This window comes from Hyaena hyaena, unplaced genomic scaffold, assembly GCF_003009895.1.
Source record: "Hyaena hyaena isolate Hyena2069 unplaced genomic scaffold, ASM300989v1 scaffold_558, whole genome shotgun sequence".
NCBI lineage: Eukaryota > Metazoa > Chordata > Mammalia > Carnivora > Hyaenidae > Hyaena > Hyaena hyaena.
In genome coordinates, this window is record NW_024081188.1 from 1,003,111 (window position 1) to 1,056,289 (window position 53,179).

At 39.5% G+C, this 53,179-nt stretch overlaps 3 protein-coding genes across 4 annotated transcripts in view; all 3 read right to left on the reverse strand.

Annotated features, from left to right (window-relative positions):
* The window catches only part of MRPS36 (mitochondrial ribosomal protein S36), a 10,354-nt gene extending 1,313 nt beyond the window's left edge, over nt 1-9,041 (reverse strand). The window contains exons 1-3 of one of the 2 annotated variants that reach the window (XM_039256036.1): nt 8,928-9,041; nt 1,760-1,823; nt 5-20 (exon numbers count right to left, since the gene is read on the reverse strand). In XM_039256036.1, the coding sequence (XP_039111967.1) occupies nt 5-20; nt 1,760-1,823; nt 8,928-8,969 (122 nt within the window). In that variant the 5' untranslated portion in view covers nt 8,970-9,041. The remainder of the gene's footprint in view (nt 1-4; nt 21-1,759; nt 1,824-8,927) is intronic. The other variant, XM_039256035.1, reaches the window with a different exon arrangement.
* A 7,855-nt stretch (nt 9,042-16,896) lies between these two features.
* On the reverse strand, nt 16,897-38,717 carry CENPH (centromere protein H). Its single transcript, XM_039256069.1, has 9 exons — nt 38,491-38,717; nt 31,847-31,902; nt 27,398-27,446; nt 26,707-26,781; nt 25,071-25,127; nt 22,099-22,162; nt 21,721-21,772; nt 19,700-19,863; nt 16,897-17,344 (listed from the first exon to the last, which is right to left on the reverse strand). The coding sequence occupies exons 1-9, from the start codon at nt 38,622-38,624 to the stop codon at nt 17,252-17,254; spliced, it is 744 nt and encodes a 247-aa protein (XP_039112000.1). The 5' UTR covers nt 38,625-38,717; the 3' UTR covers nt 16,897-17,251.
* A 4,405-nt stretch (nt 38,718-43,122) lies between these two features.
* On the reverse strand, nt 43,123-52,528 carry CCNB1 (cyclin B1). Its single transcript, XM_039256073.1, has 9 exons — nt 52,401-52,528; nt 51,590-51,760; nt 51,347-51,496; nt 48,560-48,742; nt 46,472-46,630; nt 46,023-46,259; nt 45,382-45,522; nt 44,221-44,331; nt 43,123-43,838 (listed from the first exon to the last, which is right to left on the reverse strand). The coding sequence occupies exons 1-9, from the start codon at nt 52,419-52,421 to the stop codon at nt 43,731-43,733; spliced, it is 1,281 nt and encodes a 426-aa protein (XP_039112004.1). The 5' UTR covers nt 52,422-52,528; the 3' UTR covers nt 43,123-43,730.
* Nucleotides 52,529-53,179: the final 651 nt, after the last annotated feature.

Genomic DNA, 53,179 nt, shown 5'->3' on the forward strand with positions numbered 1-53,179 from the left:
TGATCTCAAAACTTCTGATACTGAAAAAAAATGTAATTAGAGACATAATTGTTCAGGTGTCTTAAAATACTATTTTGAATTGTCTATTATTGAGTAATCAAGTCATTCTTCAAATGCTGAGTATAATTCTAAATTTTTTTTAATGTTTTATTTATTTTTGAGAGAGGGAGATAGCATGAGCAGGGGAGGGTCAGAGAGAGAGGGAGACACAGAATCTGAAGCAGACTCCAGGCTCTGAGCTAGCTGTCAGCACACAGCCCGACGCAGGGCTCGAACTCACAAACTGTGAGATCATGACCTGAGCTGAAGTCGGACGCTTAACTGACTGAGCCACTCAGGGCGCCCCCTGAGTATAAGTCTAAAAGGTATTATTGAGTAACCAAGTTGGGTAGCTATATAAAATTTCATAAACTTCTTTTTAAAACAAATAAGGAAGCTTTAAGTTAATGAATTACTAAACTGAACAAATCTGTAAAATAATAAAATTTCTAGGTAGTGGAGTTTAACCCATATTAATAATCTACATACTTAAGTTTTGTCATGTGGCATTTACAGGTAATATCTTATAATAGGGAATAAGAAAGTTGGTATATACTTATTTATCACCTGTATTTTCTTTAATGTTTATTTCTTTTTGAGAGAGAAAGAGAGCGCACGCACATGAGCAGAGGAAAGGCAGAGAGAGGGCAGAGGACCCGACGTGGGGTCTGCACTGATAGCAGAAAGCCTGATGCAGGGCTCAAACTCATAACTGTGAGATCATGACCCGAACCAACATGAGACACTTAACCAACCGAGCCACTCAGGCACCCCATTTATCACCTATATCTTAATTCTTTAATAATTACAATAAGTTAGGGGCCTCTGGGTGGCTTGGGTCAAGATCCTACAGTTTGTGGGTTCAAGCCCTGCATTGAGCTCTGTGCTGACAGCTTGGAGCCTGGAGCCTGCTTCAGATTCTGTGTCTCTCTCTCTGCCCCTTCCCCACTCACACTCTGTCTCTCTCTCTCAAAAATAAATAAACATTAAAAAAAAAAAAAAACATTAAAAAAAAAAAACAGGGACGATCATAATGATCACTGAGTAATGTACAGACTTGTTGAATATTTCGTACATTGTAAGTTAACTATACTGGAATTAATTAGAAACAACAGGGACAAAGGATGTGGTAAAAGTGAGGGGTAAGAGGAAAACAGGACTTGTTCAGAATCTTCAATTACTTTATAAGCAATGATTGCTCAGGTCTAAGACAGTCTCTATTGACTGAATGAATAAATCAGTCAATGACAGAAAAGGTTAGCTGGAGAAAAATATAGGAATGGCTACTGTGCATCACAATCTCTCTCATGTAAGCAAGAGAGAATCTTTTAAATAAAGGATAGAAGAAAAGAAAGAACAAAAATTTCCCTATATAATCACAATATCATTAAAAATTCAGAGACGGGGTGCCTGGCTGGTTCAGTTGTTATAGCATGCGACTCTTGATCTCAAGGTTGTGAGTTCAAGCCCCACAGTAGGTGTAGAAATTACTTACAAATAAAGTCTTAAAAAAAAATTCAGAGACATGTTCTGTTGAGTAACTACCTTTTTAAATGGAGGTAATAAGAAGTTAATTTCTGCACATGCAACCTAATAGACCATTTTGATCTCAGCTATATTGGTCTCCCTGATGTTAAAATGAGAAATAATGCCTATAATAGAATATTCATGTATAAATATGTCCGTATATAATTTTTAAAAAGTCTAAAATACAACTTACCATTGGGTTTAGGATTGTCTCTTCTGTCAGGGAACCTTATTAATGGAGTATGTGGCTTGACTACCTAAAGGAAAAATAAAATATATGAAAAAAAAAAGATGAAGCACTAAAATCATTAACTCTACAAAAAACAATGTATTGAACTTCATAGATATCTTTGATAAAACAAACTTAATATTTGGAAGCAACTTTAATCATACTATTTTACTCTTCCCCAACCAGGAAAGCTGGTCTATGAACTATTAATTTATCTTATCTACTCTTCATAGTAGCTTTGGACTTTACACAGTATAAGAAATTTTACTATACTACCAAGTGACCTCAAAACAACCCTATGACAAAGATGGCACAGATTTTATGTTGCATGACTTATATATTGCCCTGCTGCTAGGTAAGAATTAGAAGTTTCCTGAGTTGCATTGAATGCTGTTTTCCTATCATGGTCAATTATCTAGCAGTGTACAAAAGGATAAAAAGTATATTGAGGATTAGGAAATTTAGGGGTGACTAGAGGGCTCGGTCAGTTGAGTGTCCGACTCAATTTTGGTTCAGGTCATGATCTCATACTTCATGCGATTGTGTACAGACAGCCTGGAGGTTGCTTGGGATTTTCTCTCCCCCTCTCTCTCTGACCCTCCCCTGCTCACGAGCTCTCTAAGTAAATAAATAAACTTAAAAAAAAAAAAAAAGAATTTAAAAAATACTTTTTCCAACTATAAACTAACACATGATCTGTGTTAAAACATTGGAGGAAATGGTGAAAAGCACAAATAAGAAAACAGAGACTATAATCCCCAAACCTACAACAGATTAAACATTTGCTGGCCCTTTTAGTCTTTTTCCTAAACCCACAGAAAAACGTATTTGCGAATATTATTTTTATTTATTTGTTATAATTTATATTAAGGTTTATTTATTTTGTGAGAGAGAGAGAGAGACAGAACATGAGCGGGGGAGGGGTAGAGAAAGAGAGACACAGAATATGAAGCAGGCTCCAGGCTCTGAGCCGTCAGCACAGAGCCCTATGCGGGGCTCAAACTCACAAACCTTGAGATCATGACCCAAGACGAAGTCAAGCCAGTGAGCCACCCAGGTGCCCCTTACTTTTAAAACAGGTATTTGCAGGGTTATTAATGTCTTATCCCTAAAATTCTAGATAATGTTATAGAGGAACTTTTTAAGTTTATTTATTTTGAGAAAGAGAATGCACAAGCATGGGAGGGGCAGAGAGAATCCCAAGCAGGCTCTGCTATCAGCACACAGCCCAACATGGGGCTTAATCTTACAAACTAAGAGATCATGACCTGAGCCGAAATCAAGAGTCAGATGCTTAACCAACTGAGCCTCCTATGGGCCCTGATATAGAGAAACTTAAATGGACCTTTCAGCATGAAATTTTCTGAACATACAATGCTAAGACTCTAATGAACAGTACTAATTTCAACTAATCTGTAAGTTGCTCTGTAACTAGTGATATTGAGGTGTGTGTTTATCTGCAAAATGTTTGTATATATGTACTATATATTATACATTTTTTAAAAATTCTTTAATGTTTGTTTATTTTTGAAAGAGAGAGACAGAGTGCGAGCAGGGGAGGGGCAGAGAGGGAGGGAAACACAGAATCTGAAGTAGGGCTGGAACTCATGAACTCTGAGATCAGGACCTGAGCTGAAGTCGGACACTTAACCCACTGAGCCACCCAGGCTATGAGTGCGGATCTACATAGACCTGTTGGGACTGGCCTGAAAGCCCTACTATAACTGTGCTCCTCTGAGAAAATACTGGAATAGAGTTGTCTCCCTCAGCATAAGAATACAGTCAAGTCTTTAATGGTAAAAAACAAAACTCTAATTTAGTCACACTGTGTGTCAATCTGTGAGACTGAGCCCCATGTCCAGCTCCATGCTGGGCAAGAAGCCTGCTTAGGATTCTCCCTCTCTCCTCTTCTCTGCTCATACACTCTCTCTCTCAAAACAAAAACAAAACCCAATTCTCCCTCTAGTAACTATTTCATCCTTTTCATAAGCAAGCTTCTTCAAAGAATGTTCTATCCATCCACTATCAATAGCCCATGTAAAAGCTTTAAAAATGTTCAAGCTTTCAGGATAAACTTCAAACTCATATTTGGCATTCACTAGGCCCATCCTGATCTGCCTCTCCTTCCCTCTCCAACCTCACTTCTCACCTGTCTTCTGCATCTTTTACTCTTAGGTATTTTGAAGTACGTATTTTGAAGTACTTTTCTGTTCCCTATTCATCATGCCATTTCCACCTCCATTCAGTCTACAGCTTGTGTTCTCTGCGAGGAAATCTATCCCCAGTCCTAACTACTTCTATGCTTTTGCTTTCATCTGACTGCTTATCTTGTGAAATAGTTCATACATCACTCCCCTCTAAAAAGTTCTCCTGATTCCATGGGGCACCTGGGTAGCTCAGTGGGTTGGGTGTCCACTGTCAGCTCAGGTCATGGTCTCACAGTCTGTGAGTTTGAGCCCTGCATAGGGCTCTGTGCTGACAGCTTGGAGCCTGGAGCCTGCGTCAGATTCTGTGTCTCCCTCTCTCTCTGCCCCTGCCCTGCTCATGCTCTGTCTCTCTCTCTTTCGAAAATAAATATTAAATATTTTTAAAAAATTAAAAAAAAAAGAATACTGTGAAGAGGGCAGTCAGAAACTAGCACTTCTGCAGTAGTGCCTGGTACACAGCAAATATGCACAAAACATCTGCCAAGTGGGTGAATAGAGACCATTTGTAAGACAGAACTAACTGTATATGCATATAAGCATGTATACACACACTTAAACAATCATACATACACAAGAGAGAAAAAGTCCATTTCAACAATGCTTATGCACGCTTAAAAATATGATGTAATATGCCCTTATAGATTGAATTGCCACACTGCTTGGTGTCCTCCTTTTTTTTTTTTTTTAAGTTTATTTATTAATTCTGAGAGAGAGCACATGCGTATGAGCAAACAGAGGAGGAGCAGAGAGAGGGAGAAAGAGAATCCCAAGCAGGCTCCACAATGTCAGCACAGAGCCAGACTTGGGGCTCAAACCCACGAACTGCAAGATCATAACCTGAACTGAAATCAAGAGTTGGGATGCTTAACTGACTGAGCTGTTAGGTGCCCCTGGTGTCCCCTTTTTAAAATGCATTTTTCTAAATATATATATATATATATATATATATATATTNTTTTAATGCGTTCAGATTCATCACTTTTCTTCATGTCTCTGCTGCTTCATATCAAATTTTCCTTTATTTTTTATGTTGTATTTTTTTAAAATTTTTTTTTAATGTTTTATTTATTTCTAGGAGAGAGAGAGAGAGACAGCATGAGCAGGGGAGGGTCAGAGAGAGAGGGAGTCACAGACTGAAACAGGCTCCAGGCTCTGAGCCGGCAGGCAGCACAGAGCCCGATGCGGGGCTCGAACCCATGAACTGAGAGATCATGACCTAAGCGAAAGTCGGACGCTAAACCGACTAAGCCACCCAGGCGCCCCTAAATATATTTTCTAAGTAGAGTAAGTACTATAATAAATCCTAATAAACAAAAAATAAAATAAACCCTGATAAACACATTACACAATTTCAACAGTAATAGAGTCAGTCTTAATTCATCACCTCTTCCTCCATTAAACAAATCCCAACCCTCTCCTCTCACCTGTTAATACCTTACATATGTATCACTAACATGAAGATTTTTGTCAAACAATAATCTCAATACATTTTGCCACAATTAATGAGTTAAAAATAATCCTTTAATATCATCTAATGCTTATACTCAAAATCCTCTATCAGAATCTGCATTTTAATTTTTATTTTGAATTAAAAAAAATTTTTTTAAGTAGGCTACATGCCCAATGCAGATCCTGAACTCACAACCCTGAGATCAACACCTGAGCTGAGATCAAGAATTGGGATGTTTAACTGACTGAGCCACTCAGACACCTCAATATTTGCTTTAAAAAATGTTTTTTTAAATATATTTATTCATTTTTGAAAGAGAGATAGAGACAGAACATGACTCGGAGAGGGAAACAGAGAGACACAGAATTCGAAGCAGGTTCCAGGCTCTGAGCTGTCAGCAGAGTGGCCAATGCAGAGCTCTAACTCATGAACCAGAAGATCATGACCTGAGCCAAAGTTGGATGCTCGAATGACTAAGTCATTGAAGTGCCCCCAAATTTGCTTTTGAACTCTAAATGTAGGGGCGCCTGGGTGGCTCAGTTGGTTAAGTGTCTGACTTTGGCTCAGATCATGATCTCATGCTTTGAAAGTTCGACCCCTATATCAGGATCCTGTCTCCTTCTCCCTCTGTGCCTTCTCCACTCACTTTTTTTCTCTCTCTCAAAATAAATGAACATTAAAAAAAAAATTTTAGACTTTAAATGTAAACACAAGCAATTCATTTTTTTTTTTTTAATGTTTACTTTGAGGGAGAGAGTGTGTGCAGGTTCCTGCACAGGTGTGCATGCAGAAGATGGGCATAGGGAGAGGGAGACAGAGGATCCAAAGCAGGTTCTACACTGTCAGTGAGTCTGATATGAGGCTGAGACTCAGGAACCCTGAGACCATGACCTGAGCCAAAGTCGACACTTATGCAACTGGGCCACCCAGGTGCCTCCAAAGAAGCAATTCTAACTGTGTATCAGTTGGGAAACATAACTAAGGGGGGAAAAAAGGAGCTAATCCAAATTAACTTTCATAGTGCTTATACTCTTCACTTTAGTCTAAAGGTAATGATAATAGGGGCGCCTGGGTGGCTTAGTCGGTTAAGCGTCCGACTTTCGCTTAGGTCATGATCTCGCGGTTCGTGGGTTCGAGCCCCGCGTCGGGCTCTGTGCTGACTGCCAGCTCAGAGCCTGGAGCCTGTTTCAGTCTGTGACTCCCTCTCTCTCTGACCCTCCCCTGCTCACGCTGTCTCTCTCTCTCTCTCTCCTAGAAATAAATAAAACATTAAAAAAAATAAATAAATAAAGGTAATGATAATAATAATAAATACACTAAGAAAACTTGAACTTTTTACTTAGTATGTTGCTGTTAGAAGTTGTATAAATATAGCAATTTTGAAACCATTTTGTACAAACATTTATAGCAATGTTTGAGGGAGCCAGGGATTCGCCTGTGAAACAAAGATTGACTAAGCCACCCAGCACCCCTAAAACTTATTCTTCTAAAATTATTTCTGAATATATAGTCCAGCCAAATTCTTCTACTTAATATTGACACCATACCTTGTGAATTCCCATCAGTTTGTGCCAGTTTGTTGAAACACTACTCTTTCTTTAAGGTATGGATTAGAACCAAAATCTAAACTCTAATGAGGCACCATGTGTCTTGTTGGTACTGTAGTCCCAGGACTGAGTACAGACCTGGCACAGAAGCACTCAATAAATTTTCCTAAGGTTATACATAATTAATGCATGTTAGCAAAAACTGCTTTGTAGTATGAATATGAGTAGAGTCTTTGCAGCTCCATTAAAGGAGGACAGACCATTCCTTACTGTGTATCTTTCAGTATCTTTTTTTTTTTTTTCATTATCAGTAGTAGTTAACTGCTGTGTACTATTCCATTTTAAGATATCTACCACAATCTGTTTATTCTGCTAATGGACATTTGGATTTTTTCTGATTTGAGGGTCATTATGAAATAAAGTGGCAACAGACACTTTTATGTAAGTCTCTTTGTAGGCATATGCACTTATTTCTCTTGGGAATAAACCTATAAGTAAAACTGCATCATAGGGAAGGTATGTTTAACTACTAGAGACTAGGAAAACAGTTTTCCAGAGTGGCTATTCCATTTACACCCCTACCAGCAAGGGATGAGGGTTTCAGGTGCTTCACAGCGTCATCACCTTTTGGTACTGCCGGCTTTTAAATCGAGTAATTTTGGTAGATGTAGTAGTACTTACTGGTTTTAATTTGTATTTTCCTGATAAGTAATGAAGTTGAACATCTTTTCACAGGCTTACTGGCTCACTTGTATATCTTCTTTTGTGCAGTTTCAACTTTTTAACCCATTTTAAAATTGAGCTATATATTATGAACATGTACGATTATACAAAACGGATACCAATCAGTCCTTTGTCAGATGTCCTCCTTGTCCTCACATTATCTTTAATTAGTTAATGCTCACTAACTCTACCTACTGAATGTATAATGGGATCATTATGCAATGGGACCAAAGGCTAGGATCTAGGATTATCTTTCTGACTGAAAAAAATTTAAGGTCTTTTTAAGACATGTATTTGTACATAGGGAAATGCACTTCTTATATCAAATGTATGGTTAAAAATCATACATTACACTTCCAGAGAAATTTGCAAACAGATTGTGTAAAACAGCCATAAAAGTGGAGATTGTGTCCCTTTATACACCAACTTTACCTGTCCTATTTAAGTTAGCGATCACAACTGAAGAAGCAAATACTAAAGCTATCAGGAGTTAAAAACTGATGTGTGGATTAACAAAGTTCCTCTAGCTACCAATCCAAACTCAGGGCAAAACAAAAACAAAAACAAAAACAAAAACACCTTGGGAAACAAACAATAAAACATGTATTACAGACAAACTTAAATAATATATATTTCCCTCCTCCAATTGCCTCCATCCAGTTTGTAACCAGGCACTTGGATTGGTGAGGGAGAACAGGCCCCGGGGTGAGGACTCGGCCCGCGGGGCCAGTTCTCCGGCCATTCCCAAGACCTTGAAGGGACACTGGGTCAGACGCACTGTTCGCTTCCTTCCACGCGCCGTTACCGCCTTCCTTCCGATTGGCTGATGCGGGACACCACAGACAATACTAAACGCCGATTGGCCAAGACTATTGCCAGGGCAACCAAGCCCGCAGACTCCTAAGAGGGCTACTAAGGTCCTGCAAGAGTACAGTCCAGGGACCGCGCAGCAGCTCTGCCTACGTGTTGATACACGGCACCCCCGCAGCCTGGATCGAACCCTCAGCTCTGGTGTCCGGCTCCCTGCCCGACGCAATGGGTTCTAAGTCCAATTTTCACACATATCCACGGGCGGTGTCGCTGGCCCTACCCAGGGCCGCGGTCACCGCGCAGCCTCCGCCACCGCCTTTTCTCCCCAGCACCTTTGCTATAATCAGCACCATCCCTACCGCCCACGGTGCGGAAAAGCGACCAAATTTCCTTACCTGAACGACCCTGCTGGCAGACGCCATCTTGCTGCCCATCATGACCCCGAGACGGGGCGGCTTCCGGGTCGCTTGCTAGCTGCAGAGATAGGAGGAGACCTGGGCAACCGGGGGCGGGTCCCGTTTGTGACGTCATGGAGGAGGAGCGAGCGTGCGCTCTGGCAGGATCCACCTCCACTGCGTCGCCAGCCCACCCTGGGTGCCTGACCCCGCCCCGCCTCAATTCCCGCCTAGAAACTGCCCCACGTGCTTTCCTTTGTATTGCTTTGGAGGCGAAGGTTTGTGATGTGGGGTTTGTTTTGCTTATCAGCCTAGAATAAACTAGGGCCATTTCCTTTCCAGACCTCCAGTTTCTATTTTAAGTAAAATCTACAATTTAGTCTGAAACCGAATACGTAATACAAAGTCATGTGGCATCCCAAAACTAACAAGTTCATTAAACTTGGGAGTTAGTGGCAAACTCAGAAAGAGTAGTCAATTCCAGGTCTACACAAGGCTACCTCTTTTTCTCTCGCTTATTGGCATTACTTGATATGATCTTGTTTTCTCTGTCATTAGTCCTGATATTAAACTAATGACTGATTCCAGTATGAGAACTCAAAAAGTTTTTTTGTTTTTAAATGTTTATTTATTTTTGAGAAAGAGAGCGTGTGAGCAGGGGAGAGGTAGAGAAAGAGTAAGACACAGAATCCGAAGCAGCTGTCAGCACAGACCCCAACATGGCCCTTGAATTCACAAGCAGTGAGATCATGACCTGAGCCAAAGTTGGTGGTGGCTTAACCCACTGAGCCACCCAGGTGCCCCAAAAGTGCATTTTTCTTTTTGAAATATAACTCTTCAATATCATTCCCTCAACATTACATTGAATTTTGTGGTAAACATTGTTTATGTTGTTATAATTTCTAATATATGATATGTTGTGTCTATTTAACATAATTTTGTAGGTAATGTAGCCATAAGCAACTTTAAGTACAGTGACACATTTGTTTTGAGGACCTAGGTTGGCAGCTTCTGAATCTGGGAAGCTTTTTAGAAGTACTTTACCAAGCTAAAAAATGGGCCATCCTAGTAAAATTTAAACTATGCTGAAACACTATTTTAACCCATCAAATTAGTCAACATATATAATTTGGGTAACACATTCTGGGGCTGCTGTAGAAAAAGAGGCACTCACATTGTTGGTGGGAGCAAAAGATGGTATTTGAAAACTTACATACTGAATGACTCCAATTATATGACATTCTGGAAAAGGCAAAATTATGGGGACAATAACAGGATAAATGATTGCCAGGGACAAGGCAATCTGCCAGGCAGAGCACAGTGGTTTTTAGGACAGTGAAACTATTTTGTGATATTATAATAGCATATGTCATTATACATGTTAAAATCCATAGAGTGTACCACCTTTGAATGATAATGACATGTTATTATAGGTTCAATTGTTAACAAATATACCACACTAGAAGGAATGGTGTTAGTGGGGAAGGCTATGAATGTGTAGGAGCAGTAAGTATATGGGAACTCTTTCTCTCAATTTTGCAGTGAACCTAAATTTCTAAAAAAGAAAGTCTATTTAAAAAAAATTGTTTTGAGGGGTGCCTGGGTGGCTTAGTCGGTTAAGCGTCCGACTTTCGCTTGGGTCATGATCTCGTGGTTCGTGGGTTCGAGCCCCGCGTCGGGCTCTGTGCTGACTGCCAGCTCGGAGCCTGGAGCCTGTTTCAGTCTGTGACTCCCTCTCTCTCTGACCCTCCCCTGCTCACGCTGTCTCTCTCTCTCTCTCCTAGAAATAAATAAAAAAAATATTTAAAAAAAAATTGTTTTGGGGCAATTGGGTGGCTCAGTTCGTTAAGTATCCACCTTTTGATTTTGGCTCAGGTCATGATCTTATGGTTTGTGAGATGGAGCCCCACATCAGGGTCTGCACTGACAGCAGGGAGCCTGCTTGGGATTCTCTCTCTCCTCTCTCAAAACAAATACACTTAATTTTTTTAAATTGTTTTAAGTATCACTGCTGAAACCAGATAACATGTTCTTTTTTTTTTAAAGCTTTTATTTTTTTAATGTTTTTAAAATTTATTTCTGCGAGAGAGAGATAGCGGGAGCAGGGGAGGGTCAGAGAGAGAGGGAGACACAGAATCTGAAGCAGGCTCTAGGCTTTGAGCTGTCAGCCCAGACAGAGCCTAACGCGGAGCTCGAGCCCACAAACCGTGAGGTCATGACCTGAGCCGAAGTCGGACGCTTAATCGACTGAGCCACACAGGCGCGCAGATAATGTGTTCTTAAAGCTCAAAAGTGGTGACTATATTAGGTAATACTGTATTGTATAACTAAAATTTGCTAAGTGGAACTTCAAATGTTCTCACACACACAAAAAGAGAAGGTAAATATGTGAGGCAATGTGTTAACTCAAGTGTGGGAATCTCTTCACAATATATATCAAATCATGTTGTACACTTTCAGTATCTTACAACTTTGTCAATGACCTCAATACAGCTAAAAAAAAAAAAAAAGCTCAAAAGCAGAAGAAGCTTACATTTCTAGTACAGAGAGAAAAAGCAAGTTTCTATGTAAATATCTACATCAGATTCTCATTCCAAAGTCATTTAAAAGACACAGACTTTCTTGGTTACTTTTCTAAATAAACATTTTTCATTTTCCTTTATGACACTATTTAAGAATATGGGCAAAGAAGTACCATGATTTAGAGCTTTTATTAAAAAATAAACTTTCCAGGGGTGCGTGAGTAGCTCAGTCAGTTAAGTGTGGACTTCAGCTCAGGTCATGATCTCATGTTTCATTGGTTCAAGGCCCCCGTAGGTCTCTGTGCTGGCAGCTTGAGGCCTGGAGTCTACTTTGTATTCTGTGTTTCCCTCTGCCCCTCCCCTGCTGACAGCCTCTCTCTCAAAAAAAAAAAAAAATAGATAAATAAAAATAAACATTAAAAATTTTTTATTTAAAAAAAAAAAAAGGTTTTAAAAATAAACTTTGCAGGGCACCGGGGTGGCTCAGTTGGTTTGGTATCCAACTTTGGCTCAGGTCATGATCTCATGGCTCCTGGCTGCAAGCCCTGGGTCAGGCTCTGCACTAACAGCTTGGAGCCTGGAGTCTCCTTTGGATTCTGTCTCCCTCTCTCTCTGCTCCTCCCCATCTTATGCTCTCTCTCTCTGTCAAAAATAAATAAACATTAAAAAAATAATAAAGTTTCCAATTCGTCATATCATATACACAGCAATTTCCTGGGAATACCTGGTAATAAATTCATAAAATGTCAAATGCAGTGCAAATTACTGGTCATATTGGTATGGATTTTGTTTGGGGGAGTCGGCCAAGAAAAAATGACTTTTCTCTACTGTGGGTTCATTTCTAAATGTTGACATTCAAACTCCTTCACAGAATTCTCATCCAACTCCCTTCTGGATTAATTCTCTCTAGGATGAAGATGATAAAAGTAGTTAAAGTGGAAACAGCAAATAGCCTTAACCCCCAAATCCTGTCTTCTCTTCCTACTACTGCTCATTTTCTATCAGCCACCATTAGATCTGTCATCAGATCATTTGATTACTTACCCCACTCAGACTGCGATTTTTATCTACACTCTCAATGCTATTTGGCTATTTTCATGGACCTGGAGTACACCAACTGATTCTGCTTCGTGTATTGTTTCTTTTTTCTTTATTTTTTTGAAATAAAAAAAACATTAAAAAATTTTTTTAATGTTTTATTTATTTCTGAGAGAGAGATAGAGACAGCGTGAGCAGGGGAGGGTCAGAGACAGGAGACATAGAATCTGAAACAGGCTCCAGGCTCTGAGCTATCAGCACAGAGCCCGATGTGGGGCTTGAACCCACAAACCGTGAGATCATGACCTAAGCTGAAGTCGGATGCCCAACCGACTGAGCCACCCAGGTGCCCCTGAAATAAAAAAAGTGTTAATGTCTTTATTTTGAGAGACAGAGACAGAAAGAGAGCGGGGCAAGTGCAGAGAGAGACACAGGATCTGAAGCAGGGTCCTGGCTCTGAGCTAGGTGTCAGCACAGAGCCCAATGTGGGATTCAAACCCACAGACTGTGAGATCATGACCTGAGCCAAAGTAGGACACCCAACCAACTGAGCCATCCAGGTGGCCCTTATGGGTGTTTTTTTCTCTTTATTTTTAATGTTTAATTATTTTGAGAGAGAGAAAGCAAGTGTGAGCAACGGAGGAGCAGAGAGAGAGGGAGGCAGAGAATCCCAAGCAGGCCCCATGCCCTGCGAGTGAAGCCAACACAGGGCTCAACCTCATGACCACAAGATCACTGCCTGAGTTTATATCAGGGGTTGGATGCTCTACTGACTGAGTCAGCCAGGTCTCCCTTGTATTATGTATTCTTAATGTTCCTATCTCTAGGTCTTTGACTCCTTTCTTATTCCATGTGCACTGTGTCTGACATTGGCTGTAGACCTCTTAGGCAAAACCATGCATGACAGCCTTCTGATGTAATGCAGTATGAAGTACCTAGTCATATCTTCTAAATTTTCCTGATAAAAGTTTGAAACTTCAGAAAAAAATGGAAACTACATTTAATAAAGCAGATCTAACTTCTAGTTTAATGGAATACAGAGGTCAAACAAGCTACTTAAACTTCTACGAAGAAATCAGACAAATCATAATTAAAAATGGTCTACAGGTCAACTGGTTTTTTAAGTCAGTTGACTCTAAGAAAAATAGGGTGCTGGACATATAATCTCTTGTAGCTACTCAGTTCAATTCAATTATGCCTGTGTAGAGGGACAACATCCACAGATAATATGTAAATCTATGGGCATAGCTTTGTTTCAATAAAACTTTATTTACAAAAACAGGAGGCCAGTAAGCCAGTTTGTTGACCTCTGACACAGATGAACCAACCAACCAACCAAAACAACTGTGACCATCACCAACCACACTTAAAAGTCTGTATTAACAAAAGCACTGGGTGCATGGGTGGCTCAGTTGAGTCTGGCTTCAGTTCAGGTCATGATCTAATGCTTTGTGAGTCTGAGCCCCATACTGGGTTCTGCTCAGACAGTGCAGAGCCTGCTTGGGATTCTCTCTCTGCCCTCCCTCACTTGCTCGCTCTCTTTCTCTCTCTCTCTCTAAGAAATAAACTTAAAAAAAAAAAAAAAGCATCACTGGTCCAAATTTAAAGACTGCCAGATGTAAAAGTAAAATATTTGAATTCCCAACAAAGAAAGCTGCTCAGGACATACTCTCCAATGTCCTCTTCGGATATGGCCAATGTTAACCAATGCAAAGGGAGAACCTAGCAAAGGGCAGAGTCAAAAAAGGAACTTCTTCCAGCGAACAGCACCAGAGGCCAATCAAGAGGTGTTCCCTCACCTTAGGAAGGGGCACCTCCTATCATTTGCCAAGCAGGATTTCAGAATTGCTAACCTTGTCCACTATTGTTTGCTGGCTATGTGAAACAAACGAATTTGTCTTTCCAGTTTATACATCTCCAGATGATGAAGAGCCACATCTTGACCTGATGGGAAAGACTATCAAGAGATCCTGAACTTGGAAACTGTTATGACTGGATGACACTATTAACTTCCTTGGGAAATGTGTTGTGCCTTTCACATGGAAAAGGAAAGTTAATATTTAACATGGCAGACTGTGGTGGACTGTATTCTTTCCAGCAGATACCCGTTTTCTTCCCCCCACTCTGAAACCTAGCTTTCCCTTGCTGTGGGAGAAGTAGACTTTCCTGTTCCAGTGATGTTTGGCATGGTGAATGGAGCCTTGGTGGAAATACTGTACACTTCCTCTAAGTAGAAACTTTAAAAGTGCTTCTGCAATTTTACTTGGCCATGTAAGCCATGAGAATGTTACAGTGAATGCTCATGTCATCCAGTGATCATGGACCTAAGATATCAATGTTTATGACAAGCCACTGTTATTATTCAGCACTTTACGAAAAAATAATGAAACTTCTCTCTCGGAGTTGAGCTTTAGAAGGGAACACACAGGAATAAGAACCCAGGAAAATGCAAAAAGGTTTTCAGATGATGCTGATTCTTTGTATCAGAAAAGTATTTTCCAGAATAATGCTTTTCCATAAGAAAAATATAACTTGAGGGGCACCTGGGTAGCTTAGTCGGTTAAGCGTCCGACTTTCGCTTAGGTCATGATCTCGCGGTTCGTGGGTTCGAGCCCCGCGTCGGGCTCTGTGCTGACTGCCAGCTCAGAGCCTGGAGCCTGTTTCAGTCTGTGACTCCCTCTCTCTCTGACCCTCCCCTGCTCACGCTGTCTCTCTCTCCTAGAAATAAATAAAACATTAAAAAAAATTTTTTTTAAAGAAAAATATAAATTGAGCCAAAATTAACAGTCAGCCACTTATTCAACTGAGCCACCCAGGTGCCCCTCAATTAGAGTTTTCAAAGAAAATGGAATGGGGGGCACCAGAGTAGCTCAGGGGGTTGAGAGTCTGATTCTTGATTTCAGCCTGGGCCATGATCTTGAGGTATGGGAGTTCCAGCCCCACATCAGGTTCTGTGCTGACAGTGCAGAGCCTGCTTGGGGTTCTCTCTCTCTGTCTCTCTCTCTTTTTTTTTTCTTAAAAAAAAAAAAGAATGGATGCTATACAAGATGGCAAGTTCTATTTTTTAGGTTATTTATATTTTTTAAAGTAATCTTTACACCCAATGTAGGGCTTAAACTCATGACCCCAAGACCAAGAGTTGCATGCTCTACTAAGAGTCAGCCAGGTGCCCCAAGAAGTTCTATTTTTTAATACAAAGTAACATTTACTCTTTTTATTATTAACTTATGAAAGTAATACATGATATAGAAATACAAAATTTAAAAAGTCATAATTGGGGGAGGCCTGGATGGCTCAGTTGGTTAAGCATCCAACATCTGCCTCAGATCCTGATTTCAGTCAGGGCTTGTGAATTCAAGCCCCACATTGGAGTCTGTGCTGACAGTTCAGAGCTTGGAACCTGCTTCGGATTCTGTGTCACCCTCTCTCTCTGCCCCTCCCCAACTCATTCCCCCCCTCTCAAAAATAACCATTAAAACAAAAAATTTTTAAAAAGTCACACTTGGGGCACCTGGGTGGCTCAGTAGTTTGAACATCTGATTTTGGCTCATGTCATGATCCCAGTTTGTAGAATAGAGCCGTGTCAGGTTCCATGCTGACAGTGCGGAACCTGCTTGGGTCTCTCTCTCTCTGCCCCTCCCCTGTTTGCTTCTCTCACAAAAATAAATAATGTTTTGTGTGTGTGTGTGTTTTTAAATAAAAAGTCACAATTACTCTACAACAATCACAAGAGTTAGCACTTTGGATATGTTTTTCTGTTTTATTTTTCCAAGGTGAGGTGCTGTATTTGGATCTCTATTTAAAGATGTTGATGGGGTGTGGGGGACTGGGGGAGATGTTGCTCACAGGGCACAAACATGCATTTAGAAGATGGGTAAGTTTTTGGAAATCTAACACACAGCATTGTGACTATAATTAACAATATTATATGCTTCAAAGTTGCTAAGAGACTAGATCTTAAATGTTCTCACCATAGAAAAAAGAAATAATTATGCAACATGATGAAGATGTTAGCTAATGCCATGGTGGTCAAATCAGCCCCCTGTATACCTTAAACTTACACAGTGTTTTGTCAATTTTATCTATGTATTAAGAGAGAAAAAAGAATCTGTGGGGAGATAAATATGAGATTTATTTGAATAAAATACAACTTATTGTTGTAGATATCCTTTTCTAATATTTCTAATATTTTAGTTGACTGACAAATGCACAGAAGTATTCCAAATGATGGCAGTTGGGAGGATGGGTTAAATGAGTGATGAGTACTGAAGTGGGCACTTGTTGTGATGAACACTGGATGCTGTATGTAAATGATAAATCATTAAATTTTACTCCTGAAACTAATATTACACTGTGTGCTAACTAACTAGGATTTAAATAAAAACTTGAGACTATGGAGGGAGGGAAGTAAGGAAGGAAGGAAGGAAGGAAGGAAGGAAGGAAGGAAGGAAGGAAGGAAGGAAGGAAGGAATTCCAAGTGAGGGTTGGGATTGCCAGGAATGTTGTAAAAAAAAGTCCATATTCTGTGGAAAGCTAGATTAGATGTCTTTTGGGAACCTTGCAAGGCTAAAATCTTCAGATTCTTTTGGAGTATGCCAGTCACTTTAATTATCATATTTAAAACAATAGAGTCCATGTTATAGTGTTAAGCTACAAAAAATTTGCAGTATTAAAATACTTTCAAAAACATTAAAAAAATTACTTGATATATGCTATTTAAATAATATATGAAAGATGGAACAAAAAATAACAGCAGAATTCTTATTACATCATGGTGAGATTCTTCTCAAGCTGTAGAACAATCTCCTTAAGTGCAGAATCCTCTGCCCAGTTGGCTTTACTTCCTAAAATGAGGTTCTGTAATTAAAAAAAAAAAAAAAAAAAAAAGTTTTTTTTATATTAAAGTTCTAAGTATTTTTAAAAATTTAATAAGATTTAGGGGCGCCTGGGTGGCTTAGTCGGTTAAGCGCCCGACTTTCGCTTAGGTCATGATCTCGCGGTTTGTGGGTTCGAGCTCTGCATCGGGCTCTGTGCTCACAGCCAGCTCAGAGCCTGGAGCCTATTTCAGAGTCTGTATCTCCCTCTCTCTCTGACCGTCCCCTGCTCACGCTGTCTCTCTCTCTCTCTCTCTCCTAGAAATAAATAAATAAAAATATTAAAAAAAAAAAATTTAGGGGCGCCTGGGTGGCTTAGTCGGTTAAGCGTCCGACTTTCGCTTAGGTCATGATCTCGCGGTTCGTGGGTTCGGGCCCCGCGTCGGGCTCTGTGCTGACTGCCAGCTCAGAGCCTGGAGCCTGTTTCAATCTGTGACTCCCTCTCTCTCTGACCCTCTCCTGCTCACGCTGTCTCTCTCTCCTAGAAATAAATAAAACATTAAAAAAAAAAAAAAAAAAAAAAAAAAAAAAAAAAATTTAACAAGATTTAAAAAAATCCTTTTACTGATGTTATGAAATATGTACCAAACCAGGTGTGAGCATTTACTCTATGAAAAAATACATTCTTGTACACATACTCATTTCCACTTTCAGTAAGACTCTGGCCTTGATCCCCATAATGCTAAGGAATATTTACAAGGTTTATAACAATTTTTTCTGCTTTATCAGTTTTTGTGGATAGTTTTTACTTGTTAAGAATTTTTGTTATGGTAGTCTACTTTAAAGAAAAAGACTGCATCTCTAATTTAGAGTTATTTTGCACTTCTCCAGTGAAAAATAGTTAAGCATAAACTGGTATGCCCTATTGATTATTTTAAAACTATGGCTCAATGACAGCAAGTTACCGATTGAAATTCTGTTAAAACATTTTAGAATCTAAGTGTTAAATTATTAGGTACAAAAATATATAAAACTTGGCCTATCTATAGCATTTTCATGCCTTTAGGCTAAGGTTTATAAATTCAATTAAATTACAAAGGTAAGTGGAAGTAAGCATTCAAATATGACTAAACCCATTAGGGGCAGGAGCTCCTAAGGTAGCCAAAGTTATGTTCTGCTTAACAAATCAATGATTTCATTAAATAAGACTTAACTAAGAGTATATGAATAAAAATTTTAAAAGGCAAAATAATAGAAGTCTCAAAGCAATAGGAACATGTAGCAAAGAAAATTAAAATAATCCTGTCCTTACGAGGCAATCCTCCACTTGAGGATAGTCTAGGGGACTTCCTTAACTCCTAATTGAGTAACCCACTATTACTAAAAAGTAGGTTTAAGATCTGAGGACAAATTTCTTATGGTCAGATATAAGAACTCATATTCTACAAGGATATGGCTTACAATAAGAAGCATTTGCTTTGACACATAATAGGCAGTTTAAACTGTGTACCTTCATAATTGAAAAATGGTAATTTAAGCCATTTCATCTCAACAATTCTGAGATATTTCATAATTCAAAAGTAATGAAAACCCTCTAGAATAAAGGCACACATAAAATTTAAGAGGTGAAAAGAAATTTAAAGGTGGCATAATAACTACCAGCATTTACTGATAAAGTATTATTGATAATTTAGAGACATTATCCTAAACAGATTAATATGAATTATCTTTAGTTTTCATAACCTCTCTAAACAGAGAAAGTGATGTTTAAAAACCTTAAATAATTTGCTCAAGGTCCGCAACTATTAAGCTGCAGTCATAATCATAATTCTAGATTCACATCACCCCAATCCATGTTTTCCCCATTCTCACAAGTTCGAGTCTAATGATTTCCACCATTATACCATTCTGCATCCACAGAGCTGCTAAAATCATTCCACTAATAAATGCCTAAGATCTAACCGTAATAAAAAAATCAAAGGCTTAAATATTAAATACACATAAATTCCAAATATATGTAAGCAGACTAATATTTAGTATTAAATTCATGACTTTTTCAGATCAAAGACTAACTGAAAGCTAATCTGAAAATAAGAGAATCAATCATTTTTAAAAAGTTCTTTACCTGGGTGCCTGGGTGGCTCAGTCGGTTAAGCGGCCGACTTTGGCTCAGATCATGATCTCATAGTTCATGGGTTCGAGCCCCAAGTCGGGCTCTGTGCTGACAGCTAGTTCAGAGCCTGGAGCCTGCTTCAGATTCTGTGTCTCCCTCTCTCTCTGACCCTCCCCTGCTCACGCTCTCTCTCTCAGAAATAAATAAAAAACATTAAAAAAAATTTTTTTTAAATAAATAAAAAGTTCTTTACCTGCTCTCTTAATTTACATAAATGTTACTTACCTGGAACATATGTTGAATGACTGTAGTAATTTGTATCTCCATCTGTAGGTTTTGATTTATGGCCTTTATCTTGTCTGAATTTTCCATAAGAGCCAAATCATCTTTCTGTTTGTTCTTTTCAGTCTGTATTTCTAAAAGCTTACTTTCTGAAGCTTGTTTTAATTCTAATAGGTTAAAAATTAAAACAAAAAAACACTACATATAACAACTACAAACAAGAATCCTGAAAAACCATGAAGCAGAACAGTTCCTGATAATTTCAGTCAAGAGAAAGTATGTAATAAGCACCGTTTTAGGGTGCAGTGCCATTTTGATCTGAAAATGACTTTTGTGGGGCAAAATACCAATATTTTAATTTTACACTTAGCAATGTCCTCCATGAAAGGTTCACAGTATGTCTGTATTACAATGATGGGTGTCTACATATATTTGAAGTGGCATCATGTTAAAGAGAACTTATACTGGGCTGCCAAAAGAACAGACAGAGATATATCTAAGGAAATATTTTTTCCTCCTTTATTTATATAAATAACAATTCAGTAAGATAAATTTTCCACGAAAAGATTCTCTTCTCCAGAGATAAAAACATCATCAACCATTTAGTGTAGTTCCTGAAATGTTCTAAGAATTAAACAATTTGAAAACATAAATGGGTATGTCCCAGGAGCTTGGTTCCTTGACATTAATGGATTAAAAGTAGGTTGGAATTCAATAGAAAAACCATTAAACATTCAAAGGATGATTAGATCAGATGACCAAGGCTACTTCTGACCCTGGGATTCCTTACAAACAGACAAATCTGTTATATTTATTTATTTTTTAATTAAAAAAATTTTTTTTATTTTAAATGTTTTTATTTATTTTTGAGAGACAGAGAGAGACAGCACAAACAGGGGAGGGTCAGAGAGAAAGGGAGATACAGAATCTGAAGACAGGCCTCAGACTCTGAGCTGTCAGCACAGAGCCGGATGCGGGGCTCGAACCCACCAACTGCAAGATCATGACCTGGGCTAAAGTTGGATGCTTAATGGACTGAGCCACCCAGGCGCCCCCGTGTTATACATAAAAATAGGGGTTATACATAAAAATGGGTTCGAGCCCTGCGTGGGACTCTGTGCTGACTGCTAACTCAGAATTCTACCGAAAATATGTATTACTTTTGAAATACACATTTCAAGAATTTCAATATAAAAAGCCATCTCATGCTTCTTGAGTTAAAAAGCTGTAGAATCATATGTATCAACTGATAATTTAAAGTAATGTATACATGTTAAAAAATTATATACATATAATAAATACGCTTATATGGGCAGGGAAAAATCCTGCAAGGATACATGCCTAACTGTGGTCACATAGGAAAGAGGTATGAATTTCACACTATACTTTTCTGTATCATTTTTTCCCCCAAGAATGTATTAATTTTGTGATTTAATGTTCTAAAACAAGAAAAATAAATCAAGCTAAATACATTTTAATACTACTTTTATTTATTTAAGTTTATTTTAATTTATTTTGAGAAATATAGCGTGAGGGGGGTGGCGGGGGCGGGGAAGAGAGAAAGAGAGAGAGAGTGAAACCCAAGCTCTGTGCTGACAGCACAGAGCCTGATGCAGGGCTTGAATTCATGAAACCGTGAGATCATAACCAAGAGTCAGACACATAACTGACTGAGCCACCCAGGCACCCCTTAATACTACTTCTAAAAATGCCATGTGTAGAAGCACCTGACATGTACAGGCTCAATTGGTTGAGCATCCAACTTTGAATCATGGTCTCGAGGTTCCAGAGTTCGAGCCCTGCATCAGGTTCTGCAATGACAGCTCAGAGCCTGGAGCTTCTTTGGATTCTCTGTCCTCCTCTCTCTATCTACCCTTCTCTCCTCGATTTGCACAAGCTCTCTCTCTCTTTCTCAAAAATAAATAAATAAATTTTAAAATATTTTTAAAATGCCATACATGAAATTATGTAAGTGAAAATGTTTTCTACAAAAAACCAAAACCAAAACAAACTGTTGTACATACGTAATCTCTTCTTTCTAACATCAAGCAGTTTTTCCTCCAAATCCCAAGATTCCTGTTATTAGAAATAAAGATTAAGGCATATCACCTAAGAAAAAAACTGTAACACATAACTGAATTTTATCTATTAGTTCTCGTTTTCCAAACCTCCCATTCTCAATCCCTTTATTTCCATACAGAAGAGAGACAAAGGACAGTAGCTTAAATTATAAGTAGATAATCAGCCACAGTGTCAGAAATAACTGAGTTATGAAAAAGACACTTAAAGACAGTGAATTCCAATCATACCAGTAACCTCTGGGAAATCCTATGTACACAATAGAGTTGCAGCAACAAGTTACTGAAATCACAGAATGTGTAAAGAGCCCAATATGCAGTTACCTGGTGTGATTTCATTATTAATTTGTTTAGATTTAATATGTGTTTCATGTTATCCATGAGCACACTGAAAAGGAATAAAAAATATGACTTGTTAACCTTATTTAAAAATAAAAAATTTCATTAATGAACACATCAATTACTATGGATTCCCATTCATGAAATTTACTGTATACTTGAATAAAAAACTCATCACTTAACAAAATAAACCTGGAAAAGTTTGATGTAAACTAAATTTGTGTTTAAAATTAGAGATGCAGGGGCTCCTAGGTGGCTCAGTCAGGTTTCTGACATTTGGTTTTCGGCTAAGGTAATGATCCTTCAGTTCATAGGTTTGAGCCCCATGTTGAGCTCCATGCTGGGTTTGGAGCCTGCTTGGATATTCTCTCTCTCTCTCTGTACCAACACTCCGGCTGCTCACTCGCTCTCAAAATAAACTTTAAAAAAATCAGAGATGCAAAAAAATAAAAACAATAAAATTAGAGATGCATTTCCCTAGAAAAATCCATAATCACAGACCAAAAGATATGAAACTGAAGCATGTAGTAATGTTTCTAAAAATCTCCTATTTGGGAGAAAAAGCCCTAATAACTTGCTAATAGGCTGCTTTTTAAAAAAAAAAATACACTTAATTTTTTAGAGCAGTTTGAGGCTGACAGCAAAACTAAATGGAAGGTACCCATATGCGCCCAAACCGACACATGCACAGCCTCTTTGACTATCAACATCCCCCAGGAGAAAAGGTCTGTTCATCACAATAGATCTACATTTAACACATCATTATCATCCAAAGCTGATAGTTTCCATTACAGTTCACTCTTGGTCCTGTACATTCTATGGGTTTGACAAATGTATAAAGACAATTATCTGCCATTAAGCATCAATAAGAATACTTTCACTGAATAAGGTGTTTTTTTTACCCTCATGTCTTCAACAAAAACCTGTGCTAGGCTCCAGGAATGTAGAACAGAGTAAAACACAAAGAGGAAAAAATTTTTTGAAAGAGATAAATCAATCCACAACTACAGTACGGTTTTATCAGAACCGGTAATAAATATGAACCGCTGAAAGAGTTGTGCACAGAGTACAACAAGGGAAACCCCGGAATCTTAAAGGGCATGAAGTAATTACCTAGATCAACTAGTTTGGTATGGCTGGAGCCAAAGAGTATGAAATAAGACTGGGTAAGAACAATGGTTCTTATACTTCAAAGTGCCACAATCCTTTGGAAGGATGTTAAATGTGGATTGCCAGGTCACCCCCACCACCCTCATGAACTGAGCCGAAGTCGGACACTTAACTGACTAAGCCACCCAGGTGCTCCTAACTCAAGAATGTTTAAAGCTCTCCTTTTAGGGTACCTGGGTGGCTCAGTCAGTTAAGCGTCCAACTTCGGCTCAGGTCATGATCTCACAGTTCGTGGGTTTGAGCCCTGCAATGGGCTCTGTGCTGCCAGCTCAGAGCCTGGAGCCTGTTTCAGATTCTGTGACTCCCTCTCTCTCTGACCCTTCCCTGCTCATGCTGTCTCCCTCCCTCTCTCTCTCTCAGAAATAAAAACATTAGAAAAAAAATTTAAAGCTCTCCTTTTGAGGAGGAGTTTGTTAGAGGGCCTAAATTCAGATTTTAGGATTTATGGAATCCTGGAGTTAAATAGCATATGGGGAGAATGCAGTACCAGTCTGAACTAAGACACCCAAAAAGGGGAAGTGCTCAAATGTATCTCGGCACTTTTATGGTGCTGATGGTAGGGGATCTTTTATCACAAGATTTTTGGAACAGCTAAGGCCTCTGAGGCCAAACACACAGGACAATATCATAGAGAACCTTGACTGCCAAAGTTTTGTTGTTGTTTTTTTTTATTTTTTTTTTTAATGTTTTATTTATTTCTAGGAGAGAGAGAGAGACAGCGTGAGCAGGGGAGGGTCAGAGAGAGAGGGAGCCACAGACTAAAACAGGCTCCAGGCTCTGAGCTGGCAGTCAGCACAGAGCCAGACGCAGGGCTCGAACCCAAGAACCGCGAGATCATGACCTAAGTGAAAGTCGGACGCTTAACCGACTAAGCCACCCAGGCGCCCCTAAAGTTTTTATTTTATATTCCTTCACAAATAGTTTAACACACACAAACTCATTTCTGCCAATGAAAAATGAAGCATATAATTCCTATCTCATTGTGTTATTGGATTAAATGACCTAATCCTGTTCCTGTTTTATACTAAACACTGAACAAAAATTAACTTTCAAAATCTTCCTTCAAATTTTCAGATTTTCTGGCTAAAAGTCTCCATTGTTTCTTAGGGCTACAAAACAAAAAAATATTGGCAGGACTATAAAAATTATAATGCTGAGGGGCACCTGGGTGGCTCAGTTGGCTAAATGTCCAACTTTAGCTCAGGTCATGATCTGGTGGTCCATGGGTTTGAGCCCTGCATCAGTTTCTGTGCTGGCAGCTCAGAGCCTGGAGCCTGGTTCAGATTCTGTGTCTCCCTCTCTATCTGACACTCTCCTGCTCATGCTCAGTCTCTCCCTGTCTCAAAAATAAAACAAAATAAATAAATAAACAAATAAATAAAAACAAAAAACAAAAAACAAAATTATAATGCTGAAGAAGGCACAGAAAAATTCCATCACTTTTCTTATTCCCCAGATAAAAGTGGTTGGCATTGATGGTGAATTTTTAAAAATATCACAAAACCAGGTGCCTAGGTGGCTCAGTCAGTTAAGCATCCAACTTCAGTTGAGGTCATGATCTCATGGTTTGTGAGTTCGAGCCCCACATGGGGCTCTCTGATGTCAGCACAGAGCCTGCCTTGGATCATCTGCCTCCCTCTGTCTCTGCACCACGCCCCTCCTGTTCTCTTTCTCTCAAAAAAAAAAAAATCTTTAAAAATATTTTTTTCCCACAAAACTAAAGTCATTATGCCAATTTCCCTTCTTATTCTTAACAAATCCAGAATAAAAAGAAAAAACAAACGTACCTAGTCTGGGGGTTAATTTTCTCCAGGTTTTTTTTAAGTGCAATTGAAAGTTGCATCCTATAGTACAAGGAAAAAAGCTTGCATTATAAAACATGGATAACATTTGTAGTTAAAGAAAAAAATTAAAAATGACAAGTTAAAGATTGATTTCCTTTAAATGTAACCTAAACCAAAGTAGTTTTTAAAACACTATTGTATGGGGAATACTTTGATAAATTAAGTTACAAAAATGTAAAATAACAACATGGCTAAGGGTGTGCATTACTATGCTAAGCTTGAAATCGGCCTGAGGTTTGCTCTCCCAGCCATCCACCTTGGCACAGGGCCAGCAGGAAGCATTAAGCATTAACGCACTACAGAGATTAACACAGACAAACCTGAAATGGAGAAAGTTAGAGAATATAAAGCCATACTTGAATGTAAAGTTTAAAACATACCTACATACAAGCAAACTCCATAAATTACTTTTAAATTCAAACAGCTAATAAATAAATGATGGAAAGGCAATCAACTTATCAATATTTAAGTCATTTCCTCATTTATGTCACACACAAAAATTTGACTCATTAAAATAAGATTTCTTAATAGCTCTGAAATCATCTTGAAAAATATGATCTAGGGCACATGGCTGGCTCAGTGGGTAGAGTATGCACTCTGGAATTGGGGTCATGAATCCAAGTCTCATGTAGGGCATAGAGCTTACTTAAATAAATTAAATAAAAAATATTTATTATCTATACAATGAGCCAGCTTCTGAGAAGAAGGAAAAATGTTCACTGCTGGAAATGATTAAGAGAACTTTAACTACTTTTCAACTAAATGTATAAGAAATTCATCTGGGAAGGCCAGAAATATAAGGAAACAATTTTAAAAGTCATTCAACTTAAGTGAGATTATTAATTCAGATCACAAGTCTACAAGGTATTATGTTTGCCTTATTAACAGCTATCTACCAGCACTTACCTCAAAGCTTAAAACATAGTAAGCACTCAAATATTTGTTAAATGAATTTTAAAATAGAGATGCAAAACCTATATTAAAAATATACTTAGGGGTGCCTGGGTGGCTCATCAGTTAAGCGTCCCAGATTTTTGGCTCAGGTCATGATCTCACGGTTTGTGAGTTTGAGCCCCACTTCAGGCTCTGTGCTGTCAGAGGCACTGCTTGGGATTCTCTTCTCTGCCCTTCCCCAACTCTGCTCTCTCAAAAAAATAAACATTAAAAAAAAAATGTATATATATATAAATATATATATATATATACACACACACATATACACACATATATACACACACACATACATATTTAAACTCGATGACAATACTTTTAGTTGACTAATAATAAACCCTAGTAATGGAATCCAGTAATCATTTGAAAGATCGAATGGTATTTAAGCTCACCCTTCTATTTCCTTGACTGACATTTCCTTATTAACTAACTCTTATATAACTACTTCAAATGAAGGTATTAATGAATGTTAACTTTTCTCTCAGGGCTCCAAATTTGCGTGACCATTATCTAATGATCATTTTACTTGAGACTAATAATTTAGACTAGTTAAAATATTCCCTTTACCTCAAATCATAACCAGTTTGCATTCAGTTCACAATGTGTATACCTAAAATGTAATAATTACCTGTCTAATGCAAGCTTTTTCATTTCAAAAGCAGTTTTCACCTCTTCAATTTCATTTTCCAGGTCTTCAATTTTACTATCAAAGAAGCATGACCAAAAGAATTTCAGGGATATATAAAAAAAAAAATTCACGGTTAGAATAAATATATAAAGTAAACCTTTGAGAAAAGTAAAATGACTCTCTCTCAATGAAAGTATTCTACAGGCCCCCACATTGATACATTTATAGATTTGGTAAACAGATACTTCTGAGACACCATACTCATTATTTTGTGAAAGGGGAATGCCAAAAGTGCTAACAGGATCACTAATGTAATATGAGAACATACCCTAGATCAACAACTTCTCAGTACATGCATGAAAAACTATTTGGAAAAATAAAGAAAAGGAAAAAGGAAGATAATGGTGTAAGATGGATAATAGTATCAAATCTTAGTAAAAAACACAAAATTGAGGGGCGCCTGGGTGGCTCAGTTGGTTAAGCCTCCAACTCTTGGTTTCAGCTCAGGCCCTGATCTCATGGGTTGTGGGATCGAACCCCACATTGGGCTCTACGCTGACAGCATGGAGCTTCTGTGGGATTCTCTCTCCTTTTCCCTCTCTCTGCCCCAATCCTGCTTGCACTCTCCCTCTCTCTCAAAATAAATAAATATTTTTTTTAAAAAAACAAAAAATTTAAAAATATAACATACGCTTCAATTTGCTTATCTTGCATGATTTGTTCTGGAGTTTTTTCTTCACCTATAAATAAATAATTTTTCAAGTTAGTAACAGGTTAGAAGAGTGCTGTCCAGGGACCCTGGGTGGCTCAGTTGGTTGAGCATCTGATTCTTGATTTAGGCTCAATTCATGATCCCAGGGTTTGGGATCAAACTCTGCATTTAACTCCACTCTGAGCATGGAAACTACTTGGGATTTTCTCTTTCTGCCCCTCTTCCCTGCTTGCTCACTCTCTAAACAAATAACCAAAAAGATTCTCTTTCCTTCTGCCTCTCAGAAATATAATGTAAGCCACACACTCAAACCAAAAATTTAATTCTTTTTTTTTTTTTTTAAAGGAAATTTTAACTACGTTTTTTTTTTTTTTTTTTTTTAATGTTTTATTCACTTCTAGGAGAGACAGAGAGAGAGAGGCAGCGTGAGCAGGGGAGGGTCAGAGAGAGAGGGAGTCACAGACTGAAACAGGCTCCAGGCTCAGAGCCGGCAGTCAGCACAGAGCCCGACGCGGGGCTCGAACCCACGAACCGTGAGATCATGACCCAAGCGAAAGTCGGACGCTTAACCGACTAAGCCACCCAGGCGCCCCTAATTCTTTTTTTTAAAGTAGGCTCCACGCTGGGCATGGACTTGGAATTCATGAACATGGGGCTTGAACTCATGACCCTGAGATCAAGACCTAATTTGAGTTCAAGAGTCAGATGTTAACTTACTGAGCCACCCAAGTGTTCCACTCCCCAAACTTATTCTTTACTAGTCTCCCAATTTCCCAAAATTTAAGCTTTAATTTCTAGATTCCTTATTCTAAAGCAAGTAAAAATATTTCAGTATAACTTATTTAAACCCAAAAGGTCTAAAATATTTTCATTTCAACATGTAATTAATTTAAAATTACTAATGAAACATTTTACAATCTTTTCTTCTGTATTTGACATTTATAGCCCCTCTCGCAGACTAAACACATTTCAAATGTTCAATAGTCACTTGGAGCTAGCAGTTGCCATATGGGACAACAGTTTTAGAATAATGGAAAATAAAAAAGGCATAAAATATTAACATGAGCAATATCAAAAAACTCATCTGTATGTCTATGTGTTAGCAACAAACAACTGGAAATTAAAAGAAAGAATTACACTGTGCAATTTCTTTCAAAAACATGAAATGATTAAGGATAAATTTAACAAAATATGTATATGACCTCTATAATGAACACTTTCAAATACTGGAAAGATACAATACATATAGGTATTAGAAGAATCAATATGGCTAATACAACAATTTCCCATATTGATCTACAGAGCCCAATCAAATGCCAAACAAAATTCTAATTCTTTTTTTTTTTTCCTTCTGTAGACACTGACAAGCTGGGGGCACTTGGGTGGTTCAGTTGGTTAAGCATCTGACTCTTAGTTTCAACTCAGGTCATGATCTCACAGTTCATGGGGTTCGAGCCACACATCAGGCACTGCACTAGCAGTGTGGGGCCTGCTTAGGATTCTCTCTGTCCCCCTCTCTGGCCCTCTCCAGCTCACAATCTCTTACTCTCTCTTTTTTCTCAAAACAAACTTTAAAAAAAAATAAAGATATTGACAAGCTGATTTTAAAAGGCATACAGAGGGGCGCCTGGGTGGCTTAGTCGGTTGGGCATCCGACTTCGCTTGGGTCATGATCTCACAGTTTGTGGGTTCGAGCCCCGCGTCGGGCTCTGTGCTGACTGCCAGCTCAGAGCCTGGAGCCTGTTTCAGAGTCTGTATCTCCCTCTCTCTCTGACCCTCCCCTGTTCACGCTGTCTCTCTCTCTCCTAGAAATAAATAAAAGTATTAAAAAAAAAATAAAAAATAAAAGGCATACAGAAACACAAAGAACTTAGAATAGTTAACAATGATGATAAAGAAGAACACTGGAAGTCTTATATCATTGATATCAAGATTTACTATACAGCCACAGTATTCAAGATAGTGTGGCATTATTGCAAGCACAGACAACTATCTCAAGGGAACAGAGAAAAGAGCCCCAAAATAGACCTACAAATAATCAATGGAGAAAGTAAAATCTTTCGAACAAACAAGGCTAGAAAAACTGGATTTCCAGAGGGGGAAGAAAAGAATCTTGATCCTTAGCTCACACCATACCAAAAAATTAACTCAAAAAGGATCACAGAACTGAATGTTAAATCTAAAATGCTAAGCCTTAAGGGGCGCCTGGGTGGCTTAGTCGGTTAAGCGTCCGACTTTCGCTCAGGTCATGATCTCGCGGTTTGTGGGTTCGAGCCCCGCGTCGGGCTCTGTGCTGACTGCCAGCTCAGAGCCTGGAGCCTGTTTCAGAGTCTGTGACTCCCTCTCTCTCTGATCCTCCCCTGCTCACACTGTCTCTCTCTCTCTCTCCTAGAAATAAATGAAACATTTAAAAAAAAATTTTTTTTTAAATAAATAAATTAAAAAAAAAATAAAATGCTAAGACTTGTAGAATAAAACAAAGGAGAAAATCTTTGTGACTTTGGAGTGGTCACAGCCTTCTTAGATAGGACTTAAAGTCTATGGCCATACCACCCTGAACGTGCCTGATCTCGTCTGATCTCAGAAGCTAAGCAGGGTCGGGCCTGGTTAGTACTTGGATGGGAGGACTTAAAATCATACACCACAAAAGACCAAATAATCTGATAAAAGAAACTTCATCAAATTAATGCCTTTAGTTCCTCAAAAGATAGTTAAAAAAAAAAAAAAAGGCAAGCAACAAACCTGGAGAAAATACTTGCTAGATATATTTTAGTATATGCGCTGCCAAAGCGAGCACTTTGCTAGATATATAGGTAGATACAGAAATAGCTACATATACATGTATATGTATAGGTAGATGTATGAAAAGAAAACCTATATTTATAAACAAAGAACACAAATCCAATAAGACTAATAACCCAATTAAAAAATAAGCAATGGAGGCACCTGGGTGGCTCAGATGGTTAAGCCTCCGACTTCGGCTCAGGTCATGATCTCACGTTCATGGGTTCGAGCCCCGCATCGGGCTCTGTGCTGACAGCTCAGATTGACAGCTCAGCAGCCTGGAGCCTGCTTCGATTCAGTGTCTCCCTCTCTCTCTGCCCCTCCCCCCTCAGGCTCTGTCTCTCTCTGTCTCAAAAATGAATAAAAACATTTAAAAATATTTTTTAAATAAGCAATGGAGGGTAGGGTGTTTGGGTGGCTCAGTCAGTTAAGTGTCTGACTCTGGCTCAGATCATGATCTCGCAGGATCGAGCCTCACATCATGCTCTGTGCTGACAGTGAATAGCCTTGTTGAGATTCACTCTCTCTCTCTATCCCTCTCCTACCTGCACTCTCTCTCTCTCAAAATAAATAAGTAAACTTAAAAAAATATTTTTAGAAAGCCTGGAATATCAGATTGACAATATACAAGAACCACCTTCGGATCTATGGCCTTATAAAAGATTGAGCAGAGTGTGAAAAGTTCCTAAATTGAAACATGTATGCAGGTGAAGTAAGACATCAACGTGGCCCCTCAGGTTTCCCACAATTCTTTTTTTTCCTTATAATTTTTTAAAAGTTTATTTATTTGAAAGAGATAGAGCATGAGCAGGGAAGGGACAAAGAGAGAAAAACTGACAAAGAAAGAGAATCCCAAGTGGGCTCTGTGCGGACATTCCGCAGCAAGGCTGGAACTCATGACACTGTGAGATCATGATCTGAGCCAAAATCAAGAGTCAAATGCATAACTGACTAAGACACCCAGGTGCCCTACTAAACTCTTAATTCAACCTAAAGTATTAACTGGTTTTATTCTTTAAGCCCCTTTCACAAAGAAAGATTCACCAAAACCTATCTTTGTAACCCAAGGGCTTACAAATCAAGTGGCAATAATGGTTATTACCTTAGGAGAGCTAACCCGTTATTTTAGTACTCTCTTGCTCCCTAAGACTTCTGCATTAATAGTTTTAAAAGATAACTTTAAATTTGTTCAATGTTTAGAATCGAAAATTGTCATTCATGTCTTGAAGCTGAAGTCCCTTCTGCCTGCCTCTCAGTCCTATATTCCAATGCTTTTCAAAGTATAGATCTTAGACCACTTGCTTAACAATCGTCTAACCTGCTAACTTAATCTCCCAGATTGTCGAAGGTAGCACAAATTCTAGGACTCCTTCCCACAGGAATCTCCCAATTCTCTGATCAACAGACCTCAAATGTCTGACATTGTTATTTAGTTTTTTCAATCTATTTCCTGAATCCCTAACAAGTTCCTGAGGGCCGCGGTATGCCTGCTTCTTGCCTTCTTACACAGTATAGCACTATATTATGCTACCACTCCCATTTCTAAAATAAATAACTTTTTTTTTGTAAAGTTGATTTTCTTTTCTCTAGAATACTATTCATCGTCAAGCTCACAAAATCTTATATGAAAACAAAAATACTTACTTGCATCAACCATTGATTTATATTCCAAGAGTTGTTGTTTAGTCTGTGCTCTCAGCCTAAAATCAGATAAAGAGAAGATAAATTAATTAAGCTGATTACTAAAGTTAATTAATTAAGCAAATTAACTAAGTAAACTCTACCTCCAATATGCATCTTGAACTCATGACCAGTAGATCGAGAGTCACATCCTCTACTGACTGAGCTAGCCAGGTGCCCCAGAGAGTCATATATTCATTAATATATGATAAACCAATTCATTTTTTCATAAGTATATGCATTTAATGAATGTAAATAAACTCAGCAAGAACTCTTCTAGTTTTGCCTGATTTCATTTCAGTGGGCCTAAAGAGGGGCACCTCGGTCACTCAGTCAGTTAAGCAACCAACTCTTGATCTCAGGGTCATGAGTTCAAACCCCAGCATTGGGCTCCAAGCTGCACATGAAGCCTACTTAAATGAAAAACAGGGCACCTAGGTGGCTCTGTCGGTTAAACCTCCAGCTTGGGCTCAGGTCATGATCTCACAGCTCATGGGCTGGAGCCCTATGTCAGGCTCTGTGCTGACAGCTCAGCGGCTAGAGCCTGTTTCAGATTTTGTGTCTCCTTCTCTCTCTGTTCCTCCCCTGCTCACACTCTCTTTCTCTTTCTCAAAAATAAAGGAACATTAAAAAGTTTTTAATTAAAAATATAAAGAAAAGTATAATAAAGTGGGCATAAACAGAGTTCTGGTTCAAGATGGCAACGTACAAAAACTCTGAATTCAAGTCTACAGAACAAAACAATTACATTTTAAAAAAATTTTTCCTGTTTATTTTTGAGAGAGAGACAGACAGACAGAGTGTGAATGGGGGAGGGGCAGTGAGAGGGAGACAGAATCCAAAGCAGGCTCCAGGCTCTGAGCTGTCAGCACAGAGCCTGACGCGGCGTTCAAACTCATGAATTGTGAGATCATAACCTAAACTGAAGTCATACACTTAACCAACTGAGCTACTCAGGCACCCTATCAAATTGCATCTATTAATTACGCTATTCGTCTTGAAGAACTAAGGGCTGACTGAACAGCTACTGAATAACCAAGGATAGAGAGAACAAAAAACAACAGGAAGAGAGATGGAGACATGCTACAATTTGAAAGAATAACTAACATACACAGCTCCAGCTCCAGCCAGCCAGAAAAAGTCACCAACCACACACAATCTACATAAGGGACACCATACACAATATCACTCCTCCAAGTTTAGGAGAAGTAGCTGTTTTGCCTAATCCACAGAAACAAACACAAAAGTGAAGCAAAATGGGGAGACAGATGAATATGCTCCAAAAGAAAGAACAAGAAAAAAGCCTCAGAAAAAGAACTCAATGAAACAAACAATATGCCTGAAAAAGAATTTCAAGTAATGATCATAAAGATAGTCACCAGGTTGAAGAGAAGAAGAACTCAGTGAGACCTTCAATAAAGAGACAGAAAACATTAAAAGTAACTAATCAGAGTTAAAGATTGTAATAGCCTAAATAAAAAACACACTAGAGGGAATCAACAGTAGATTAAAGGATGCAGAAGAACATTAGTGATCTGGAAGACACAGTGATAAAAGCATGCAAACAGAACGCTAAAAGAAAAAGGAGTTTTAAAAAAGAGCCTGCTTGGGATTCTCTCTCTCCCTCTCTCTCTGTCCCTCCTCTCTTCATGCTCTCTCTCTCTCTTTCTCTCTCTCTCAAAATAAACATTAAAAAAAAAGATAAAGAGAGAATTAAAAGCAGCAAAAGAAAACGTATGAGAATTAAAAACAGCAAGAGAAAAATAAAAAGTACTACAAAGGAAAACCTATGAAGCTATCAGCTGATTTTTCAGAAACTTTGCAGACCACAAACAAGTGGCATGACACAGTCAAAGTGATGAAAAGAAAAAACTAACCTATACCTGTAGAGTTATCATTAAGATTTGACAGAGAGATATGGTTTCCCAAAGAAACAAAAAATAAAGAAGTTATGACCACTAAACCAGTGTTGGAAGAAATGTTAAAGTGACTTCCTTAAGTAGAAAGGAAATGGCCAAATAAGATATAAGAAAATGATGAATAAAAAGATGTAAAATATGACAAGATATACATAAAGTGTGGAAAAGGCAGTAAAAAGAGAAGAGAAGGGGGAAAGACTGTTTTCTTCTATAGTTTTTTGAGGGTTTTTTGTTTTTTTGTAGAGTATATTTGAACTTAAATGGACATCAAATTAATATGGACTGCTATTCATTTGGATGTTATATATGAACCTTATGGTAACCACAAACCCAAACCTATCATAGATACACAAAAAATAAAGAGAAAGAAGCCAAACAAAACACTACACTCATCACTCGCAAAGAAAGAGCAAGAAGGTCTTTTGCAGAAAAACTACAAACACACCAGAAAACAAATTTTTAAAATGGCAATACGTACACACTTATCAGTAACTACGTTAAATGTAAATGGCCCAAATTTTCCAATTAAAAGACAGAGAATGATAGAATGGATTAAAAAAACAAGACCCATCTATATGCTGCCTAAAAGAGACTCACCTCAGACCTCAAGACATATACAGACTGGAAGTGAAGGGATGGCAAAACATTCACCATGAAAATGGAAGCCTCCCCCATCCCAAAAAAGACTATGTAGCAATACTTATACCAGACAAAATAGACTTAAAATATTTTTTAATGTTTATTCATCTTTAAGAGACAGAGAGCGTGAGTTGGGGAGGAGTAGAAAGAGAGGGAGACAAAGAATCTGAAGCAGGCTCCAGGCTCTGAGCTGTCAGCACAGTTGGCTGAGTGGCTCAGTTGGTTGAGTGACCCAACTCTTGGTTTCAGCTGAGGTCATTATCTTATAGTTCGGTGGGTTTGAGCCCCACGTCTGGCTCAACACTGATAGTGCAGAGCCTGCTTGGGATTATTATCTCTCTCTCCCTCTCTCTCTGCCTCTCCCCTGCTCACACTATCTTTCTCTCTTCTCTTAATAAATAAGAATAAGCTTAAGTACATTAAAGCAAAGATTGTAACAAGAGACAAGAAAGGACATTACATAGTCAGAAAGGAATCAGTCCAACAAGAGGCTATAACATTTTTAAGTATCTACACACCCAACACTGGAGGACCTAAATGCATAAAGAAATGTTAACATACACAACAAGAGAAACTGATGGTGATACAATAATAGTAGGGGGACTTTGACACCATACTTACATCAATGATAGATCATCCAATGGGAAAAATCAATTAGGAGACAATGTCTTTGAATGACACACTGGACCAGATGGACATAACAACATATATAAAATATTCCATTCAAAAACAATAGAAAACACATTCTTTTCAAATGCACATGGAACACACTCCAGAACAGATCATATAATAGGTCATAAAACAACTCTCAACAAACTGAAGAGGATTCAAATCATATTTTGCATCGTTTTTGACTACAATGGTATGAAATTAGAAATAAATCACAATACAAAAACACTGGAAAAAATACAGACACATAGACACTAAACAACATGATACTAAATAACCAGAAAGTAAGTGAAGCAATCAAAGAAGAAATTAAAAAATATATATGGACACAAATAAAAATGAAAACACAATGGTCCAAAATCTTTGTGACATAGCAAAAACAGTTCTAAGAGGGAAGTATATAGCAATACAAGCCTACTTCAAGAAACAAGAAAAGAATCAAACAATCTAACCTTACATCTAAAAGGAACTACAAAAAGAAGAATAAAAACTCAAGGGGAGTAGAGGAAAGGAAATAATACAGATCAGACCATAAATAAATGACATAGAAACTAAAGAAAAAAAGAAAAAGAAAAAAGAAAAAAACCCATGAGACCAAGAACTTGTTCTTTGAAAAGATAAACAAAATTGAACAACTCTTAGCTAGACTCATCAATAAAAAAGAAAAAGACCCAAATAAATAAAATCAGAATCAAGAAAAGTAAAATTGACACCACAGAAATACAAAGGATTATAAAAGCATACTATGAAAAATAATAAGCCAACAAACTGAACAATCTGTAAGAAATGGCTGAAGAAATAACTATGGGCTACACAAAGAAGAAACAGTGAAAACTGCAAACACTGTAATGAAGTTAAAAAACACACTGTACCATTTTTTAGGAGATACAAAAAATAACAAAGATACTAATCCTTGGATAGATAATTCATACAGTTTCTCCGTCGTCCTATGATTGTAGTTAATTCAAAATCAGGGGTGCCTGGGTGGCTCAGCCGGTTAAGCGGCAGACTTCCACTCAGGTCATGATATCACGGTTTGTGGATTTGAGCCCCACATCAGGCTCTGTGCTGAGAGCTCAGAGCCTAGAGCCTGCTTCAGATTCTTGTGACCTTCTCTCTCTGCCCTTTCCCTGCTCATGCTCTGTCTCTCAAAAATAAATAAACATTAAAAATTTTTAAAAAAAACAAAATCATACATAAAATAAGTAGAAAAGCTATAAGTAAAATGCTAACGAGTTATTAAGTTATTCTTCCAACATGTTTTACATTTACATGATAGTTTCGTAATTCTGAAACTGCTTTGTGACTCTGAGACCTATATAAGTAGCTAAGTAACATTACTTTTTATAGTATTAGTATAATACTATACTGTCTATAGTATAGACAGAATTATAAATTTCCATGGTATAAGTTCCTTAAAGTTCCAAATGAAAAGAACAATTTCTTAAAGGTTAAGAAGGTAGGCTAGCATTTTAAGACACACTGTAAGAACAGTTTCCTTTTAGCTGAGATACAAAAGGTGATCTTTTTTTTTTTTTTTTAAAGTTTATTAATTCTGAGACAGAGCGAGCAAGAGAGACCAAGCAGAAGAGGGGCCGAGAGAGGAGAGAGAGAATCCTAAGCAGAATCCCAATGCAGGACTCAAACTCAGAGCTGTGAGATCGACCTGAGCTGAAACCAAGTCAGACACTTAACCAACTAAGCCACCCAGGTGCTCCAAACGGTTATCTTTTATCTTTAATATTTTTGCACTTTATATTATGGGAATGAGGGAATTTTTAAAGTGAGGTTGTGAGGTTTATTAGTCAAGATCTTTCAACGCAGTGGTAAATCTAAAAGAGTTACAACGCTTTGTGGAGGTAAAACAACACAAAAAAAATCCTTGTAGGATATAGAACAAAAAATTTTTTTTTCCTGTAAAGGCCAAACAAGAAACATTTTAGCTTTGTGATTCATATGGTCTCTACTGGAGCTACTCAACTCAGACCCTGTATAGCAGGAAAGCTCCCTTCCAACAAGCCCTTCCTTAAGGGCACTGAAATTAGACTTTCATATAATTTCCACGTGTTATTAAATTTTCCTCCAGAAATTTTTTTTGTCCCAACTACTTAAAGACATAAAAATTAGGGGTGCCTGGGTGGCCCAGTTGTTTGGGCTTCTGACTTCGGCTCAGGTCATGATCTCATAGTTTCTGAGTTCAGCCCCCGGTAGAGATCTGTGCTGACAGCTCAGAGCTTGGATCCTGCTTCGGATTCTATCTCCTTCTCTCTGCCCCTCCCCCACTTGTGCTCTGTCCCTCTCGGTCTTTCAAAAATAAATAAATGTAGGGGCACCTGGGTGGCTCAGTCGGTTGGGCATCCGACTTGGGCTCAGGTCAGGAGGTCAACAATCGTGGGTTCGAGCCCCGCATCAGCACAGAGCCCAGGACCTGCTTGGCATTCTGTGTCTGCCTCTCTCTCTGCTCCTGCCCCACTCACACACTCTCTCTCTCAAAAATGAATAAATGTTAAAAAAAAATTAAAAACAAACAAAAATAAATAAATGTAAGAAAATTTTAATAAAAAATAAATTAAAAAAAACAAAAATTATTCTTAGCTTGCCGGGTCACGCCATAACACGCAGTAGGGTGGACTGGGACCTACGCCATTGTTTGCCCACTGGATTGATATCCTTTCTCATCACATCTTCCCGTAGCAACTGTGTAGTGGAAAAAGTATAAACAGGGGTGCCTGGGTGGCTCAGTCGGTTAAGCAACAGACTTCGGCTCAGGTCATGATCTCACGGTTTGTGGGTTCGCGCCCCATGTCGGGCTCTGGGCTGACTGCTCAGAGCCTGGAGCCTGCTTGGGATTCTGTGTCTCCCCCTCTCTCTGCCCCTCCCTCGCTTACACTCTGTCTCCCAAATATAAATAAACGTTTAAAAAAAGTCTAAACACCAATCATCCTCTTGGTAGAAAATATAACAAATGAGGCTTCTGGATTGAAAAGGGTCATAACTATATAACAAAGAGGAAAGACAACTTATTTTCAAGCAGCTGAGGCCTTAGATGCACCCGCTGGAAAATCGGGGCCCCAGGACGCGAGCGCACGAGAAAAGGGAGGAAATTACGGCTCCGAAGGCCCTAGGGGCCCTGGGATCTGGGCTAAACGCTTGTCTCTGAGTAGCTCATTGGACGCCCCCTGCATCTCTGCTAGGAAGGTGTAATCTTCCTCTTTCTCAGAAGATGAGGGAACGAGCTTACGGAGCTTAAGTGAATGACTCAATGACACAGCTACGAAGGGACCGAGTCCCAACGCGAAGCCTTCGGGACTGAGAGCAAAGGGCGGAACTCTCCGCCACGATGCCCACTTGGATCCGGCCTAGCGGGCCAGAGGGAACAACCTGAGCAGCAGGGTCAGGCGGTCCTCGGGACGTGTTTCCTGGGCGCCGGCGACGTGCGGTGGCCTGCCATCCCCGCCTCCCGCTCCCAAATCTGGGGGCTCGGTGGCCGCTTGCTCTCCGGGTTGTATCTCCATTCTGACTGACGCGAAGAGGTACGGCTTGGGACGGGAAGATGCGGCCTTTGGAATCGATTTTCCCGCCACGAACTGGTCGCCGGGAAAGGGCCGGAGAACCGCGGCTTGTCGTCCCGCCCCTTCCGCCCCACGGACCCACCCCTTCCGTCCCGGCCTCTGGTTGCCGTGGTTACTGCTGTTTCTCTTATCCTGGCTACTCTTTGCAATCTTACAGATCACTAATAAGCAAAGTTGAACTTAACTTTTTTAATGTTTTATTTTTTTCTGAGAGAGAGAGAGACAGAATGACCAGGGGAGGGTCAGACCTGAGGGAGACACATAATCCGAAACAGGCCCAAGGCTCCGAGCTAGCTGTCAGCACAGAGCCGGAGGAGGGGCTCGAACCCACCAACCGCGAGATCGTGACCTGAGCCGAAGTCGGACGCTTAACTGACTGAGCCACCCAGGCGCCTCAGGGAGTTTGAGCTTTAAGCATCAGATCTGTCATGTGCTGGGCCGGGAGTTGGGCTATAGCCGTTTGGGACACCCCCGGGCGCCCAGGAACTGGCTGGAAAGGAAAATCCCAACACAAATGGTCACTCATCCTTGGTGCTGGGAGTGGGGATCTTCGGGAAAGTTTTTGTTGTGTTGTTTTTTGTTTGTTTGATTGTTTTGGTTTTACCCGTCTTGGTACTCCCTTTACATTCGCGGCCTTGGAAAATGGGGGTGCCCGACAGGCTGAGAAAGAGAAACACCAGAGGGTTGTTTAAATAGACTTTCCATCTGAGTTCATAATGTCCAGATCCCCGTGGCTAGAGTTCAGACACAACTTAAAGCCCGCTATGAGTCAGTGTATACACTTGAACCTGAATCTTGCAGCGTGAAATTTCTCTGTCCGTAAGATTCACTCAGTCTAGTGCTCCCAAGTGCCAGCTTGTCGATTTATCAGGTTGCAATTAAACATTTTTAGCTGGACATTGAGCAGCTAATGGAGAAAATGCGGGACGTAAACCGCTCGATTGGTTTGTAGTTTTTCATTAAGGTCGGCTTGTAAGGGACACTTAGCCTTAGTAGCACAAGCACAGCAACTCAGACAAGAGAGCCGAGCATTCCCCTTATATAACTAGTTTCCCCTGAGTTATACTTGATCACACAGTGCTCTCTCCTTTCTTACTCTTTATTATCAAAGCAACAGCTACGGGCAGAGGTGCAAAGGCAGGGATGTAAATACGTTAGGTTTGCCACTCCTACCCCAAGCTCCTGGAAAAACACAGTTCCCTTTCATTATTATTATTACTATTTTAATGTTTACTTTGAGAAGGAGAAGCAGAGAGGAAAGGGCAGAGAGAGGGGGAGACAGGATCTGAAACCTGCTCTGTGCTGACAGCAAGAGAGCCGGACATGGGCCTGGAACTCATGAACCCTGAGATCATGACCTGAGTTGAAATTAAGAATAGGTCGCTTAACAGACTGAGCCCCCAGGCAACCCCCCCCCCATTATTTGTTTTATACAAAAACAGTCTTGGGCTTTGGCTTTACACTGGAAGTCTTCCAGGATCTCACATCAATCTTATCCTTTTTAGTAGTTGTCTATCAGGTGTCCAAAGCCAAATTTGGGACGAAGACAATGCAGTAGTTCTCCATCTGAGTAGGAATCAGAATCATGGGAAGGACTGGTTTAAAACAGACTGCTAAGTGAATGGGGAGATGGTTGAAATAGGTGAAGGGGATTAAGAGCACAGTTATTGTGATAAACACTGAATAATGTGGAGAATTGTTGAATCACTATATTGTACACCTGAAACTAAGAACACTGTTAATTATACTGGAATTTTAAAAATTAAAAAAAAAAAAGATTGCGTGGTGCCTCTCCCAAGTTTTGATTCTGGTTTACATTTCTAACAAAAACCCAAGTGATGTTCATGCTGCTGGTTGAGATGACACTTTGAGAAGCACTATGGTAATAGATTATAACGAAGACTTAAAAAAAAAATCTATAGTAAAACAAAAAGGGACAGATATGAGTGTGGAGCTATTCTTTAGAGAAAGTCTAATAATATGGAACGGATAATACAATTAGCTAACTACAATGTCACTCTCGTGAGATATATGTTTCAAAGTTAGTATCATGAATAATAAAACTAAGGATTGAGAACAGCACTGTTGCAGCAAAGCTGTATCAGGTGGTTACCTTAACCAGATGATCGAACACGGTTATCTTCAGTAGTGTTAACAACTAATATGTAACTCCAATATCATGTATAAGTTGTACAAATGACCAATATTCTTGCCAGAATATTGCATAACCTGAACTTAACTATGAAGAAACAGACAAGAAATCTAGAGTGAGGGACATTCTACAAGGCAAACAGACTAGACCGTTCATGTCCATGCCTTGAAAAACAAAAAGCACAACTATTGTATATGGAGACAACTTAATTGTAACCTAAATTGGAAAAACATTTTGGGACAATTGAGAAAATTTGAATACACACTGCACATTACACATAGGAATTAACTTAGTGTGATAAAGATTATGATTATTTAGGAAAACGGGATTGAATTCTTATGAGATGCATGACCAAGTATTTTAAGTTGACCCAATCTTGACATCTAAAATTCACTTTGAAGTGGCTCTAATATATGCAGACACATGTATATATACCCCCACCACACACACGTACTTTTCTTTACACCTGTAGTTTAGTATTTGCCTACATAAGTACCTAGAATTTTGCCCCCTATCAGGAAATAATCCTTTCTTATATCCTTGGAATATTTACAGAAGTCTTTCAAGTACTTACCACAGAAAAATATAGTTTCAAAGTCTTTTTAAAGGCCCCCACTTCCAATGAAACTAAAATAATCACCTCACAGGGGCTCCTGGGTGGCTTAGTCAGTTGAGCATCGACTTTCGGCTCAGGTGTGATCTCACAGTTCGTGGGTTCGAGCCTTGTGTCGGTCTCTGTGCTGACAGCTAGCTCAGAGCCTGGAGCCTGCTTCAGATTCTGTATCTCCCTCTCTCTCTGACCCTCCCTTGCTCATGCTGTCTCTCTCAGAAATAAATAAAAACATAAAAAAATTTTTTTTTAAATCACCACACAAAGAATTCCAAAAAATTCCAAAAGAAAACAACTACTTAGAAGTTGAGCAGTTAAGGGGTGCCTAGGTTACGCAGTCAGTAGAGCAACTGACTCTTGATTTCATCCCTGTCCATCATCTCGGGGGTGGGATCTAATCCCACACCTAGCTCCATTAAAAGAGTAAAAAAAACAAAAAACAAAAAAAACTGATGTCAGTAAAACTAGCAGGAAATAGATCCTATTTACAAGTGACAAAAAAACCCCATAAACTCAGCAATGAACTTGACAAGTGCAGTAATTATACAATTAAAATTCTAACATTCCATTGGAGGACATGCAACAGACTTTGGAGAAAAAGGCTTCTAGATGGGAAGACTGAATGCATACCGAAAACCTCAAAGGAGCTTCTTGATAACTGGATATAACTTTATAATGTTCTTATGTTTGAAACTGCCAAGGGACAGAGAAATAGTGCTTGCTTCATCTTCCCAGATAATGTAATAATTTAACATTAAGTTTGTCACAAGAAAAAAGTCAATCAGGAAACAATAGATGGCAATTACGGTTTCAACTCAGCTGGACAAGAGTAATTTTGATCATGCGGTACTGACAAAAATGGGCACCCATCTGGAAGAGTCTTACTTTATACCATCTACGGAAAGTTTATTGAGGAATTATAGATATAAATAGGGAAATTTTCAAATTTTCCATGTTTATGGTTTTGAGATGGGGTTTATCTCAAGATTGCAAATCCAAAAGCAACTGTAGAAAAAAAAATTGATAATATAAAAACTCCCAAGTGTCTGCGTGGCAAAAGAGCAACACTCAGAAGGCAAATGACAAAATGGAAAAAACTTACATAGTGAGAAATAGTCAACAAAAATTTATTCAACTAGCCATCAGAATTAAAATTAGGACAGCAAACAAGGTAGATTATTTCTTGCCAAATTCACAGAAATTGTAGAATCATTATCTTCAGTATTGGCAAGGATGCAGAGAAACCCGGCAGTTTTGTACATTGCTGACAACACTTGAGAGTCATCTGGCAGCATCTGCCAAAACTTAGAACGCACATACCCCAAAGAACCAGCATACAGAAGGGAAAGCATGGTATTTAATGATCCACAGGTTTGTCTGTAGGAGCAAAGAGGAAAAGCAATCTGAAGGTCAACAACAGAATGGTTGAATACACTATAGTATATCCATATTATGGAATGGAATGCCTACACCCGGGCAAGGCATACACATGTTAAAAGTAATTGCTTATATATAGAATGATTCAATTTCCTAGAAAGCCCCATGACAACTTATTTATAAGCATATTTATATTTATAGAAGGCAAAGAAGGATACACCCCAAACTGCTGGTACCTTCAGATGGATGGGATTGAGCTGTAAGAGTAGGGGTTGGAGAGTAAGTTAACTTTTGTAGATAACTTATGTTTTGAGGATCTGCTTTTATTTGATCAATAAAGACAGTGAAAAAGCAAAGTATAGAATATAACGTTATTTTTTCAAGTGAAAAAGTTGCTACTAGCTCAAGTTGATCGTTTTAACAAATAGTGGTACAAGTAAAACCTACTTAGAATTACGGCAGCAACCACCAGAGGAAACAGAAAACAAGGGGACTAAGGGTAGAGTGGCAGACCTTTAAGCAAAATGAGGCAGCATATTCTCCAAGGTAATTGGACTTGCATGCAGTATGCCCTAACGAACGGCTTTAAATGCCTTCACAACCACAGTAACTCATACAAGAATCTAAAGCCAGGTACATAAAACAAGAACCACACAAATAACAATTATATATATGTGCTGGATCCCAATAAACTGGAAACACTTTTTACATTCCCTAACTTATCTTTAACAAATCTTTTAGGTTACCCTGGAGTAGGAAGTAGCCACATTCAAATGAGTTACGGTATAAGAAATAAAAAGGACCACAAGCTTTATTAAAAGTAAGCAAACGTAACATATAGTATGTACAGATGGCACATAGTGCCAATTTTATTTGCAGTTATTATAGTACTCCAACTCATGTTTACAAGTTACACCTTTGACACAGCCTTGGCTAAATCTTGAACTAGTGCAGAATTTAGTTGTGCTAGAGTGCTGATCTTAGCATGCTTAGATGTGGCATACTTGTTCTTGATAGTCTAGAAGAGAAAAGCATAGTAATTAATGAAGGGAAAAAGGAAAAAAACATTGTGAGACCCAATAGTACACATATTCACTTAAAACAATTCCTTCAGGGGTACCTGGGTGGCTCAGTCAGTTAAGTGTCTTGGTTTCCACTCAGGTCATGATCTCTTAGTTCATGAGATAGAGCCCATGTAAGGCTCCACACTGCTAACAGTGTGGAGTCTACTTGGTGTTCTCCCTCTCCCTTCCCCACTCTCTTTCGCTCTCAAAAATTAATAAACTTAAAAAAATAGCATTATAAAAAAAAATCAATTCTTTCAAAACGAGTCGTTTACAGACTTGAAATCTTAAGTATTTTCATTTTCCTCCCAACATCCTACAATGCCCCTGACTTACCATGTGCTTTGTAAGCCCACGATTCACCATGACTAGATTCTTTGCCAGGTGTTGCATTACATTTAGAAGGGATTCTTCAGTGTAGGACAGGTAATGCTGTAAAGTTGGTGTCTACGGCAACAAAAGTTAACATTATAAATACTCATCAAGAATGGTGCTTAGAAAATTTCTGTAAGTCAAGAGTAGGATAAGAAGAGGGATTCTGTAGGACCGATTACAACTGAAATTTAAAATAAACTTAAGATGCTTCTTTCATGCTTCTCCAGTACTTAAACCTATTATACACTAATGTGCTCAAACATAACTAAACCTCTGTAATTGCTGACTAGTCTACCCCCCAAAGCTAGGCTCCAAATTGTTTGACACCGACATTCACATGCCTAATTCCACTCCTAAGGCCTATGGTAGCATATGGCACATTGGAGAAATATGTGTAGAATCAGTGGGTATGAATGGACTCCGGGTATGTCATTTGACCTGCCTGAGAGTCTTCATCTGTATAGAATGAAGACTATAATGAAGTGGGAATATCCTATGAACACACAGCAAACACAATACCATTTTTAATCATTCTCTCAGTATATGCTCTACTTTTAGAAATCATTTGAATTGTCCGTTAACGAAAACCGTCCAGTATTCATGCAAACATCATTTAAAAAATTTAAAAGCTTTGGGGCGCCTGGGTGGCTTAGTCGGTTGGGCGTCCGACTTTCACTTAGGTCATGATCTCGCGGTTCGTGGGTTCAAGACCCGCGTCGGGCTCTGTGCTGCCAGCTCAGAGCCTGAAGCCTGTTTCAGAGTCTGTGACTCCCTCTCTCTCTGACCCTCCCCTGCTCATGCTGTCTCTCTCTCTCTCCTAGAAATAAATAAAACATTAAAAAAAAAAAAAATTTAAAAGCTTAGGGTCGCCTAGGTGGCTCATTTGGTCAAGTGTCTGAATTTGGCTCAGGTCATGATCTCAGTCTAGAAGTTCGAGCCCTGAATCGGGCTCTGTGTTGACAGGTCAGAGCTGGAGCCTGCTTCAGATTCTGTCTCCCTCTCTCTCTGCCCCTCTCCTGCTCATGCTCTTCTGTCTGTCTCTCAAAAATAAATAAACATTAAAACAAAAATTTTTTTTATTTTAAAAGCTTAGGGTAACATAAGTCCGTGGGAAGAACTTACCCATTCACCATTATCAAGAATTTTTAGTGCTAAGCAAAAAGCTCCTGCTGCAATCTGAGAAGGAGGAAAGTGCACCATATCGTAATCCAGCATAGTTAGTTCCATCAGGTATTTGGCCAAAGTATGTTGCTCAACATCAACCTGAAACAAAACCGACAGGTCTCTGAGCTTTTGTCAGAATTCTGTACTAGCAATAACCAGTATACCCATAAGTATTTGTCTATAAACTCAAATGCTGGGGTGCCTGGAGTGCTCATTCGGTTGAGCCTCTGACTTTGGCTCAGATCATGATCTTACAGTTCATGAGATCAAGCCCCACATCGGGCTCTGTACAGACAGCTCGGAGCCTGGAGCCTGCTTCGGATTCTGTGTCTCCCTCTCTGCTCCTTCCCCATGTACAATCTGGGTCTCTCTCTCTCAAATATAAATAAATGTTAAAAAAAAAACCTTTTCTTTAACTGTCAAATCCAACTGCCCATGGAAAGCCTTAACGAAAATATTAATACATAGCCTAATTGGAAATAAAGAACATCTTTAGGTCTTCTTCATGTAGTGAGAGTTGTAAGTCAGCTGAATTAGAGCTGCATGAGGAGCAGTATTTCATAATGCACCATACTAAAGATTATCTAAGAAATCTGTACCTCTCCAATCTTAGATGCTCTCCGAAGGAAATGCAGGGGTAGAGGGCGGCCCAGACCAAAATTTAAAGATCTTAGAATCTTCATTTCCATCTGTCTGATTTGGTGCTTTGTGTAAGTATTGTCGGTCACAAAGGCAAAGTCACCAATTTCTGGAGGGTACATTTCTTCATATTTGCTTGCAATAAACATGGCAGTGACACCAACCAGCTGCAGCATCTTCTTGGGTACACAATTATTCTGCAATGGGAATTCCAGATGGATGAACAACTAATATGTACTTGAAAAAAGAGACAACATGGCTATGAAGGGAACATGGGAAACAATACTCTAACAGCAAAATCATAGTTAATGACACTCTATTCCCCCAAGACAGATGTTAGCTGGAAAAGTCTGTTTCTTGTGACTCAGCTAGAACCTGGGAGAACCCTCAGTTACTGAATTATGCTCACCTGCATGAACCGATCAATAATGGAAACAGTCATGTACATGGTCTCCTGCAGTAACCTGAATTTCATTTGAACCTGAACTAGCCAGTCAATTAGGATGGCTCTCATGTTTCCAGTGACTTCACGACCCAGTAAGTATTTTGGTCTTACTGCTTGCTCTTCCTGCAAAAGAATGCTGATTACCGTTTAGAAGACATTTCTGATGAGAAATATTAGTCACCACAGAACAGTAATGGAGCATTTAGAATCTCTAACAGTTGTCAACTTAACACTTCATACTGTCACTACAAAAGTCTCTATCACTGAGGAAGAAAACAAATATTAAACAGGACAGTCTGAAAGGTTTCTCATATTGGCAGATCTTTCTGTAACCACTTCAACCCCAAGATATCATGCCTTCATCTCATATCTTTTTACTTCACACTATAAACCCAGAACCTGAGCTTTATGAAGCAGGGAAAAATAGCACCAGCAATTTTCCAGATCACCTGGACCCTATATGCTACCCCTTTCCTGCTGTATGATTTAAACTGTCAACACACCATAGGTAAAAAGAATGAACCATGAAAGACCAACATATACATGTGCTAAACCCACCCCACCAAAATTAGAAAACTAATATATTTACTTACTTTTAAAAAAAGGTTTATTCATTTTTGGGGGCGAGAGAGAGAGAGACAGAGAGACAGCCAGATAGACCATGAGCAGAAAAGGGGCAGAGAGAAAGGGAGACATAGAATCTGAAACCGGCTCCAGACTTTGAGCTGTTAGCACAGAGCCTGACGCAGGGCTCAAACTCAAGAAACCTGAGATCATGACCTGAACCGAAGTCAGACGCTTAACCAACTGAGCCACCTAGGCTCCCCTAGAAAACTTAAGAAACAAAGGAGAAGAAACCCAAAGTGGAAGACTGGTTCTGGCAAGAAAGAAGAACAATCATATAGAAAATCTTTTCAATGTCCAGAAGAACCAGGCAAGAGAGAAAAGATGTAAAAAGGTGTTGAAAGAAGAGAAGGTCTTATAACACACAACTGGGCAAATGTGTTTGTTTGCTTTTTTGTTAGCATACAGAATGCTTCCTTGTTTTGGAAGGGAGGAGGAACAGAGGGCACATGCCACTAATACGAAAGTTTCAGAAGTGATACGGAAGGAAACAAGAACTTTTTTATTGTACTCGAAAACACAGAAAAATTTCCCTGGTGTTACATGCACATCAGCCACAATGACACAAAATGCCTTGCACTGCTGGTGGTTATAGTTTCTCAGCATATTTTCCATTACCATCTATCTCCTGCCTCTAATTCTCAAACTCAGAGCCGGGGAATTGCTCACTCCTAACTGTGATAGACATAAGTGTATCATTTAACCTACAGGCATTCATTAGAAAGAGTTCTAAGAGTGGGTACCTGAGTGGCTCATTTGTTAGGTATCTGACTTTGGGACAGGTCATGATCTAATGGTTCGTCGAGTTCTAGGCCTGCATCGGGCTCTGTGTCGACAGCTAGAGCCTGGAGCCTGTTCCAGATTCTGTGTCTCCCCCCTCTTTGCCCATCCCCCACTTGCACTCTCTCTTTCAAAAATAAACATTAAATGGGGCGCCTGGGTGGCTTAGTCAGTTAAGCGTCCGACTTTAGCTTAGGTCATGATCTCGCGGTTCGTGGGTTCGAGCCCCGAGTCGGGCTCTGTGCTGACTGCCAGCTCAGAGCCTGGAGCCTGTTTCAGAGTCTGTGACTCCCTCTCTCTCTGACCCTCCCCAGCTCACGCTGTCTCTCTATCTCCTAGAAATAAATAAAAATATTTTTAAAAATAAATAAACATTAAAAGAATTTTTTTTTTTTAACAAAAAGAGAGTTCGGGTAGTATCCAGTGTCATTCTGAACTTTCTCTGTTCAAAATAGCAAACAAATAAAGATATTCTTGGTTTTTTTAGTGAGTTGATTCTTGGTACTCAATGAAGGAGAATTTCAAAGTGAAATTTACTGTTAAGAAATGCTACTTATATCCTGCTTGAATTCTTGTAAACAATGTAAAACATCTTTAATAAAACCAAGCACAGTTTAGAAAAACAAAGAATCTAAAAATAATACAGACCTCAAGTTGTCTCAGATAAGCATAAATATCTTTCACATATTCACTACAAAGGTTTGGATCAGCTCCATCATCTGCATCCACATCATTCACTGCAAGTATTACATCAGAGAAAGCCTGACACAGATATTCTTCTGCAGGGGCACATCCAGATGTTTCCATTGGGCTTGGAGACGGAGTATCAACCTTGAAACAGAGAAATCTTTTGAAATAATAGCAAAGAACAGCATACCATCTGGGAACGAAAGGCCAATTATTGGTACCAATAGACCAACTGCTACATAGACATATAATTCTCAAGTCATTTCCTCAAAGAAAAATTAGTTTCTTTTCAAATGTATTCAATTTCTCTTTAGGACATGATTAATACAAAAGTAAAATGCCCGAAGAGAATGAACCAATTAGAAGTCAGCAGAACCTCAACACTAATGGGTAAAACAAGAAAAAGCAAACAAAATCACACTCTAGACTTTCTTCCAGAGGAAAGGAGTAAATAACGAATCTGTTTATATGTGTCATGTGAAGTCATTCCAAATGAATGACAGTCTTTTGTCTTCATTTCAAAACATGGATCGGTTCTCACTGCCCAGGACAACTCAACTTCTGTCTTTACTACTAAGGATTCACCGAGTTCATTCGTTATCATTAACCATTTCCTTCAAGCTCCAGTTTCCCCTTCGTTCAAACAATTCATTGATCATGTTCTTCTAGTCAAGCACTGTGCAAGGCAGAGTCTTTACAGTGTCTTCAAAGGGCTTTGAGTTTAGAAGAGAGAAGTAAATAAAATGAGGACACAATCTAGGAATAAGGGTGGGGAAAGTTAGGGAAGGTTTCAGGAGTTGATGCTTGAGCTGTTTTGAAGGACGAAAAGATTACTAGCTTAAAAAGTTACTTAAAAAGGGTGGCCTTTTTAAAGTAAGTGGGACAGCAGGGACACCTGGGTGGCTCATTCGGTTGGGTGTCCGACTTCAACTTAGGTCACGATCTCACGGTTGGTGGGTCTGAGCCCCACAATGGGCTCTGTGCTGCCAGCTCAGAGCCTGGAGACTGCTTCACATTCTGTGTCTCCCTTGCTCTCTGCCCCTCCCCCACTAATGCTGTCTCTCTTCCGTCTCTCAAAAATGAATGTTAAAAAAGCAAAGACCATCAATATGGGAATTAAGGAAATTTCAGTTTGGTATGACCAGTTAAAGACTGTACATGCTATAGGTTTCATGTGTTGTGTCCAGAATGTTAATACTAAAGCAACAGCCTCAAATCTCCCACCCTTAGATATAAGCTAGGCCGAATGACTTTTACAGATCATCTTCTCAACTGGTTTTAACTACTTTGCTATTTATTTATTTATTTTTATTTATTTAATTTAGGAGAGTGAGAGCTCCAGTTGTGGAGAGGGGCAGAAGGAGAATCTTAAGCAGGCTCCATGCCCAGGCTGGAGCTTGTGCTTAATCCCACCACCCCGGCAAATCCCAGGTCCTGAGCAGAAATCAAGAGTGGGCTGCTCAAATGACTGAGCCACCCAGAGGCACCTACTTTTTGTTTTTCAATTTAAAGATGCCCTTGTAGGGACACCTGGGTGGCTCAGATGGCTCTGCACTGACAGTGCAGAGCATGCTTAGGATCTGCGGTCTCTCCCTCTCTCTCTCAAAATAAACAAACTGAAAAAAAAAAAAAGTATTCTTATAAAATTAGAGCTTCATTAAATGCAGTTCATTGTAATTTCAGCAAAGCAGCCCCTTCTAGGTGCTTGCTTCTCCTTCACAGGAGAGGATATATATACCTAACTGTTGTTTAATAAGTTCTTAGTTTTAGTTTTTGAGGCTAAATGTTAACTCATCTACGCTCAGAAAAGCTACATATTCTTTCTGCTTTCACTTTTATATATTCCAGTGTTACAGGTTTATTAATTATTCAGTGGCCACATTAGGGAGTAAAAGGATTCAAGATCATCTGTATCAGTCAATCAATTCTGGTCAGATGGTTTGTACCAAAGACAGCAAAATCTTTGATTCACAGAGCTATGATAACTCAATACCATTAAAAAGAGGGGGAGGGGCTCCTGGGCAGTTCAGAGTCTCTTAAGCTTCTGAGGACTCTTGATTTTGGCCCAGGTCATGATCTCATGGTTTGAGCGTTCAAGCCCAACACTGGGCTCCATTGAAAGCACAGAGCCTGTTTTGGATTCTCTCTTTCAAATAAACTTAAAAAAAAAGAAGAAAATAAAGGGTAGGGGGAGGCAGTATCACAAAATGATTAAGAGCCTAGGCTCTGAAGCTAGATTTCCTGGGTTTAAATCCATATGTGCCACTGATTACATGTGTGACTCTAGAAAAATTATTTCTTTATACTTCACTAAGCCATTATTTAAAAGGCAGAGGTAGTAATACAAGTAAGAAAATCCATATAAAGACTGGGTGAGTTATGGGACGCCTGGATGGCTCAGTTGGCTAGGCGGCTAACTTTGGCTCAGGTCATAATTTTGGGGTTTGTGGGTTTGAGTCCCGCATGGGACTCTGTGCGGACAGCACAGAGCCCAGGGCCTGCTTTGGATTCTGTGTCTCCCTCTCTCTCTGCCTCTCACCTGCTCACAACTCTCTTTCTCTCAAAAATAAATATTAAAAAAAATTTAAAGATTCGGGAAGTTAAATGTACTTGAAGTGCAGAGACTACTTCCTGCTAAGAACTCTATAAATGCTACTATTATTACTATTTGTTCAAATTCTGATTCCATGTGTTATAAAATGAGGGGAAAGAAACAACCAAACCTAGAGGAAAGCAAAGTAAGTTTACCAAAATAGGCTCCGGAGAAAGTTTTTCTTTAACTGGCTCATGTTCTGGCTCTGGTTCTGGCACAGGTACAGACACAGGCTCCGGTGCTTTGTCCAGAGGTTTTGGTATTTTTTTAGCAATAACTTTGCCAGGAGCCAAAGTTTTTGCTTCCTGTGGATGAAAGAAGAAAATGCTAAGTTTCTGCATCGAGGGTCACAGCTGTAAGGTGGGCTCTTAGAAGATGGATGGGGAAGAGATAGCTACCTTTTTCAGAGGCAATTTGGCCTGTGGCTGTTCACTGACTTTGTTACCAATGTCTCCGAGGGCTGTTCTTGGCCTCAGTCCCGGCTTGGAGGCTGCAGCAGTGGCCAGAGGCACGCGCTTTGCGCCTGCCGTACTGATCTTTCCCTTGTTTTCAACATTAACTTTCGTGTTCTGAAAGAAGCAAGACCACTTTGAGAGCTGGCCCAATCAGGTCGGAGTAAGTCAAGGGTCAATTAAGGTGGGGCAAGAGAGAGGCTCTCAGGACAAACGTTGGCTGTAAAAAAAAAAAAAAAAAAAAAAAAAAAAAAAAGGGTTCCCAAAGGAAAGCGGGGTTCCAGGATCTACCCATGGTTGTAACATGTCAATTTCCTCCCAGAACGTCTTCACTCACCTAAAGAGGGGTTGTCGGTTTAGTCCCGGCCGACCCTAAAATACCACGAATTTACATTTGAGAGGAAATAGAAAAGCCTACAATTGCAGGCATTTTCTCTCCGGGAGGGGGGTTACGCGGTTGGTGAGAGCCGCCTCGGGGACCTTCTATCACATTTTAAAAGAGGTTTCCGGTGAACCTTTCACCACCCTCCCCTCTCGCGCTAAACACTTATCCAAGGCCGGCTCAGTTCTCTTCCTCTCTCCGTAGGTCCCCCACCCTCCCCCACCGTACCAGGGGGCCACCGATCCCCCCACCCCCCATCCTCCTCCCCAAATCGCTGCCCCGGTCCGCCCGAGGGGCCCCGGCAGGCGACAGAGGATGCGAGGACACGCAGCGAGCGAGGAAAGCCGCGTTTGTTCATTGTCCGCAGCAGCTCACCCTGGTGACCCGGAGCGCCATGGCTTCCTCTTCACCAGGCAGCAGCTCAACGGGGAGAAGCAGAGCACGGGAGACACCGACGAGCCGAGGACCTGAACCCACCGCAGACCAACAGCCGTTCCTCCGCAGCACGCCGGGAGGAGCGGTGGCCAGCCTCAGGTTTAAACCCCGCGCTGCTCTCTCCTTATTGGTCTGTTCGTGGCACTCGCTCCCTTCCCATTGGCGGCTGCCTGTTCCTCCGAGAATGCGTTTCCTGGGCGATCCCGCGGAGACGTTCGAGAGGGGGCGGGGCGAGGCCTTGGCTCTCTGGCAGCTGTGCTGCCACCTGGAGAGGCGAGCAGGCTGTGCGCCGCCGACCTGGCTTGTTGGCCGCGGGAGCTCGCCTGGAGAATGGCTGGGGGGTGGGGGGCTCTGAAAAGTGACAGTTTGAGCCAGCGGCCTTGGATAAATGAAAAGTGAGAGGCCGTTATGGCTCTAGTCTTGCTTATCGTTACACACTTTCCTCTTCTGAGGTGGACTGTAACAGAAAAGGCTTAAAAATACATTTTCATTTGATTTGAGTATCTTTCATTTGCTTTCATTCCTAGGGCAGAGGAACTGAGGCTCAGAGAGGGTTTGGGTGTCTTTCCCGGGATCACAAAATGAGTTACATGGGAACGAAACTTCGGTTATGTTTTGGAACCCTGATGTTTCCACAGCACTAATTGTCTCTTGAGAATAATGTGTAGCTTCTTAATCAGCCAGATTACTTTAATCCAATTGTTTACCAAAGCCAATCT

Bases quoted from the DNA above. Each gene is read 5' to 3' on its own strand.
- CCNB1 (XM_039256073.1), bottom strand. From the start codon at position 52,421: ATGGCGCTCCGGGTCACCAGG. The intron at 51,761-52,400 runs GTGAGCTGCTGC...TGCTTCTTTCAG, and splicing joins TGGCGCTCCGGGTCACCAGG to AACACGAAAGTTAATGTTGA. The intron at 48,743-51,346 runs GTAAACTTACTT...CTCTGTTTCAAG, and splicing joins TTTCTCCGGAGCCTATTTTG to GTTGATACTCCGTCTCCAAG.
- CENPH (XM_039256069.1), bottom strand. From the start codon at position 38,624: ATGGAGATACAACCCGGAGAGCAAGCGGCCACCGAGCCCCCAGATTTG. The intron at 27,447-31,846 runs GTAAGTATTTTT...ATTTATTTATAG, and splicing joins TAAATCAATGGTTGATGCAA to GTGAAGAAAAAACTCCAGAA. The intron at 22,163-25,070 runs GTACGTTTGTTT...ATTCCTTTTCAG, and splicing joins AAAATTAACCCCCAGACTAG to TGTGCTCATGGATAACATGA.